The 72,089-nt window shown below is 39.5% G+C and overlaps 1 long non-coding RNA gene across 2 annotated transcripts; it reads right to left on the minus strand.

The window, feature by feature from the left end:
• Positions 1-17,887: 17,887 nt before the first annotated feature.
• On the minus strand, positions 17,888-54,507 carry LOC137151322 (uncharacterized). Of its 2 annotated transcripts, XR_010919253.1 has the most exons (4): positions 54,284-54,507; positions 38,681-38,934; positions 22,131-22,211; positions 21,186-21,353 (listed from the first exon to the last, which is right to left on the minus strand). It is a non-coding gene; the product is annotated as an uncharacterized lncRNA (long non-coding RNA). The 2 variants fall into 2 exon arrangements; XR_010919251.1 differs by lacking the exons at positions 21,186-21,353; positions 22,131-22,211 and adding an exon at positions 17,888-18,281.
• Between the last annotated feature and the right edge of the window lie 17,582 nt (positions 54,508-72,089).

The following is a 72,089-nucleotide window of genomic DNA, read 5'->3' on the forward strand; positions in this document are numbered from 1 at the left end:
AACCTAGTCTTCCATTCATACCTTTTCTTTCACAAGAACTTGTAATAGTGCATGTTAACATTTTATGAGCTTTTACCAGTTTTCCAAGAATTCAGATCACAAATGGGGTAGGCTAAACCCAGACATTGCAACACAACTGCAGTGTCAACAGGAAGACAACTGGTTATTTTACTATACAGTATGGATATAAAATATTTCCTGTTTTCAGGTGCAGAATGCATCTCTTTTCATTTTTTAATTCCATCATAATTAACTTCATTATAATAACATTAGGTGTGTTGAATCTCACCTGTTCCTCAAATGTTGCAGTTTTAATTCACTCAAGCTCTCTTCCAGTGTATTTCAGTTACATGGGTTTTTTTTAATCCAAAACTATGAGAATACTTCCTATTTAGTAGGGGGAGATACTCTGTATTACAGAAGTCATTTGCATGGGTGCTACTGCATATTTAAAGTGCTTTGGAATTGTGACAGGATAGAGCAAAGGTCTTTTTTTTTACATCATGGAATTGGAAGGTCTAATTCAGAGTTCTTCTATGCCACTTGAAAAAGCAAAGATTGTCTTCTGAAACTATATTGCTTTTAAAATATTTCTTGGTCTTACAGTCTGGAAATTGTCAGAGTAAGAAAACATACCTCTTCTGTTTTTAATATGCAATGTGCAATCAGATCCCCTGAATCAATGTATCACTATTACGTGGCACTGCCATTATTGTTGACAATGAGCACACTGCATGAACTAAACATTCCTATCAGTAAAGTTTGCTGGGCTAGTTCAGTACACCAATCTGAAAATAGCATAGGATTATTTACTACTGAATGCAATTTCAGGATTATGGTAAAATTATCAACAACAACCCAGAGAAATGTGTCTCTCCTTACCAGTGAGTGTAATCTCTGCACAGTGAGCCAGATTCTCTTCTCAGTTTTACAGGTGTTTAATAAGTAATAACTCTACTGAATCAATGAAATTACACAAGTGTGAGAGGAGAATCATAGTATCACTGTTCTGCCATAGTATTTTCATCTGTGTACTTCTTTGTTCTTTGAGACATCCTATTTTGGACACAGAGTTTATGAAGGACATAGTGTCTAGAAGCTGCTATTTGAGTAAATTTGACAATCCATAAAATTGTGTTAAGGTTCAAAATCTGATATGGTACTTCCACATGAAAATTGTCATTGAATTTAATCTGTGCAGAATAACATTACCATAGGAATACTTTATCTAGAGAACTATTGCTGCCTATGACTTCCAATCTTTAGTAATAAGCTTAAAAGCTTTTCTATGATTCTTGGGAAATGTTTTAAGCATCATCAACGTTTGTTGAAGTTACATTTAACTATAGTGATATCATGTGCATGTGTCACTCACAATAGAATCAGATAGCTTTTCCTTTGTGCCTTGTATAGTACAGGGCATGTTGTCAGTGCTTAACACACAATAAATAATAATGGATGCAGACCAGAATCATAACTGAATGAAAACCATGCTAGTCTAGCACAGTATGTGGAAATCTCTCTATAGGAACCTATATGCTGCTTCTGCCATTTTTGGCAAGGGCCGAATCATGGCACAGTTGAAACTTTGCCATTGACTTCACTGGTACTAGTATTTGACCCTGAATAGCAATACAGAAGATGTAAAGCACCAGAAGATCCAAAGTTCACAGGCTATAATGAATCCTTTTGTAAATTTCAGGAACATTTATCATGCTGAAGACAAACTGACCACTGCAGTAAAGAATATTACCAAGGTTGTCAAGTCCAACATTGGTTGGCACAATTATAAACTGAATAAATCATTCTGCACGGTCTGGGTCTCCGTCATACTGAGTCTTCCGACTCTTCCTTAATTCTCTTTCTGAGAACAAATGGAAGTTGATGTACAAATCTGGCATAGAGCTATTGAAATAAGTAGAATAGTTCTTCATATTCTTTAGCTCTTTGTAGACTGCATCATGAGCTGGTGGCAACTGTTTCAATGTTAACATGTTGCATTTTGTAGATAATAAGTAAAATAGATTCTCTCAGCCAGAATTACCATATTTAGCTACCTGGTGACATTATCTGAAACATAAAATAGACAAAATTCATTGTTTCTAATGTCGCACAGAATTTGAGAAAATAGACTTCGTAAGGCAAAGTTCTGTGTTTACTGCAGCGCAAAAATTCTAAACATCACTCTGACAGAAAACTCATCATGGCATGGTACGGGGATTATTTACCTTTGCATTTCTTGCCAGTGTTCCTGTTAGAAGATTATATCAGTAAGTCCAAATGCTAAGAGTTTTTAGTCTTCCTCTGGCACATTAAATACCAAAAAAATTTTAAAAAAAAATCTTTTTAGGTGATTCATTTAATCACAACCAGGAAGTGGATATAATAGCTGCTCTAGAATTCACTTGCCAGTATTGAAAAACATTAATTTGTCCACAAGCTAAAGAGAGGGATAGAGGGATTCTGTGTATTAACTTAATAAAATATTTTTTTTTAAATGCACAGTCATCTATTTCCTCTATAATTGCTGAAGTCTACAGGTTTTTCCACCACAGAGAAAGTCATGGTCTGTACTGTTGGCTCTGTTTCCCTCTTCCATAGTTACAAAAGATCCATCAGAAGAATAGGACAGGCTTTTATTTTTCAAATTTTATCTAATACCATCATTTTAGTCCTACCATTGTTGTGCAATGAGTTATTTGTCCTTCTAGCTACCTCTCTTCTTTTTCCTGCCTTGAAGTGTGGTGTATTTTAGTACTGAAGGGTGTGATGTATTTTAGTGGCGAAGGGATTCCTGTGGGCACAATCTATCTGATAGCATGGAAAGCACTTTGGATTTGGGATGAAAGACATGTGTTGCATTTGGATTAAAGAGATTTTAAAATGCACATGCAAGAAGGAAAAATGCACATGCAGAAGCTGGGAATGGGCGATGGGATGGATCACTTGATGATTACCTGTTCTGTTCATTCCCTCTGAAGCACCTGGCTTTGGCCACTGTGGGAAGACAGCATACTGGGCTAAATGGACCATTGGTCTAACCTAGTATGGCCGTTCTTATGTTAAAATGTTAACATTTTATTTTAACTAGAGCTGGTCATGAACTTTTGGTCAGAATAATTTTCCCGTGGAAAATACCATTTTTGCAAAATTGAAATCTTCTGCAGGAACATATAATTCCCAAATTAAACATTGCTAGGATGCACTTAGGGTTGTTAGTGTATCGTACACATATTAAGGCAAAATAATGTCATTAGCAGGGTGAGCAAAAATAATGAATTTAGTAGCACTTTAAAATAATCACAAACCTGAAAAACTATTAAATGTTTTTTTAGCCAAATCAAAAGATTAGAATTTATCAAGATTTCATATTTTTATGTGAAAAGTGATTTCTTGGATCCTCTATTCAAAGCATATTGGAGGGAACGAGTGGAGAAGAAGACTACTAACACGGCCAAAGGATATGATAATCAGGAGAGAGACTATGGTGAAGCAGGCCCTAGTCCTGATAGACAACAGGTCACTGCTAAAGGAGATCTTAGAAGTCCATGAGATGAAGAATGTACACATTCTGCCCACTATAATCAGAGTGTGAGGACTGGTCCAAAAATTTCTGTCAGCTGTTTTCAACACAAAGTCAGGCTTTCAAGAAAAATAAACTTGTCTTGGAATGTCCCAGCTTTCCTTCAGCACTTCTTAATTTATTTTTGTCAGAAAACAATGCTCCCCATTCCCCCTCCCCACCCAAAAAACATTGTCTTTCAGGTTTTTTTGATGAAAGTGTCTAATTTTCCACTGACAATTTCAGTAAAAACTTTGTTTTGTTACTGAAAAATTCTGGAGTGAGACGGGGGAAAAGAGAGAGACCATTTTAGCGCAGATCTACAAAGGCACTTAGGACCCTACATCTCATTTTTCGGCACCACTATGATCCATGAAACCTTTACTCAGCTGCTGCTGAACCTTGTAGGTGCCTAAACTTTTTCAGCGTCTCTGTTCTTGCAATAAAAGTTTGCTAGGTGCCTGTATTACTGCCTGTGGGCATGAGCACAACTGCCCAATTCTAAGTGCCTGGGCACCTGAGCCTCAGAGAAATCTAGGAACTTGGGGAAGATTAAGGTTTTCTCCTGCCTAACTTGCATGCAGGGCCCTATCCAGTAGCTGTGCTCAGAGGCTGCCTATCACATCACAAAACAGCCAGGAGGGGGTAGCAGTCATTCCTCTGTTTACAACTGGTAGCCCAGTGGTTAGTATACTCCCCTGAGATGTGAGTAACCCCCAGCTCAAGTCCCCTCTCTATCTGATAAGAAGGGATTTGAATCTTTCTGGTCAGTGCTCTAACCCCTAGACTATGGAATATTTGATTATGAGGCTACCTCAATCTCTCCTAAGGCAGTGGTTCTACTTTAATTCTATAATGAAATATTAATTGGACCAGAAAGAGTCAGAAGCATTCTATAGCCCAGAGTTAGTAGGCTTCTGAGCCTGCCTAACAAAAGAGGCCCCTCACACAAGTGAGAGGGAAGAGCATCTATCTTCCTGTGGTTCATGGATGGCTAGCATAGATAGATGACTCCTTGCAGCCTGGACTTAGGTGCCTATTTCCATGAGAGGAGAGGGGCTTAGAATGCACCCCTGTTGTCACCACCTCCCATTAACTAGCTCAGGGATGCTAGGTGTGGTGGATCACATACTAAGGCACCTATCTCTCCCCGTTCATTGTAATGATGTCTACGTGAGTCTGCAGCCATCTTGGAACAATAGCTCAGAGGGGGTCTCATGCATCTCAATCTTAACTCTGAAACCTGCTGCCCTGGGTTACTACCAACACCATCCCAGTAGGGAACTTTGTGGGGAGGAGTGGGAGGAGACTCACTGCAGCTAGCCCATTGTGGCTCTGAGGTAGTTTCAGAAGGTGACCTCGTTCACAGAGGAGTGTGTGTGCAGGGTCCAATTCCTGCCTCCTATGGGTCAAAGCCCAGCTCATCTGAAGATAGGGAGTCATGGTCCTAGTCTGCCAAAAGAGGAGTGGCTCTTGTGGAGGTAGCCCCTATCACCACAACTATAAAAGAGAGAGAGTCACAGTGTGCTGATGTAGCCATGTCCTGGGGTTGGAGCTAAGGTTGTAGTGATGGGCTTAGAGTTTCAGATTGCCTTAATCCAGTCCTGGTCTGGGTCATTGTAATGAGGCTTCTGACCAACACCATTTTTCATGGGGCTCACCCTGTCAACAGCTGAGCAATTCTTGCAAAGATTTCCAACTCCACTGGTGTTTCCTGTAGACTGTGAGGTTTTCAGATCCTAATACCAGTCAGTGGGGGAACCATCCAGACTACAAGGAAATTCTTCTCTGATTGGCTGCTTTTCATCATTTCCCCTTCTCCTCATGTGGGAGCTCTGAACTTTCTCTTCTCCCCCTGCTGAAGGTCCAGAAGTGGTTCAGATGGATTCTGCCTTCTCAACTGAGAGCTAGCTGGGAGCTGTTGCTCCTTGTGATTCTGGCTTGAAAGAGAGTGAATACCTGCCAAACCCCACCCATGCCAAGCAGAAGGAGATGAACTAAACGTTTCTCCACAGGTAAAGGTTGGTCAGGATTAGAAAGTGAAATGGTATGATAGGGAAGAAAGAGAGATAGGTTAGAGAGAGATGTAGAGGGGAAAGGTGAACTCTCTGTTCTCCCAGGGTGGGAGGAGCAGCAACCACTCTTAGAGGTAGGGTGGTCCACTGGCTAGGGCAATAACTTAGGAGCTAGAAAACCCAGGTTCAATTCTTTGCTCTGTCACAGATTTCCTGTATAACCATGCTTAGGTCACTTAGCTTCTCTGTACCTCACTTTCATGTCTATGAGATGAGGATAATAGTACTTTCCTACCTCACCAGTGTTTGTGAAACTAAATAAGTTAAAGACTGTGAGGTGCTCAGATACCAAAGTGATGAGAACCATGAATTTACCTAAGATAGAAAGAAACTCATCTTGTTAATCAATTCTCCCTCTGTTCCCCAAGTAATTCAACTATGGACTCCATCTTTCCCTGTTATTTTTACTTCTCATTCCCCATCAGTCAGTTCAGTTCCCCTGCCAACATTGCTCTTTCTTCCTGCCCTTCTGCATGCATCTGTAGCTCTCTCTTTTGCTCTTTTCCTCTATGTAGGCAATCTCACTATTCAAATTTAAAAATCTGATTTTTGCTTTGACACTAAAAGACTTGTACTAGTCCATTCACTAATTCACCCAATACATTATTTGCTGTGATGCTCATCTACCTCTTACTACCAAGTCACAATCACATCTTCATAAAACTTGCAGGTCTTTTAATTATTTCCTCCAGCTCCTGGTCAAACTTCCTAAACCGTCTGTGCATCTTCATTCAGTATCCAAGAGCTGCATTAGTTGGCCACGAACTGAGCTCTTCTAACAAGAATCATACCGCAGTTTCACCCCATAAACAAGCACCAGTTGAGATTGCCCATAATCAGAGCTATTGACTATTGAAAAATATGTTTCCATGCAGAAATTGTCAGTAAGGCTAGGTAGAAATTTTTTAACAAAACATTTTTTGTCAGAAAATGCCAATTCATTGGAACTGAACTTTTTTGTGGGAAAAATTTGGTTTTGACAAAGTTTTTGACTTGCATGGAGATCACATTTTCTGGAGATCTTAGACATAGAAATTTGGAATAATAAACAACAGTAGAAAAATCCTGCCCCCCCTCCCCCCCCCCTTCAAAAATACAATTTGTTTTTTGAAGTCACATATGTCATACACTGTTGGTCCAATCCACTTCAGTTTTCACCAATAAATAGTGCTAATTTGTGAACAGAAAAAGTAGCTATATATATTTCCCCCAGTAGGTTGCTAGTTGCCATTTATCCACACAGCTCTCCTTACTATTGATTCGCTATCATGTCTTCATAACACTCACAGGTCTGAGCTAATTAATTACTTTCTCCAGCTCCTTGTCAAGCTTCCTAAGCCATCTGTGTAGCTTCATTTAGCATACAAGAGCTGTATCAGCTGACTATTAGCTGTTCATGTGGATGCTCCTCTGGCTTAGTCAGATTTTACTTTCCATTCCAGCATACTACCAATAAAAACGTACAACTAGAAATATTTGTTGTTGTCAGTATTTCCCAGTTGGACCCCCACTTTCTACACCATTTTTTTAATTTAAAAATTAAAATTAAAAAAATAAATTCTGAATGTACACACAAACCTGGAATTGTTAAAATGGTTTAAATAAAATTAAACAGACAACCAAAGCCTTAACCAGTAGTTTTTTTTAGTTTTATCTAGGATTGAAAGTAGAAATATCAAAATAAAAATACTGTTTTTACAGTATTTCTGATTTTCTTGAATCCAAGTAGATCTGAAAATCTTATGAAATTCTCAGTCCGGTCTCCAGACCAAAGATGTTTGAATACACTTTGAATAAATATCTATTATGAACCATTTGAGATTCACCCATAATGCTATACTAAAACATGTATAATTATAAGAAATGTTGTAACAGGAATTACTTTCTGAAATGGTTTAGCATTTATTATAAGTACCATTCAATGTAGCTTGCATGTGGAGTAAAATTCCCATGCTTATCTGTTGATAACTAAATTATGAGAATTATCAGTGTTTGAAGTCATATCAAAATCATAGTTTGATGATGGGCTGTGGTTGAAGTACAAACTAGAAATCTGACTTTGACTTTTGTTGTGAACTTGGGTAAATTACTTCACCTTACTTTGCCTCATTTTATCCACCTGTAAAATAAAGATAATAAAAATGTACCTTCATCATAATGCTATTAATATTTAAGTACCAACAATGTGAGGATTAACGCATTGAACGTAATGTAAAGCACTTTGCATTCTCCAGAAGAATAGGCTATGAAAATGCAAAATATTGTTCTTATGAAGCAGAAGCCACAGCCTAAATTCAGGCTACAATGGAGAATTCAGATATATAGAGAGAAATGAACAGAAGATAACCTCTTAAAATAGTGCTATGACCTTATAGTCTACTGGATCCCCACCTAGGATATCTTTGGTTATGAAAGCAGGTAGTATATATTGGGTACATGTTAGTAGTGATATGCATGTAGTTGCTAATATATGGGGTACAAATAAATGATTTTTTGACTTAAGTAATTACATTTGAGGAGTGGTGGAAAATAATCCTAGAGTTTCCTTTGTGCGGGAAGAGTTGCAGAAACGCAGGATACATTACTGATGAGCCCATGCAAACAATAATCATGTTTGAACAGGATTGCCACCTGCCAAGTTTCTCTCAGCAGTATGGAGATTGTTTTTAAAAGAACTGTGTTAAGCAAACTGCACCAATAACCTACCTAGATAGACTAGAGTACAGGTTTCTAACATAGCTCTCCAAAAGTAAAAAAAAATCCGCAGTCTAGACTCATGCTAGCAGCAACCATTTTTGAACTTGGTTGTTGCTATCATAGTTTTAACCATAGTATGGACAGAACCAGAGTGAAAGAGATCCTTATTCATTGGGACTAATTATGGTGACTGCAGTCCACTGTGCTTGAGAGAGTGTTACATCTCCAGTTACCTCTGGCTTCAATTTATCAATTTCTTTATCTTTTTCCGTAAATAAGGACCACAGCAACAGAATTCTTTCAGGACGTAAACTGCCTGGAGGAATGAGTTTAGGACTAAAGGTGTTCTAATTCTTTTTCTACCACTGATTTGTGGTGTGAACCTGGATGACTCACTAAAGCCTAGATTGTGCCTTCAAGCATAGCCCTGTGTGCAAGGGGTGGCACACAAACTGAACCACCTGAGTAGCCCTGGGAAGCACTGTGCCTCAGAGATACCTTTCTGAGGCACAATTCCTTCCTTGTTTCCGCTTTGCTCCCCAGGGTGGGAGAAAATGAGAAATGTAGAATTTAATAATTTGCAGCTGACTTATACCAGCAGAAAAGTAAGGCACCTCAATGCCAGCTTAGCTGGCATCTTGGAGAGAGGAACCAAAGTTCTGCCTCATTATACCCATACTCAGTCCCCTGATCTGACCAAAAGATGCCCACTTTCTCCCACATGCCTAGATCCAAGGTCTGTGTAGTCCATGCAGTGGTGCAAGGGGAGTTATAAATCCCATGTGTGGCCATATAGTCCATGTCATAGATGACACCTGTTTTGGAGGCAACTCTAAATTTAGAGCCCAGTCATACTATCTCTTTTTCATATGTGCAGTCCTTATTGAATTAGTTAGTATACATTTTAATACATTTAAATGTACATTACATTACATTTACATTTACATTTGTATTACATTTACATTTAATACATTTAATACATTTTAATAAGCAATTTGCATGTGGAAAAGAACTGTTCACATGATATTTTCAGATCAGATGGAAACAGGAAGTCTTTTCTTGTGAGAGTTCTAGCCTAATTTTTCTACATTAAGGAGTTAGTCATCCAGAAAGTACTGGGTACTTACGCTGTAACAATGTTTTCGATCTTTCAAAAGAAAAGGCAAATGCACAGAAAAAAACACTTTTAATCAGGCCTATTTTTGAATCTAAAGTATTTTTAAATATTTGTACAAAAATTTTACTATTTACTTGGAAACTTTGTAAGGCCCTGGAATCCCCAACCCTTGTGAAATGATCTTAGTGCAAAATGTATTCATTTTGAAAGAGAGAGAGCGAGAGAGAGAGAGATTGTTCTGCCCTTTGTTTTGTGTTGGAGGGGTAACCTTATGTGCAATTTTTGGAGTCCTCCCACTGCAGCTTGCAAACAACTCCCATTGCTTGCAGTGTGAGTTGCTCACACCCTGTCACAAGAAAATTAGGCCTTTGTTCCTGGCTAGTAAAATGTGATTTTTTTTTTATTTACTAGTTGAAGTTAGGTAAATATTTTAAAAATCTGTGAACTTTACATAATATACTGTTTCCAACTAAACAAAGTAGATCTAAGAAGGACAGAAGTGCACTGTTACCAGCATGAGGAAGTAGGAATACATTATAGGTGATGTCTCCAGCACAGTTCCAGAGATCTTAAAATAATGAATTCATAATACATCTGCTACCTCCCAGTGGTTAGGGAAAGGAACTGACCCACTTATAATATGTACCAACATAAGGTTAGAATTAAAAATTCAGGCTTGTAAATGATTTTGGATTTGATGTTAGGAATTATATTCATGAAGTAACATTTTTATGTTTACTGTGATTGGTTGGACTGGATGATGAGGGAAAAAATCTTCTAGGGATGCATAAAGAATACAATACTTACAATACTTCTGCCCACAAAAGACAATAAAGGAAAATACTCAAATAAAGAAACTTGCCTACTGTCATCTGGTGAACTTACCATCAGTTTTGCCTGTGCACAAAAGGAACACTGGGTTTGATGAAATTGCAGTGAAAGCATGAGAATTGATGGTTCATGTTGGCAACAAAAGCAGCAGTGGATTAGTACCCTGGTAACCGGTCCATTTCTAGGTTCTTAAATACATTTCACAAGCGAGCAGCCAATATCACAAGCCCTGTTCAAAAGTTTGCAGTTTTCTCTGACAAAGAATGCCATCACAGAAGCCCTGCACACACCCCTAGAGGGAATGGTGGGTGATGTTATAAATGATAGAAATGCCCATGCTCAGAAAGAAAAACGATTTTCTGTCCATGAAGCTTATGGTTTTCTAGCAGTGCCCAGAATAACAAATTCATTATAGCATCCAAGCTTGAATGCTCAATGAAACTGTCTAGAAATGTAATTGACTAAAAGTATGCATGCATATAAATGATTTCCCAGCATCAGCTAAGTTATTTTACTGATAGCGGATGCAAAAGACTGTGATGCTGGATAAAACTGCTCATTTCACACAGTTATTATTTCATCACAGAAATAATGCATTAGTTGTTACACTGGATGAACAATATGAAACTATCAGTATTATAAATGCCATGGATACACCTTTCAGACCACCTAACAGAGCAAAACTTAGTCATCATGATTCTTTGAGGAACTCTTTGCATAACCTCAGCACTCTGAACATCCAATTTCCTTCTAAAAATTGCTTGATGGCCCTGGAATCCCTACCTTTTAGGTGGAGGGAGACACAAGCCTGATAATTTACACTTGGATTTGAGTTCAGATTCTAAACTCCATCAACGTTTTGGGCTGTTCGGATACAGAGTTTTGGTTTGGATCCATTTCTGTTTGTAGTCCTGCAAACCCTGCATTCAGATTAAAACAGCATAGTTTACAGCTATCAAGAGCAGCTTCATATCATACTTTCATTATGATTGGCTGGACTATAGGTTATTTGTTTCATTTCCATTACCTTAAATTGTTTTTCATTGGTTTATTGTTTGTATCCTGGTCCAGTGCACATCATTCATGCTGACCTGCCCCTCTTGCTCTATGCGCTGGGATAGCATATAATTTTTTCATGTATATTGCACATTTTTCAGCTGTGCTGCATGTTATTTGCTCCTTGTCTCGAACATACCTACTATCTATTAGATGGCATAGTCACCCCAGACTGTTTGTTACCCAAATTTGGTGCTTCAACAAAAATAAGAGGATTTTGGATTTCAAATTGTGTCCTTTAACTACTCAGCCTACTAATGTATTTCAATAAGAGCACACCAGTGTAATATAATTAGCCTGCCCTGTGGAATCCTATATTATGTACTTTTGGGCATAATGTGAAAACAGTGGGGTTGATTTCTTTTTAGGGAACCTAAGTGTGGGGTTCAATTCAAGCATATAAAGGGGAATCTAACTTCAACCTTAACTATCACAACTCAGTAATAAATATCTACTTTATGAAGGCTGTGGGAGATTAATAAGCCTGTAGTTTTCCCTAGATGTCTTGCTCCCTCATTAACTAACTACAGTCCATAGTGCCTACTATTACAGCACAGGGTTCTGGTGTGCTATAGGAAGTCAAGGGAAGCAACTTGTCTACACTACAGTGGAGATCATTCCAGGTTTATTCCTTAAGATAAAATAAGTCATGCTGCCTGAAAGTTCTTCCTTGTATATGGAAAAAACATGATGATATTGGAAGAGGAGCCAAAAAGAATACATCTTAAATTTCAGAGCATATTTGATCTGAAAGTCATTGAGACCCCAACAAACATGGAACCTCAGATTGCCATTTTTAGAGCCATTTTCACAGTAGAACTTAATTTTAAAAGCAGGATAAGCATCTGAACTGTTGGATTCTTGGTCAAACAAAGCCTCTGTCCCTAATCTCAATCTATGCTAGTGTGATATCTGGATCTGGACTGCAGGCCAGTTACCTGTCAACATAAGACACTTCTACCCCTACAAGAGCCTTTATGATGTTTTCGCTGGATGAGAATCAAACTCCTGTTTTGTATCTGCTTGGGACATTGGCCCTGGTTAAAAAAGCACTTGTAGATGTGGTCTTTGATTGGCTCAAGACTTTTTGTAAAGAGTTTCTAATGTTTTGTTTGTCTGGTTTTCTTGAACTATCTGAGCTTTTTTGTTTTGTACACCATTGCACTTATATTTTTGAAATTGTGCAATAATATGGCTTAGTAATTTTCATTCATGTTTCCTTTGCATTTGTAGTACATGCATGAATGGTTTTTCAAGATGTGTATATATGACACTAATTGGAAAGCAGGATAGGGCTCTTTATTATGCAGGGGAGGGAAAATACAAGATCAATAACCAGTTATTGTTGATGTTGATAGGTTACAGGCACAAAGTCCAGTCCAGAGAATAACAATGGGAGCTCAGGACACATACTAATCCATCACTATTTTCTTGACTTGATGATGGGCCCCAAACCTATCAACATCAACAACTACTGATTGTGCATATCACATGACTATTCCATCAACAGACCACTGTGCTAAACACTCAACAGCTGCCTTACCTTTCCCTTGTTTACTTTCCATCCTATACCCACTGATTGTTGTCATTATTTGGTGAGTTATTCATCTGGCTCCTCAGGGTGAGGACCTTGTCTCTCTTATATATCTTTAAAATGCCATGCTAACAATGGTATTATCTAGCAGATTAAACAATTAACAGTAATGATGACTTTGGACACTGGCACGAACAAGAGAACCTGCCTGCATTAAGTATTTTAAGTAATTGAAGTAGCTTAAGTAATCTTCTATGATTCTATTTGTATGTTTGATTCTTTCTTGCGTTCTACAGAATGGTAACAAAATCAATCCACAATTCAAGATGTTAGACTGACTCTGATCAAGAGAACTGGAGGCATAGAACAGGAGGTGTGTTTCACCTCAGAACTGAGGTCCATTTAATCAGGTGGATATATGCTTGTATGGCACCCACCTACAGCTGGCTAGCTCAAGCATGTATTATTAGTCATTTAATCTCACAAGAAGCAAATTCACTCAAGAAGGAAAACAAATCATCCACTAGCATTTTTCACTGCACCAGATAAAATGACATCTGTAGAATCTTGGACCTTCTTCATAAGAAGGTATTGGTGGGATGGCAATACCTCTACCGATAATTTTCCTTGATGATACTATATGCTCCCTCCACAATCGCTAGGTCTAAGTTTGTTAGCTCTGAATTGGTTTACAAGGACCTAAAGCTTTCAATGATTTTTTTTTCCTCATCCCAGTTTTTACTTATACGAACAATGACATGAACAAATATTTCTCTCCTCATTATTTGATCTTTCTCGGTATTCCAGTGCATCTGCAGAGCTGAATGTCACAACAATTTAAAACAAAACAATGTGAAACCATGAGTCATGATATTGGCAAGTGCCCAGGAATTTCATGAAATCATTTGTTGTCTTTTTATTTCCAAATTTTATGTCTGTTTTTTCCCATCATCCTTTTACAATAATACATTTAAACAATTTGTGTATTTACTTGAAACTGATGTTCTGACACATTCTAAAGTGGATGTAAATAGTATGAAATAATATATACCTGCAGAGAGGGAGCCTTTCTGAGACACATTATTCTTGGAAATGTATCATAACAATAAATATGAAAGGTGTTAATCCTGAGGTCTGAAATGAGCAGAAAGTGCAGATCCTTTATATTGTGTTTTAAAAGCATATCGCGCAATAGTTTATGCCTCAGATTTTACTTGACCGCTATCCATTTTATTAGCTAATGTCTGTTTCTGTTTGTACCTATGTGTTGATTTTTAATACTGACCAAAACAAATCAGTTGCTGCCCATGACCAAAGCTATCCATAGTTTATGCTCTTGTAGGGTCCACACCGGAAATTTGCCAAGTACTCTCAACTCACATTCAAATCAAATCACTACAGAGGGAATTGCAGGCACTCAGTGGATTGCAAGAGGTGCTCAGCACCCCTAAACTGGCATTTCTCACTGGCACTCCTGGGCATGAGACATGTTGACACACACAACCTGGTATTTGTATTTGATATGGAAACTTTGGAAAAATCCCTTATGATTTGTGGCAATCAGTAGAGCAGGTTGAAAAATGAGGCATCATTGTTTTGTGATTATTTTAATAAAATTCTGATCTTTTTTAATTGAAAGTATAAATTTTGGCTAGATTTTGTCAAAATTGTGATTTTTAAATATTTTCAACCAACTCTAGAAATGAACAGTAAAGAAATTGCTTAAGAAAGCACAGTTTAATGCCTGAAGGAGTCAGGCAGGGTGGGAACCCTGATAAATATATAGTGAGAACTGGAATGATTGCTATAAACAAGAAAGATACAGATGTACTCTAAACAGAAAAAAAATGCAGTACTTTAAAACGTAATGTTGTAAGTGTGTGTAGAATATTGCGGCACCAAACTACTCTTCTCGTTGTCACTGCTAACCCTTAATTGTAGAGATTTTTAACATAAGCAAATTGGTGGGCTTTGGTAATTTTTTCTCCAGAAAATAATCTTCCACCTCTCAGGTGCAGCCCTGAGGATTGGCCATTCTTTAAACCCTCCACCCAAGACCTTGCATTGTGGATCCCATTCTTCTGTTGAGAATGATTTGATAGGATTTCTTTCAGGGAGTGACAATGCCAACACATTAGGAGAAGGAGTTCTTGATTATGTTTCATGGCAAACAAACAAAGAAGTTAGATTAAAAAAAATCCATAAATACTCTTGCTCAAAGATTGCAATACTAATTTATATCTTAGGATTCAGAATGATAACACAGAAGAATCCAAAGACAGAAAGACACAAAGCAGGCTGTTCCCTAAAACAAAAGGCACAACACATCCCACCTGACTCTAAACTGACTTTCTAAAGACTGACTGACCACACACTTTCCTACAGAGCCTCCCGTCTACAAGCAGGTCCAGGAACCCCCTGTAAAAATCTAATATATTTGATCACAGTTTTAACACTGTTTTCAATACACCATAGCAATGAGCAACATTAGGGCACTCTCCCTTAACCTCCACATTTCCAGATGCACTGCTCTGTGCTCCCAGATCTTAGCAGCACAGGAGGAAAGCAGTATTGTCAGCTCTCACAATTTTATCAGAAGTATCATGAGATTTGTTTTTGTTAAAGCTCCAGCAACTGAAAGCAAAAGATTTCATGAAAATCTGATTCCTTCCCCACTCCGGTAACTCCCTCCCTCCTGAAACCAAACACAGCCAAAAAATCCACAAAAAACAAAAAAACCAACCCCTTAATTGTCTCTTGTCACCATGCTCCCACTCATGAGAATGAACCACACAATCTCTGTTCTTATCAATAAATAGGGTAATTGTGTTTTCCTAAAAACCAGGAAGGTCCTGTTTTCAGGCGCTGTCCCTATGTCCCTCTCAGTTTTGCAGAAAATAGTGTTTTCTCCTGACTTTTGCAAACACCAAAAGACTGGCCACCTGAAGGAGATGACAGCCATCTGTGCTGGTAGAATTGATAGCAAGCTTGGTGAGCACATAGGCAGCTCAGGTACCACTTCAACGTCTGGCATATAATGTTGACACTTGGCCCAAAGGCCCTCTTTATAGCCAGAGGTCATGCTGTCAGCTCAGCAGAAGAGCTGGCTCAGCCATAGGCAGATGGCTGATGGGGATCGTGCACCTCTCCAACTTGGGTGACATTGCCCCTGATAGGTGTGAACTGAGCAGAGGATCTTATGAAAATTCCAGAGGCTATTGGCTATGATTTTGCTAGATCCAAAAGCCCAGACCTGGCTGTCTGTGATGGGGCATGTGAATAGCATGCAATAGTTTAGAAAAATGTTCAGGAAAATTTGCAACAAGTATTCAGCCCTTGTGACTGATTTGCATTGGTTTATACTATATTTTTAAAGGCTCTCTTCACAAAGAAAAGGGCTAGAAACTCACTTTTTGTTAAATGAAAGCCAAGATTCTATTTTACATTTTCAGGTCCACAAATTAAATGGGCTTTGCGGGCTCGCACAGTCTAGCTATGAGAAGAATTGCAAACTGAGGGTAGGAAGAATCTTCATTAGTGTTCTTGCACACTGAAGAAAAATGACACGTCAACTCCTAGTCTAATTTTCCTAGTTTGTGCGTCTATTCTCTTCATGCATGCATTTCTCATTACTGTTAATAGGAGATAAGTGGGTATACTGGATCACATTATTATTATTCTGTGTATTTAAGTCACTGGAATTCTTGTCTGATTGGTTATAAAACATTTTTTCCTGATATGTCAAAAAATTAATTATGTTCTCAAGACTTCGCTCTGTTTGGTTCATATACATTTGAAAAAAAAGTCTAGTTAGCTATTTAATGAACAATTTGGAAACACTCCAAAGTGCAAATTCTTCTTTTAAAAATATATTTTGTGTGTTCACGATTCTATTTATTACTAAGTAGAATATCAGAAGTAGAAAGCATTGGATTGACAGTCCTAGAGAATTATATTTGTGTATCCATAGTACAGTGACAGCAAGGGCAATAGAGGTTGACATTTCAAGCTGTCTCACATGGATGTCTCTCACCCTTGATCTGAAAAGACACTTTCATGGGTTAAGGGATAGTTAATGCTCCATGGAAATTCACTCCTATTTTGATGGCTTAACTGAAATTTAAGTAGTGCCTAAGCCAAGTGATTGCCCTCTACATTGGAGTGAATTTCACCCTATACCTATTAATCTCCTCTCTTCTGAGGCTGCAAGTGAGGGAACACATTCGTGCCAATGCCAATGATGATTTTAGAGATGAAGATATTTCTCCATTGGGAACTTCATTGAGAACAACCAAATCAGTTCACATATGCTACTTAATATCCATTATCTGGAAACAATTTTTGGTCACTATCATCTCAGGCTGGATACGAAATGTTCTGCCTTTTATGAACCAGCTCAACCAGGCAGAATAAGTTTTGTTGCAATTTTGCTGCAAAAGAATTGCTTCAGTACGCTAACATCTGTAGAGCTGGGCAACACCAGCTGTTACTGTAGTGAGGTATCATTTTAAGAAAGATGATTGTACTTTCAACCCTGCTTTTAATTTCTGTGCTTGCAATGAAGCTATTTAGTAATGCAATTGTCATATTTCTTGTTGAGACACTAAATGTGCAATATAATTCCCTATTTATTTATTGCCTTTCCTGAGCTTTACTGTAAAAGGTACTACAGGGTTCCTGAAGTATATTTGCTATCATATTCAAAGTTATGTTTCCTAAATCCATGTCTTACAGGAGAAAGTATATGGTTTGGTAACTACGATGTGGGCTTTTTAAATATATGCCACTGGCCGGACAACCTTTAGTCAGTATGTACCCAACCCCCCACACCTTCATACACATATACTCCTACCCATTCTAACATCTCCTTTCACCCCCCATCACATGATACTGCTTCTCAACCCATCCATAAAGACATCCATCCATATTCCACTGAACTCTCAATGCCCCTCTGGAGTTTCAGTGCCTCCCATTGACCATTCACAAATCAAAGCAGAAATTTGATCATACAGTATATAGTTTATTAATGATCTTGGACTCAATTTACATTCTCTATCTTGGGGGGAAAAAAGAGGGAAGCACACAGAGAAACTTCCATGTCTCCTGCATAGGGTTCTACTCCCTTGTTCTTGGGCCAAAGGAGAATTAAATTGTAATTAAACACAAAAGAAAACTGGTATTCCATTCAGTTCTGATGAAATACTGTTCCCATTACAAAATTGCCATATACTAGGCAATAGTCAGCATGACTGTCAGGTTCTACTTAGAAGAAGTTCACTACTGAACTAGCCTGAGAAATGAATAATTCATCACTTCCCAAAATAGGTAGTCACTCTAGATAAGGGTTTTAGTCTTCGATGAAGCACTGTTTGTAGAAGTGTGAATGTTGTTTCTTACATCACATTGGGCCTGAAAGACAGTAAATAAAGAAGTCAGTGTTACTTAGAGCCATTCTGATCATTAACCCTTTTTATGCTGACCTACACTGAACCTGCTATACTATTAAGATTCCATTTAAGTTAGTAGAATGTTAAGATGTACCTGAAACCTTCAGCAGAACAATAGGTATAGTCTACTTGATTGTACTTGGAGTGTTTGCTAGCAGACTTAGTCCATAATTTAGGAAAGCATCACTATTCAAGACAATATTTAAGCATGCTTACCTTTAATTTAGCTTAACATTGAATTTAGTCAGACCCAAGGTCATACCAATATTAAAAGAACCTGATTTTGAAAATGACTTCCATTTTTGGGGATGTAATTTTGCACTTGCAAATAATTGTGCCCTCAGTAAATATGTTATCATACAGATGTCTGAGTACCTGACTGTGCTCAGTACCAGCTAAAATACTGAAAGCAGGAGGTGAAACATTGACAAACAAGCTCCATTTGCTGTTCTTTGAAATCTGGCTCACTGAAGAAATCCCCGCTGACTTACGCAATGCTAACATAGTCACTGTTTTTAAAAAAGGAAGATAGGGCCGACTGTGGCAATTACTGAGGCATTGCCCTCCTCTCCATTGCTGGGAAGATTCTTGCTATAATCATATTGAATCATCTGCTCCCTCTTGCAGAAGAAGTACTCCCAGAGTCTCAGTGTGGCTTCAGACCATTATGGACCACCGACGTGATTTTCTCTGCTAGGCAGATCCAGGAAAAATGTCAAGAATAACACCAGGAGCTATATATGGCCTTTATCAATCTGACCAAAGCTTTTGACTCTTTCAGCCGTGAGGCTTTGTGGAAAATCATGTCAAAATTTGGTTGCCCAAGTAAATTTACCACCATTGTAAGACTCCTCCATGACTAGATGACCCCTGTGCAGTGGCTCTGCCTCTGAGCCCTTTGCCATTCAAACTGGCGTAAAACAAGGTTGTGCACTAGCACACACTCTCTTCTCCATTTTCCTAGCAGCTATGGAGATGCTAATCCAAGAGCATCTGCTACAGGGCATTGGCATCCACTATTGGACTGACAGCAACCTCTTCAATTTCTCTTGCTTCCATTCTAGAACTAAAATAATATCGACAACAAAAACCGAACTCCAGTATGCAGGTGATTGTGCTGTAGTTGCACATTCAAAGGAGGATCTACAAACAGCCCTCAATTACTTCTTAGAAGCTTACAAAAATTTAGGCTAACCCTGAACATCAGCAAAACAAAAGTTCTCCATCAGTCTGCTCCCAGTCAGTCATTTGACCCAGCAAAGAAGATCTACAGTGACAGAGAGGAACTGGAAAATGTAGAGCACTTCACCTACTCTGGCAGCCATCTTTCACAGAGGGCAAACATAGATGTCAAGATTCAGCACAGAATCTGTTGTGCCAGTTTGCCTTTAGCAGACTGTCCCACTGGGTGTTCAACAACCATGACATCAGAATACACACTAGACTTTTAGTTTATAAAGAGGTGGTAATCCCAACTCTCCTCTACATCTGAGACCTGGGTGACCTACAGAAAATACCTGAAAAATCTGAAACGCCAGCACCAGCATTTTCTCTGGAAGATCCTCAACATAAAGTGGGAGGATGGCTGTACTAATGTTGGTGTCCTCATGGAGGCCAACACCTTCAGTGTTGAGGCCCTGATTATACAGCACTAGCTGAGGTGGAGCAGGCACTATGTGCACATGCCTGATGCATGCCTACCAAAACAATTGCTGCATGCCCAACTCATCAAAGGATAAATGGGGAGGCCAAAAGAAACGCTTCAAAAATACCCTCAAAATAAACATCAAGAGATGTGGCATTGACATCACACAAACTGGTGAAGACCTGTCAGAGAAGTAACGACAATATTTGAGAAAAATTGCCTTACCCTGGTTACAGAAAAATGCCACAAAAGAAAGGACAGACAACTGTCATGCAGTAATCGTGGCCTAACCCTTCCTTCCAACTCCACCTGCAATGTCTGCCAGTGAGACTGCGGCTCAAGGATCGGACTCCTCAGTCACAAAGGACACATATAAAATGAAACCTGTGAAAGAGATCATCCTCAACTCCAGGGACTGCCGATGACCTGACTCTGCCTAAAAATTATGTACTTAGTTTTCTAAATGACAGCATATGATTAGGTCTACAATAAACTATGGGTGCAAAGTATCTGGTGCAATTATGTATCATTATGTATCACATACAATTATGTATGTATGAGAGTGTCAAACTGCATCCACAAAGCATAGCCTGGATTAGGAGGCCTTTAAAAAACAACAACAACAAAAAACACTCTTGTATTTTCTAATATTAATGATTCAGTGTGTGGATAGAGATAATTCACAATGGAGAAAGGCTTTGCTTTTAAACATGAGGCTTGGTGTGCAAAGATATAGGAAACCCAGAAAGAAGGAGACTGCTGGACTTGTTTTTTTCTTGGTTTATAGGCTGGAATGATTCATCTAACTCAAAAGAAAATGCTTATTTTAATTTCAACCTACATATCAAATATGCAGATGTTTGGTAATGAGGTGGAAATTGACATTCATGTGCTTTCCCAAAGTAATGAGCAAATTAAGCAGATTTTGCATCTATTTCAACTCATTCACAACATTGCCATCTTGGATTTTGCATCAGGATATTTGAGTGTAAATTAATCTATTTTTGCATGGTGGCTACTCAGACAACATTCCACAGTAGAATTGATCTGGATATTTAATACATTATTTAAATTTCTGTTTACTGAATCTACTTTTGTGGGAACCGTAAGAATAGGATTAAATATAAACAACCATATTCTGCTTTTGTTTATATCCATCCATCCTATGTCTTCAGTGGATTGTGTGGGTGTAAATGAGAAATTTACTTTGTCCCAGACTGTTTCAAGATTTATTTTTCCTCTGGGTTACTACAAGCTATACTTGGATGCCCCGTTTGGTTTTGCTTTACTTTCATGTTGTCAAGGTCAAGCATTATCACAACAATTTTTCTGCTCCCTCTAGAGCTCATCAACACCATTCCTGAGTCAGACAAAAGGGTCTCTCTGGAGCTGCAAAAGACAGAAGAGACAGGCTAATAAGATTCTTCACTATTTCAAGTAAAGAAGATTACTGATGTAATTCAAATCTCTTAGAACAAAGTTGTCTGCCTGAGTCTAACAGTATTGCAATGCAATAGCATCAGTTGAATCTGTGCTTGACTTTTCACTTGATCCATTGCTACCTGTCAGGCAGAGGGTGTAGTAGTGTAAAGACAGCACACACAGCACTGTCTCTTTTGTGATGTTGAAACCTATCCAGTTTTGAAAAACAATTTTGCTTATTCTCTCTATCTCTCTCTTTTTCTGCCTCTCTCCCTTCTTCTGTTATGGGCTTTGGGAGATCCAAAGGTGGGTTCTAACACTATGTCTTTCTAGGGTTGAACTGTTGTGTATCTAATGTGACTTCTTTTTTTTTTTAATATGGCAAATCTCTCTGATCTAAGAAAAGGCAGTTTAATACACTCTTTTCTTTCAGGGACTAGGGACACTGCAGAATTTCTGAGAAGCAGAATGAAGGCATCTTTAAGTATTCTTTTTAAATTGATATTACTATTGTCATAGCACCAACAGTTTGTGTTAGGTGCCTTTCTGACAATCATGAAGTAGGTGTACAACTGGTTGAAAAGCCATACTCAGAGTAGTTATCAATGTTTCACTGTTAAAATGGGAGGATGTATAAAAAGTGGGGTCCTACAGGGGTCTATCATGGGTCCAGCACTATTAAATATTTTCATTAATGACTTAGATACTTGGTTGGAGAATATCCTTATAAAATTTGCAACCTACCTGAGAGAGAGGTTGCAAGCACTTTGGAATACAGGGTTAGAATTCAAAAGGATCTTGATATATGGGAGACGAGATATTGGTCTGAAATCAACAAGATGAAATTCAATAAAGACGAGTGCAAAGTACTTCATGTAGGAAGGAAAAATCAAATGCACAAATACAAAATGGGAAATAACTGGCTAGGCAATGGTACTGCATGACAGGATCCGTGGGTTATAAAGGACCACAAATTGAATATGAGCCAACCATGCAGTTATGAAAAAGGATAATATTCTGGAGTGATGTATCTAACAAATAGGAGATAATTGTTCCACTCTACACAGTACTGGTGTGGCCTCAGTTCAAGTATTTTATCAGTTTATTCAGTTTTGGGTGCACACTTTAAGGAAGATATAGACAAACTGGAGGGAATCTAGAGGAGAGCAACAAAAATGCTAAAAGGTTTAGAAAACCTGATCTATGAGGAAAGATTAAAAACCTGGGCATGTTTAGTCTTGAGAAAAGAAGGCTGAGGAGGGAACGTGATAAGTGTTCAAATATGCCAACAGCTGTTATAAAGAGGACAGTGATCAATTGTTCTCCATGTCCATTGAAGGTAGGACAAGAAATGATCAACTTCATCTGCAGCAACAGAGATTTAGGTTATATATTAGGAAAAACTTTCTAAATATAGAGAAAGTTAAGTACAGAAATAGGCTTCCAAGAGGTTGTGGAATCCCTGCCATTGAAGGTTTTTAAAATAGGTTAGACAAATACCTCTTAGGGATGGTCTAGGTATATATGGTCCTCCCTAAGTGCACTCAAGGTTGCTTCTAGCCCTACATTTCTTTTTTCTAGGAAATCAGGGGGCCAGATCCTCAGTGCTAGGTATGGAATAGTGCAAAGGGGACTATCCAAAACCTCCCAGAGGTGTAAGTAGGGGAATCTGCTGGTGGTATAAAATCAACTACTCCCTGTCCTCATTTGATAGGACAGGGGAGAGGTTGAAGTGGAAGCATGGCAGGAAGTGGATTGTGGGCCAATGGAATGGTCCCTAGGTTATACATTAAGGGATATGGTTGAAGGCAAAAGAGAAAATACTTGCATATTTCTCATGGGGGACTTCAATCACCTGGACATCTGCTGGAAGAGAAATACAGCAGAGCACAAACAATCCAGGAAGTTTTTGGAGAGTGTTGCAGACAACTTCCTGGTGCAAGTGGTGCAGCAACCAACTAGGGGCCATGCTTCTCTTGACCTGCTGCTCAAACAGAGAAGATTTGGTAGGGGAAAGAGAAGTGGGTGGCAACCTAGGCAGCAGTGACCATGAGATGGTCGAGTTCAGGATCCTGGCAAAAGGAAGAAAGGAGAACAGCAGGATATGGACCATGGACTTCAGAAAAGCTGACTTTGACTCTCTCAGGGAGCTGATGGGCAGGATCCCCTGGGAGGCTAATGTGAGGGGGAAAGGAATCCAAGAGAACTTGCTGTATTTTAAAGAAACCTTATTGAGGGCACAGGAACAAACCATCCCGATGTGCAGAAAGAATAGCAAATATGGTAGGCATCCAGCTTGGCTTAACAAAGAAGTCTTTGGAGAACTTAAACACAAAAAAGAAGCTTACAGAAAGTGGAAGCTTGGTCAGATGACTAGGGAGGATTATAAAAATACTGCTCGAACATGCAGGAATGAAATCAGGAAGGCCAAGGCACAATTAGAGTTGTAGCTAGCAAGGGACGTGAAGGGGAACAAAAAGGGTTTCTACAGGTATGTTACCAACAAGAGGAAGATTAGGGAAAGTGAGGGCCCCTTACAGAATGGGGGAGGCAATCTAGTGACAGAGGATGTGGAGAAAGCTGAGGTACTCAATGCCTTTTTTGCCTCTGTCTTCACAGACAAGGTCAGCTCCCAGACTGCTGCACTGGGCGGCACAGTATGGGAAGGAGGTGAACATCCCGCAGTGCTGAAGGAACAGGTCCAAGACTATTTAGAAAGATTGGAAATACACAAGTCCATGGGGCCAGATGCAATGCACCCGAGGGTGCTGAGGGAGTTGGCTGATGTGATTTCAGAGCCATTGGCTATTATCTTTGAAAGCTCGTGGCAATTGGGAGAGGTCCCTGATGACTGGAAAAAAGCAAATATAGTGTCCATCTTTAAGAAAGGGAGGAAAGAGGAGCCGGGGAACTAAAGACCGGTCAGCCTCACCTCAATCCCTGGAAAAATCATGGAGCAGGTCCTCAAGAAATCCATTTTAAGGCACTTGGAAGAGAGGAAGGTGATCAGGAACAGTCAACATGGATTCACCAAGGGAAAGTCATGCCTGACCAACCTGATTGCTTTCTATGAAGAGGTGACTGGCTCTGTGGATATGGGGAAAGCGGTGGACGTGATATACCTTGACTTTAGCAAAGCTTTTGATATGGTCTCTCACAGTATTCTTATCAGCAAGTTAAAAAAGTAGGGGTTGGAAGAATGGACTATAAAATGGATCGAGAACTGGCTAGAGCATAGGGCTCAACGAGTAGTGATCAATGGCTCCATGTCTAGCTGGCAGCCAGTCACAAGTGGAATGCCCCAGGGGTCAGTCCTGGGGCCGGTTTTGTTCAACATCTTCATTAATGATCTGGGGTAGATTGCACCCTCAGCAAGTTTGCGGATGACACTAAGATGGGGGGAGTGGTAGATACCCTGGAAGATAGGGATAGGATACAGAAGGACCTAAACAAACTGGAGGATTGGGCCAAAAGAAATCTGATGAGGTTCAACAAGGACAAATGCAGAGTCCTGCACTTAGGACGGAAGAATCCGATGCACAGCTACAGACTGGGGACGGACGAGCTAGGCAGCAGTTCTACAGAAAGGGACCTGGGGGTAACAGTGGATAAAAATCTGGATATGAGCCAGCAGTGTGCCCTGGTTGCCAAGAAGGCTAATAGCATATTGGGCTGCATTACTAGGAGCATTGCCAGCGGATTGCGGGAAGTGATTATTCCCCTCTATTCGGCATTGGTGAGGGGGCATTTGGAGTATTGTGTCCAGTTTTGGGCCCCCCACTACAAAAAGGATGTAGACAAGTTGGAGAGAGTCCAGTGGAGAGCAACAAAAATGATTAGGGGGTGGAGCATAAGACATATGAGGAGAGGCTGAGGGAACTAGGTTTGTTTAGCCTGCAGACGAGAAGAATGAGGGGGGATTTGATAGCAGCCTTTAACTACCTGAAAGGGGGTTCCAGGGAGGATGGAGTTAGGTTGTTCTCAGTGGTGGCAGACGACAGAACAAGGAGCAACGGTCTCAAGTTGCAGGGGGGAGTTCTAGGTTGGACATTAGGAAAAAGTTTTTCACTAAGAGGGTGGTGAAGCACTGGAATGGGTTACCTAGGGAGGTGGAGGTTTTTAAGCTGCAGCTTGACAAAACCCTCGCTGGGATTATTTAACTGAGGTTAGTCCTGCTTTGTAGTCAGGAACCTTAATTTTGCATTTCCTGGGTTTGTGGGCTTAATTTCCCATCATTAATATTAGCTTTTTATGTTTAATAGCTTTGTTTTAAAGAGAAAACTACAGTTTAGGAAAGTTTTAAAAGTGTGAAAAAGTGTCATGAAGTTAGTATGAAGCGGTGATAGTAACTGGCCAGCTTGAGGAATTACCATACCTACCTCTTTGTCATGGGAGTTGGATATTATCATCTCAGGATAAACAAATTTTACCTTAGAATTCAGATAAACTGACCAATTCTGACTCTGAGCATGATTCATATCAAAATATACCTTTCTGTAGGAGAAATAAAATTGTCCTCCTGTTAGACTGATTTCCTGTGAAAGGTAAGCATAGATGTTGAAAAGGGAACTCTACTTTCCATCTTTCAGCCTCCCAACTTTGCTCCTTTTCTAAAGAGAGAACATAAAATTATTTTCCTTCCTTTTATTTTTCTCTATAAAAAGCTGATATTTTCCAGTAGTGCTAAATCTTCATGTCAAATACCATTCAGTCTGTGAGATGTCCCTCTGCATGTGCCCTTAGAATAGTATCTTTTCTAAAAACTCTGCTTAAAACAGGCAAAAGGAAAAGAACTTTACTATACCCTTACGCCTGGAGTGAACTCTATGCCCTCTCCTACTCACCTTCCTGATTTACTCCCCAATTGCAATGGAGTGAGAGTGCAGTTCTGACCTGTTACATCCATGTAAGTCCAGAGTAACTCCATTAAAGTCAGTGGATTTACTATGTGGAAAGTGAAACCAGAATTTGGCCCAGAGGATTCATCTTGTATTTTTGCAACACTAGACCAGTGTGAAACCTCCAAGTACTGTGGCTAGCATCTTAAAAATGTAAATATTTTACTTCCTTCAGCAACAGTATAGGTGTAGTCAATTATAAAAGGATATTACTACCCAAGAGCTCTGGGTTTCAATCCTAGGGTAGACTGTTCCATTCCACTGTATATCTTGAGGGAAGACACCTGTGGAAGGTTCCCTACTGAGAGGGCTATAGGATCCACTTCCAAAATCTATAGGTTGGTGAGAGACTATGATCATTTGTATGGAGCTTCCATGCCTGCATAGCAATTGTGTGCCTGTGGCATATCTGATCCCACTCCATGGCAGTGCAGTGCCACCAGGGCTTATCTAAGCCAAAGGTGAACCTCTCCCTACCCCCCACACCACTATAGTGAGATTCCTACAGTGGAGGGAACTCAAAATAATGGTAATCCTGGGGATTCTTCATGATGCATAGGGGGAATAATATGTGTCCCTGCCACAGCCTTCCTTTAACCAGAACACTTTTCCTTCTGCTCACCTAGAGCTTGCCCTGTCCTCACATATGCATCTACAGACCAGCAGACAGGCCTCTATTCCAGGAGGAACAAATAAATATGTGGAGGGAGTCATCACATGCGGTCAGATTCTTAGCTAGTATAAAATTGACATAATTATTGAAGTCCATTGTGGATCTGAGAAAGGAAAGGAAGTAAAATATTTACATTTTTAAGATGCTAGCCACAGTACTTGGGGGTTTCACACTGGTCTAATGTTGCAAAAATACAAGATGAAACCTCTGGGCCAAATTCTGATCTCATTTTCCCCATAGTAAACCCATTGACTTTAGTGGAGTTACTCTGGACTTACATGGATGTAACAGGTCAGAAGAATGGGAATGGCTTTGGAGTCGGGGATGCTCCAGTTACTTTTGCAAATATTTATGCTTCTTTCTCTTCCCAGAACTAAGAGTGATTGTTTCTTCCTTTTACATAGGCCTAAAACCAGAGGGGAAGACTGGTACATAATCTAGAAAACTAAGGCTCTAAAAAAAGCAAGGAAAATTTCAAATTAAGGGCAAGCAATTTTTTTCTTTTAAAATATCTGTCTTCAGAAGCAACTGTATTTCCCTTGCCATTCCACAGCAACACAGAAGCTTTGTGTGCTATCTCACAAAAAAAGAGAAGGAAATAGGAAACCTTTAAGACACGAGCAACAGTTCTGTCCTTTTACACTTTGAGCTGTAGAAATGCATAGATATGAATCAGAACAAGAATATGGATGAAACATCTTAATTTGTTATATTTTGTGCAAAGCATTTTCTATTAGCGGTATTAGTGAGAATAAAATACAGGGAAGCATACAAAGGCAGATATGCTCCTGGAAAATACAGTGTTAGCTGCTTGTGAATGAGGCCACATCTCCTTAAAGTCTGTCTGCATGAGTGGAACTGATGCTACACCTCCTAGAAATCTGTTGTCACTGATTTTAAAAGGTAAGCGATTAAGCTCTGAACATGTTGGTCCAAATTTTGATCTCATTTACATCAGTGTCAGTCAGTCACTTCAGTGGAGTTATTGCAGATTTAAAATAGTGTAAATGAGAACTGAATTTGGCACACAGCTAAAAAGTTGTTGGAAAATATGGTACAGGGAAGTGTAAATGTCACTTACAATTTTTTTATGGAGGGAGCTCTAAGTGCCCATGACATTATATTGTTGTAATGTTTTCACCTCTCAAAACTTTCTCTCATTTTAGTCAAACTACAAATTACATAAACCTGTTCCTATCCCACCTTTCGTATGGTCCATTAGTTATACCAGAAATACTTTATTAGACATGTTACAGATGCTGGAGAGTATGGTGCAATGTGAGGTTATATCCTGCATGGAATAAGGACCAGACTATAGATGGGTCCTGCATAGCTCCACAGTTGTGGAGGGTGCCAGGCATCCATCTGCCCTTTTGCTGATGGTCTCCTCACAGAGACAAACTATGATTGCAGCAGTGGTAGTTCTTCCAAAGGGGCAAGACCTTGAAGGAAGCAAAACCATGGCTTTGTCTCCTCTCTGCTCTGGCCAGAATTACTGACCTTCCTGTATGCCCTTAAAGAATGGCACAGAGCATGATGGCTCACAAAGCTCCCTTTGGGATGGCTCCGCACTACCCTCAACATGGGTCTTTGCCTTGTAAGCACGATCTGGCACAAAAGCAGCGGTGAACTGCATGTCAGGTCGGTATTCCATATGTCCTCCATAGCAACCAATTCTCGCTAGTGAAAGCAGCAGCCTGAAAACAGTAAATGTGGGTGGAATTGTAATTGTATGTGGGTTGCTGAGTTTTGTCTCAGGAAAGACAATGATTTGAACATAGCTCCTAATAAATTTCTTGCTACATTTTACAACTATTTTGGATCAGATCTCTTAGCACAGTCACACAGAGTGAAGGAGAGTAACCAAGCAACCACAGTTTAAGACTAAACTTTAGTATATGTCTCCATTTCAGAGTAACCTGTGCTCTTATTTTGGTTTTTCCCAGACCCCCTTATTGTTCACACACAAATAAAATCCACCAGCTTTGGAGGTGCTATAAACCTGGGCTAGCTGACCCAGTGAAGGACATAAATTAGAGCTTGGGTTCCAGTTCAACAAGGGCTCTAACCCGCCCACCTTGCAGTATGGATGCAGCCTATTTAGTGCTAAGACAACTGGCTTTGAGACCGAACCATTACATTACTTAGCAGCTAAGGGCAGAAGATATACCCCCCTCCTCACACAATCCCTTTGGAGCTGTCAGGCTTGGAGTCAAAATCTTGGGCTGCACCATGATTTTCAATGTAGTCAGAGATTAGTGGGTAATAACTGAAGATCTCCGGCCAAATATATGTTCTTGGTCCTCTAGCAAACATAATTCCATGGTTTTATTGACTGCTGTTGGACACAGCTAAGTAATTGTCATTTATAAGCACTAGCCTGAGGAGAGTTAGCACATGTATGTCTACCCAAGCTGGGCACTACATCTCCCAGAGTTTGACAGAGGGCACCATCAGCAGGCTGCTGGAAGACCCACGGCTGGGGAGGCGGTGAAGCTCCATATTACAGTTCCAGTCCCCTTTCCCTCCTTGACACCTCATCCCAGTCCCTCCCTCACCAACTCTTCACCCAATCCTCCTCCTACCCTTGGTTCCTTGCCCCAGCCTCTCACATCACCACCCCCAGGCCTACCTTTTTATCCCTATGCATTCCAGTCATGTAGCTGCTTCCTCCTCCTCCTCCTCCATGCAGCCATTCAGGGAAAGCAGTGAGAGTGCAAGAAAAACAATCTCCATGATCTCATTACCTGTGACTTTCACCACAGCAGTCCCTGGCTGCTAAGAACACTTGCAGGGAAAATCCTGGTAAACCCCAGCTGCTCTGGGCTGAAGCATACTCTGAGGTAGAATCTTCAGAGCATATGGCTGCCAAAGTCCAGCAAGACTCTGAGCATGTCTGAGCTAAGATTTTTCAGAGGCTTCTAACTTGGAAAACTTCGGTAGATTTTCACAAGGACAGTAAAAGAAAGCACATCCCTGACACTAGGGCAACATCACTGCCAAATTTCAAGTCCCTGTTCCAAAGCATGGAGGCTCTAGAGTTCGTCAGTGAAATGGTTGTAAAGAATTTAACATGTCAAAAAAATGTATTTTTCCCAAAACCTTGTTCACAGAAATGGTTGAAACACTTTTCAGAAATTTCCCCCAAAAAATCAGCCTGAGGCAGACACTTGGAAAAATTCAGCTTGAACAGTTAAAGGTTGGCAAAAGTTATAAGCGACTGAAAACTGCTTCCTATAATGAAAAGCATTAGGCAACCTTAACTACAGGTAGCACCACTAGCTATGACTATAATAAACATCCCTGCAGTATCAGAATAAGAACCTTTATTTTAGCATATTTTGAGTTCTACAACACATGACTTCTGGTATTCCATCATTGACATACCTATCAATGCAGAAAATAAATCTATCTCAATTTTAAATATCAGAAGGAAAAGTCCACTTAAAAAATAAACCAGAAAGAATCTGAATTCAGTTGAATTATATCAGAGATTCATTTTGCCTATGTCAATTAATTCTAATATCATTGTGATGCCCACTTTTTTGGTCTGTGTTTACCTTACTTTTTAGGTTAATGTTTATAAATAAACAGTCGAGAAAGCATCTGTAAAAGATGTCAAGAACTTTCTGAATCAAATTTCATATCTTACAAAATTAAGTGGTCATCTTCTAGATGCTGCCTCAGCTGTTCAACTTTGTGTTTTCTCTTCGAAGTAGATATTATATTTGATTTCATGTGGGGAGAGGAGGAAGACTCCTGAAACTTACTGGAGGTCTTCCTGGTTTATAAAGCCATATTCTGCTCTCCAGTGCACCAGAAGTAACTCCATTGATGTCAGTAGAGTTACTTTGTATTTACATGGGTGAAAATAACCCATAATGTTCAGAATGTAGTAAAATACCCCTTAAGTTTTTCAGAATAATTTTTGTCTACTTATGAACAACATGGCAAATAGGTCCTGCCTTTTAAGAAAATCCTGTGGATTTTTTTCTGAGTGCAGGAGGCCACAGATTTCTAAATATCAGCTCTATATCTGTTTAGCTAAACTGTAGAAAACAAATTCCTTAAATGATTAGACATCTTTGTGCAGCAACACAGCATAGGGAGGTACTGAGAATAACTGCATAGATACACTCTGTTTCCTAGGGCAACCCCTAACATATTATTCCTCTGATGTTTGTTTTTAATAATTTTTGCTCCACACCACCCTGGTTGTCCTAGCAAGGATGCTAGACGAGATTGGCACATGCACTGAGAACAGATGCCTGTGGTGAAATTGAAGTGATGCAGATCAGCAGGGGAAAATTCTTTAAAGAAGAAGCAGCCTTTTCTACACTTCCCTCAAAGGCATCTGACCCCCTGTTTGCCAAAGTGGTGAGGAGGTTTGAGGATCTATTCAGTGCTTCGTTATACCTAGGTGGTCATGTGGTATCAGTAATGAGAGTCCTCTTTTCATCTCCATCTTGCTAGGCTGGAAGATTTACCCCTACCTTTCAAATGATCATCTGGCTGACATGATGTATGCATATGTCATCTGCACACTATTACTGTAAGTCATTGTAACGGGAGCTAAAGGTAGAAACAATGCAAGGACTCCAGCATGTGCAGAATATGGAAGCCCACCATGAACACATTTCTGCTCCACTCTGTGAACCCTTCTCTGGATCCCAAACTATATCTGTTGCCTGTTCAACATGTTGTTCCTGATCACTAAAGCTATCACCTAATCAGGACCTAGCTCCATCAGCAGCAGTACTCTTCCATGACCCAACAAGACAGTTGCACTTCTCTCAAGCAATGCATCTTGCAAAGCCAGGATGTGAAGCATGCGATACATCATTCTTGTTCAAGGGAGTTGGGCTGTGGAATGAGTCCCAAAGAAAATTATATTAATTAGGGACTTGATCCAAAGTCCAGTGAAAGGAAGGGAAGTCAGGGTGTTTTGTATCAAATCCCAAGAGCTGTTTAGGGCATACTGCAAGTCCCTCCTGTCCTCTTTGATTTAAAAACATTCCCACCATAAATGGATTGAAAAATGAATAAACACACTATAAATACACCAACCACATAAGGGAACAATGGTGAAGACTTCATGAAGTCTAGTAAGGACCTTAGATGCCATGGTGATGTGCACTATGGCAAATCAGAAGATAAACAGATCTTTCAAGAAGTAAAGCAGTAGGCTACCATGTGTATGGCGCATCTTCTTTTTTTGTGCGATGTTATTTTGGAAGAGTACCAAGGCTAGCATCTACACACCATCTGGCTGGCTGCTGGAATAACGTTCAAAAGTAACCAGATGGCTTACTTTTTCAGTGTCACTAGTTCACAAACTGGGCCGTGACTGTGAAAAGCAAACAACATGAACCGCAACTAAAACTGTCCCAAATGCACTTTCTTCAAATACATTGTTAAAATGGATATATTTTTTTCTTTTTAAATAATGACAGCTTTCAATCTTGTTTTCACACAAGTGTTTGGTACTCCAACATTATTGGAATTCCTAGTGTTACAAATAAGAAAAGTGTGCAAAATTAAACACTACTTTCCCCTTCTACTCAAGGATTGATTTGAAGAAACAGTAGCTCAATTCTGGAACACATCTCTCTTCATTTTAGCTTGGTTTAAATTTTAATTGTTTTCCTATATTTTGTCTGAATTATAAAGCACCTCCAGTGACACATTAAACAAAAAGAACCTGCTATAATATTCTTTTTGATTATTAATATCTCAGATCAAAAGTTCCACTACATTGCACCCTGAGAATTATGCAGTGCAGGAAAGTATTTGTTTAGTTTTCTTTTGGTTTTATGGCTTACGTTTGGTGTGATAAATCATTTTAATTAAAGAAAAAGAAAGAATGGATTTTTTTTTTATCCAAACATGCTGAAATATGCTGCCCAAAGAGAAAAAAAATACAATAGAAATTTGATAATTCACTTTGTTAATTCTTAAATCCAGTAGCTCTCATAGTCCTCTCAGAAATCTCAATTTTTTCATCAGCAAAGATTTTTGTAAACATATACTGTTGTGAGGATCTCAAATTACTAAGGGTATGTCTACACTGACAGTGGCAAAGTCGCTGCTGTCAGATCGATCTTTCTGGATTGATTGAGTGGTCAGTGAAGACCTGCTCAATCAATCAGGAAGTTGACCTAGTAAAACTACCTCCACAAGTGGCATAGCGCTGACGCAGTGCAGTGAAGACACTGCGCAGAACGGAAGTACAGCAGTCAATGGGAGTCGACTGCTGCCAAATTTCTAGGTAAGTGTAGACTTCAATAAGGCCAGCAAAGCTCTTAAACACATGCTAGACTTTAAACAAATGATTAGTCCTATTGACTTCAGGATGATGCAACATGTTTATAGGAGATGTGTATTTATATTTAGAGCCGGTCTGGAATCTTTTGACTAAACATTTTTCATCCGAAAATGCTAGTTCATCAAAATGGAATTGTTCATGAGAGAGTTGGCTTTGATGAATTTCAAAATTTTAAATAAAGATTCAAAATTGAAATGTCCAACTTCAACATTTTCAAAATGAAAAAGATTGCATTTTGGGGTTGAAACAACTTTCTATTTTCAGACTTAAATTACGTTATAGTAAAAAATATAAGAAATAAGAAATAAAATTTAAAAAAATTTCAGTTGGCTTCATTCAAACTTTTCCTTGCATTTTGACAATTTCAATTTATTTTTTCAGATGAGAAACTTGTTTCCCATGAATGGTTTTGTGTTCAGTGAATTGACAGTGCCTGATTGGAAAAAAAAATTCATCCATATATTCCTGACCTGCTACAGTAAGTATGTCACATTGAACCAGAGAGTTAGATTTCTAATTCTGATTTGGCATTTGTTTTAAAGCCAGACTTTTTATATTATTTATATATATTTTATATATACAAATATTGTTGTGGTTTATACTATTAGCCAAGAGACACCATTATTGATAACTATCTTTCTAATTGCAATACTCTAGGTTACACAAATAAATATATATAGTATTGGTGCAAAACAAAAAAATGCCATGAATATATAGTTTATTCAAATTACATATACTTTTTTTTCCAAATGCCAGAACTATGGAAATAAGGGTGTTTGGAAGTTAAAAGTTTCTTCTTGTCTATCAGGGCATAACTACCTGCTTCTATAAGACAGCAAAACTTCTATTTCATGAAAATCTCCCTGATCCAGTGCCAGATGTGCCGATTGCTTTGGATTACAGTTTCCACAGCAGTCAATCACAGAGTCCTATCTGGCATAACCTGAAGCAAGGTGATGCATTTGCTATATTGTTAAATTGTAAAAAAGGTGCAATCTTGCAAAATGTTGAGCAGTGACTCTCAATGGTTTCTGAACATCCCCTATACTTAGATCATGGGCTTAGTTAAAGCAGCACAATTTTCTTGTGTTTCCCAAATTCCAATAACAATGGTCTCCAATCCTGTTTGTCCTATCTGTTGAAAAATGTGCTCTATCCAAGGTTCTGACCCTGCACAGACTAAATAGACTAAGTCATGTACTTCAACTTTAAGCATAAAGTATATAAAGATAATGGAGCTACTCCTGTGCTTAAAGTAAAGCATGTGCTTAAATTTTTGCAGGTTCACAGACAAAGAATGTGACAAGTATCAGTGTCTGGATTTTCCCTCACTATCTGACACCTACTGTGATTAGCACTAACATATTAGTTACTGGGCTACAGTATGGGACCTCATGAAGACTAAAAGTCAGATAAATCCATAAAATACTACAGGAAGGGCTAAATACAGGAGTTCAACAAAACAGTGATTATAGCCCTGATCTTGCAGGAGACTGAGCACCCTCAGCTCATACTGAAATGAATGGATTAGGTCCAAAATCAGCATTTCTTATCTCTCCTGCTTTGTTTGCTCCTATTTCACTTGCTTTCTTGACTCTTCAGGCCAGGGACAGTATCTGCTTCTGTGTCTGTGCAGCATCTAGCAAAATGGGGCCTCAGTCTGGCATACCAACAAATAATAAAAACTAATACCAAAAAAAAAAAAACCCCCAAAAAACCTCAACAAATAAGAAGACTATATGGCTCTTGTTATGCCTAACACTGTAAAAATTAAATACAGTTCAATTTCTTACAGTCACTGGTAACTAAACCCATTTTAAGGGTCATCCATGTTTGGAGAATAAGACCCCGCAAAGCAAGTCTCACCTCTTAGGTCTGTATGGGGCAGGCAGGAAAGAGAAATCACACTCCATAATGTGGAGGAAGTCCTTGCTCTTCCTAATTCAGAGAAGAACGCTCATCCTAGCTCATTTTAGATGGAGCAGAGATTTGAATCAAGGTCCTCATAGTACCTAGGCCAGTGGCCTAACAACCAGGCTACAGAGAATGTGTCATTTTGCTGTATTTTAGCTTGATAGGGTTTGGTTTTGAGTAAATTTAATTTTCTGATAGAAAATAAATTATCTACCAGCTCTAGCTGTAACTCTGTTTATAATGTATATCTTATTATATATAATTACATCTATCATCCCCATTTCTTCTTTGCAATGCTTCTTTGTTGGATAAATGTGTTTTACATCAAAATATCATGCTCTCCCACTTCCCAACTTTCTTGTCTTCTCAGCTGGAGCAGTTCCTTATTTCCTTATTTAAAAACAAATTTCTCCTTCTCTGCAGTTGTTTAATTTTCCTGTGCTCTTTCTTATTTTATCTTTGAAACACTGGTGCCATTCATTTCTTTCAAGTCCACCACTCAGAAGAGAGAATTTAGCTTTTCCGCTTCTTTTGACGAACATAGTAAACATAGTAAATTTAAGTACAAATGTCTTGTGCAAAATGAAATCTCTTGCAGAGAGGAAATGTGGAATACTCTATAATGGGGAATTTAATTATTTATTGTGTTGGTTTACATAGAACACATATTATGGCTAGACAAAGTCCTAGAGGAGGTTTATGAACACATTAAGGGCTTTTAAACATGAGCAGATTTCTCTTCCCCACACATTCAGTTTGGTGGAATCTTCTTTTTGTGTGTGATATCTCAGGTGTCTGTATCCAGAGGATTTAAATAACAGTAATTTGCTTTGTAAATGTATGGACGCTATCTGTTATCTGGATCTAATCCCTGATTCTGCCACAGACTTCCTGTGTAATCCTGTGCAAATCTTTTAAGTGGTCTGTACGTCATTTTTTCCCCATGTATAAAATGCGGTTATAGGAGTAATGGGCATAATTGTTTATAAAGGCACTTTGAGATCTGTGATTGTAAGATGCTATAGAAAGGTAAATAAACCTCCTATCTTTGGTATTGCATTCTTATTTTAAATGGTATATTGTGAGACAAATCATGTCCTGGCACTAGCCAAATAGCACAACAAGGAGAATCAAATAGCCAGCCAGATTAGTCCTCTACAAAGGGAATATTACCCGGTAGGGCAGAATTCCATAGTGTGTCGCAATGTACTGCACTGGGGGACTCTGTTGCTCAGCTGAAGTGTTCTGTTTTTCATATGTCTGCTTGTTGTTGATGGCAGCAGACTATTTAGCCAGTTTTGTCTCTTGTACTGAACACCAAACACATTTGGGAGAGTGATGCATGGGCTGTCACGTTGGTTAGGCAATGCTTACAGCACTTTCTTGAGTGCTAAACTTAAGCAGTGGATTTTGTGTGTGGTCTTGTGGCTACCTCTTTCTTCCTTCTCCAGTTATGCCAAACAAGGAGGGGCTAAATTTAGCACTAAGGTCATGTTTTGTTCCTTATCTAATATGAAACAATAAAGAGAAGCATTTATATTTAATCAGAAATACCATAACTTCTAATTTCTTATAGTTAAGTGTTTTCATTTTTATAGATTCATAATGTTTAAAGGCAGAAGGGACAATTAGATCATCTAATCTGACTTCCTGTATATCACAGCCCATTAAAGTTCACCCACTTACCTCTCTATTGAGCCCAATAACTTGCGTTAACTAAAGCATAACTTCCAAAAAGGCATTCAATGTTGAACTGAAGGCATATGGTGGTGAAGAATCCACCACTTTCCTTGGCAGTTTGTTCCAGACATTAATCACTCAATTCCTTACTCAAGAAACTAAGCATATTATTTTCTTTCAAATCACTAAGCAACTTGTATAGCGTTCTACATAAGATACAAATATTCTTGAAAGTTGTTATCATAGATTGGGTGCAGTTAATCTCTATGGACAATTTATTTTAAACTCACAGAATATGCTTCCTTTTTTTCTCTCCTGCTGTGTCATAATTATTGCCCAATTAATATTAAGCAGAAACTTGAACACAAAACCAGAATCACTCTGTTCATTTGAAAGTGTCATCTTAGGTCAGACTTTTGGAGACAGAGGAAAAGCAGACTAGTATGTGAAGAAATCATCACTTATTTGGGTCACACTATACCATCGCTTTAAAAAAAAAACAACAAAAAAAACACCACAATTCCAAATTAAAATCAATAGGGAGTTCTGCTTTAAAAAAAAAATCAATAGTACATTATGGCCTATATTTATTAATTTAGAGCTGTGTGTGACTACAAGAGAGAGACTTTAGGAATTATACCTCCAAACAGCTGGAAGACACTGACATACAGGAATTTGGGGAATTGGGAAACTTTAAATCTTTAAAATCTTAAGATTTAAAATCTTCAAATTTTAAATTTTAAATCTTTAAATCTGTTATTTTATTTTCAATATAAAAAACTGAAAAGATGAATGTATTGTTATCTTTTTATTTATTTATTTTGAGTGTCCTGCTTTGTACTGGGCTCAAGTATTTTGGGATTACATTTTAATATTGTATCCTTTTGCTTTTGAAAAAGACTCAGTGCCTATACTAGTGAGTAATCTTTTAAATGAATACATTTCAACTGATGTGCATTAAGCAATCTTTTGCTCTCAGAGAGCACAAGAGATGCTGTGAAATCAGCTCATCAGTTTGCTACTGCTCTATGAGATGATGTCTAGGCCAGCTGCAGATTTTGATTATTCATTTGTGGGAGATGATTTGGTAATTAAAAATAAAATTAATTTAGTCATCAGGATAAAAAGGGGTTTCATTACAGTCAAAGCAGTGTTACCAAAGTATAGTTTTAGTTTGATCTGAAATGCTTCCTTGACAAATCTAGTGGGGAGCTGACAGGCCCATCAGGATGAAACATATGTCATGGATGGGCATTATTGACTAAGATGAGCAAAATTATATTACTCATTAAAAAGTTGTTGGTCAGGCATGAGGAGATTTATTGCAATTTTCCCATTCTCTATCTGGTTGATGGAATCTGGTTTTCTAATGTTGGGTCAGATATTTTTAATATGCTCGTCCTGTGTCACTAAAGGTCTGTATACCAATAGAGTTGATGTGAACTGACGACAAGTACTTAACTTCTAGCCATGATTAGGCAGGATTCCTTCTCCCAGAACTTAGGCAGAGGGTTTAGAGATTAAGAAAAAGAGAACAAATTTGCAGAGGAAAGCCTTACTGGGCATAGATAAGTCACCTCCATATGAGGAGACAGTTTGTCATATAGGGGAAGGGTTCAAAGATGGGGTAAACACCTGTTAACTTAAATCGATGCAAACTCCTCTATGTCCTTGTATTCACTTAGTAGTCAGCATGGGTAGAGCTACACTATTTGCTAAATCAGGGGTATTGCTGAATGTAGCCAAGGTCTACCAAAGAAATTATGACAAAGCTAATATGCCATGATTAGGATTGTTCTGTTACCTCCATCTCCATCTTGTGACTTCCTACTTTTCTGGAACATCCAGGACCTCTTCCCACTCCTTTGATTCTCTGCAGGTGCCAGGAAAGGCCACCCGTTTTCTCTCTAAGGATGTGGTTGTTCCTCATCCTTTGCCCTTCTGAGGGGTGGAAGTTGGTGAATAGACCCTCTGCTCCTGCTCCTGTCCTCTTTGCAATGGATGGGGGAAAGACATTTGTCACTCCTGCTCTCATGTAGGAGGATCAAGAGGATCCAGCTAAAACAGTGGGTGGGACAAAACAATGTAAAAATCAATGAGTCACAAAATCTGTGATTTAACCATAATTTGCATGACTCATTCATAAGATGTTTTTGTAGAACTTTTTGTGACAAAACCATAGCCCTAAGAATAATCATTAGAGCTTACTCAAGCCTATTTTACTGATGTATATGCAATTCCAACACTTAAATGCTTTCTGCCAGATCCTTAACTGGTGCAAATCAGCTTAGATTCACTGAAGTCAATGGAATTTTCCAGTTTTGTATCAGATGAGGATCTGACCTGTTCTTTATATTATGACATGTTAGGCTTAATTCACATACATGGAAACAACTCCCATTTCCTTCAGAAGGAATCTAGGAACAGAATTGGGTCTGCTTATTTTAACTTGTGTGCAAAGTATATTTTGGTCCAAATAATATGATAGAAAGCATGATGCCAGCATAGTTCGTTGATAATTTACTTGGTGCTTCCAATACTGCAGAGAGCAGTTATATAGCTGCTCTAATAAAAGTATCTTTTAGATCAGGGGTTCTCAAACTGGCAGTCGGGACCCCTCCAGGGGTCACGAAGTTATTATGGCGGGGTTGTGAGCTGTCAGCCCCTGTGCATTCCAGGGCTGCATCTGTCAGTCATGGCTGGCAGCCAGAGCCCTTCAGAGCTGGGTGGCTAGAGAACAGCGGCCGCTGGCCAGGTGCTCTGAAGGTAATGCCACCCCCAGCAGCAGCGCACAAGTAAGAGTGGCAGGACATGGGGGGTCATCACTTCTTTGGGGAGGGGAGTTGTCACAGCCTGAAATATTTTCAAACGGGGTCCCAGCAAAAAAAAGTTTGAGAGCCCCTGTTTTAGATCTAAAATGAAAAACCTCACTCCAGCAATAGTCTCATTACTTCTTGCATGAATAAGCTCAGCACAGGGAAAAATAAAGACAAATCAAGGTAATTGAATAGTCAGTAGCTTTGAATGTGACTCTCAGACAGGACTAAAAATAAGGGGCCAGACCCTCCACTGAAGTAAACCAGTACATTTCCACTAACTTCAATGGAGCTACATCAATTTATTCCAGCAGAGGATCTGACCCACATCTTTTAAATAAGAAAGTCAGATACTAATAAATTAAAGCCCAATATTCCAGCGGGGGAAAAGTTCTCTTTATTATTTTTTAAAGGGAACTTTTATGTAAATGAACTTCTTGTGTTAGTAGTACAGAAAAGACAAAAAAGAATGTTTACCCACATTTGGCCTTCTTCAAAATCCAGCCTACAAGATGGTTGCAAGAGATTTTATTGGGAACCAGTGAGAATTACTGTCACTGTAATTAGCAGGTTGCTATCCTGCAATTTAGATTTAACAATTGGTATGTTTAATCACTAACAAAACCTACATATTAAAATATTTGATTATATAATTTAGAGGTTGTCAGCCACTGGCTCACAACATTCATGAGGGTCCCCAGCAGTTGCTTAGGAGGTGATTTTCCAGTTTCAATTCCCTGTTTCTGGTTTCACATAGACTCAGCTTCTATGCACTTGCATCTGGGTATGCTTCACATGCTAGAAATTCTAGAAACCATTTCATTGATTCCCATGGTATCTTTTTTGAAGGAGCATAGAAATTGCCACAGAAAATTCAGGTTCACATCTGAATCGCAACAGTTGAAAGCAGTTGAATGCTTTGAGGGTCACAATAAAGAAAAAGCTAAGAACCCCTGACAATACAACATATATGGCTCTGAAAATCTAGAGCACTCTTTTAGAATATTAAATGCAGCCCCTACTTTATTCTAACCTGTTTATTTGTTTATTTATTTATTTATTTACTTTTTGGTAAGGCCAAGGCCAGATGAGACACAATAACCCAATATAAATATCAGATTAAGAACATCATAAACTCTGCCAATTCAGTCTTAAATAATGCATACAGTACAATGGTGTACTTATGTCTTAGAGCTATAATGAAAAACTCAAAACCAGAAAGGAGAACTAGTTAAGGATTTGGATGACAAGTTTTTAAAAGGCAATGGCCACATTAGAAGCCAGTGCAATATAGAGGATTTGTCATAGTACCCACTGAGACAGAAAGAAATGCAGATGTTATCTGAAGAATCCACGTTATCAGTATAAAGAAAAACTTTGGATGGAAACTAAAGCTATGCTAAGCAGCTAGAAAACAAAGCATGTGCCTTTTATGTTGTAGGTCAGACAGTCAATCTAATACTGTGCTATTTATAGGTAGAACTAAATGAAAAAATAGTAATATATGAGATGCAAATACTTTTCATAACTGAAGGCGATCCCATTGCATAGGTATTCATTAAGTATGCATTCTAACCCTTTCAGCCCAGTTTACAACCATCAAATACAGGAAATGAGACAGACTGATGGCTCTCTCATTGACTTATTTTTTTAATTGTGGTAAAAGAGAAAAATCTACTGTTAAAGTATGAGAGCAATTTATTTAATAGGTTTATGTTTTTATTGTAATATACAGTTCTGCAGCTATCAAGAATACAAATGACTGCACACATGCATAGAGACACACACACTACATAAAATATTCCTGTCAGGTAACTATTGTATTCTTTCAGAAGAAAGTGAATAATTTGTTATAACATGAGTAACAGCGTAAATGATTAAATCTGCTTACACCATGTGTCTCAGCCCATAGATATTTCAGTTGTGGAAAGTGCATGAGACAAAAATAAAGAGAAACAGGTATTAACATTAAGGTTCAATCTATAAGTAGTTTACAACTTATTTAAGATAATGCAGAAATCTGGTGCTAGGAGAAAGGAAATATATTCTGAGGATGTAATTAATTTGTCTTGCTATCTTCTGTATTTTAAATTGAAAAGGAGCGTATGCATCATGCTGGAGTATCCTGCTGAGACACCAACTGAACCGATTAGTAGTCTCCTAGCTAGAATGTTTTATCTCCCTGTAAATAAAATAAATTAAATTTCAATAAATGGTATATTTCTTTATTTATCATGGCTTGCATGATTTATTTGCCTCAGTCCAGAGAAAGCTGAAGTGTGGAAGCTGCAGTGCTCCTGGCTTTCTGTGTTCACTCATGAGAGAGATCTAAGACAGTACAACATTTGGGCATTATTTCTTCTGTCATGGTTGCTGGATAAACTGCCCTTTCTGAGACCCTTTCCCAGTCCCACAAGTACATCCCTTTCAAGTGGAAGGCACTTCTATTTGGGGTAGAATCCCGCAATCCAACCTTTCTCAACTGGGTCTCCAGGTTTCATTGCCCCTGGGGCTGAGGAATCCCTATTCACAGCTACAAACCTGGCTGTTGTTTGAGATAATAAAACAGGCCATTGTTTTACCTTTCCTGCTTTTTTGTTTTGTTTAAGAATCCTTTAGATCTAACTCTATGCATTCAGGTGGGGTTGAATCACGCAGGTACATTGAAGGGCAAATGTTAATTTATAAAATATACAAATTTCCCAGTTCTCCACATCTTCCTCCACTTATGCTGTACTCTATCATTAAGCACTTCCTGAAAGTACTATTCTCTAAGTCTCTAGATATTACCCTATACCTTCACACTATAAAGCCTTCACATACCTTCACACTATAAAGCCTCCTATTGGGCCACTATCCCTTGTCACATTTATTTGAGATAGCAAAACTAAACATGAATACCATAATTTGCTTACATATTTTACATTCTGTTACAGACTTAACACCATGTTAAAACTGTTAACTTTCTTGGCAACTAAGGTTATATAAGAAAAGGATTTAATCTGTTCACCACATGTAGCTTGCTTCCAAGTGCATGATTTGCCCTGAGGAAATAATTTGATCCTGACAAGGTCACCAGCTGTAGTCCCAGGAGGTCTAGTAGGTTTTGGCCTTTGTGTGCCTCTCTTCCTTTTTTGTCTATTTACTCCTTCTATGGCTGCTGGTTGTTGTAACATAGGGGCTACAAGCAGGGTGTACAGGCACAAGGGAGGAGTGCATTGACATTAAGCATTGTGCTGGGCTTCTGTGGAAGTGTTTATCCATTCAGGAAAGATGTTCCATATCTTTTCATAGCTTTTTGAAGTTTTCTTTAACATAGGCTTAGAAATTTTAACTACTAGTACAACTTTGCCATTTGACTGGATGTAGTACGGTGATGTGATTTGACTGAATTCCCATTCCCAGGTAAGTTCACAAACCCCTGTAAGTAGTCTGAAGTCTGTTCTCCAAAATGATATAGTTTGGGATACCACGACTGCTGAAATGCTTCAGTGCCTTGTCTATGATGGTCACTCTGGTAGCGTCTGATAATTCATCTTGTTCCCAGAGGTCTGAATAGTGGTCCACAAAAATGAGGTAGTTTGTGGAGAAAAAGTCCATTCCTATTTTTTTCCAAGGGCTGTTGGGGATGCTGTGTATTTTCATTGTCTCTTTTGGCTGCTTGGCCTGCATTTCCCCACAGGTATCACGTCTGCTCATCCTTGGTAATATTTGGCCAGTATAAGGCAACTCTGGCTTTCTGGATACTGGCTTCTATTCTAGAATGGCTCTGACATATTTCTGAGTTTTTCAGTTGCCAGTGATCTGGGCTTTAGGATTCAACTGCTTTTGTATATGATGTATGCTCATCTCATCTCAAAACTTCTAGTAGACCAACTTCAATTCATGGATGGTACCTGCTTTTGAGCTGCACAGAGCTCTCCTTCAGGTCTGGGGAAGGACACTCTGTTCCCTTCCCCAAGCCTGAAAGAGAGCTTTAAGCTGGTACCTTCCATGAACTGAAGTTGGTCCAATAAAAGATATTACCTCACCTACCTTGTCTCTCATATCCTGGGACCAAAATGGCTACAACAATGATACAAACAAGTACACATGATAGAGTGGCTAGACACCAGGCTAAAGCCCCACCTGCCGGAGATATGAGCACTTGTAAATCTTTGTCTTGTATGGTTTGTGTTCAGATACTTTCCACCCCCTACCTTGAAACTGGCTAGGCTGACACTTTCTATGTCTCAGTGCTTTCACAGAGATTATGTGACAAAGTTCAGACAGAACGCTGCCAGGTTTTCTTGCCAGCTCATTCACCCAGCTGTTCACCCAGGCTGGTGGGGAACCAAGAGACAAAGACCTGTGAGTCCCAAATCCCAAGCTCCCAGGTTCCCAACTTGCCAGCAGCCTGGGCTCCTAGGGTCTATGGCTCTGGAGCAGCTCACTACCCCAGACAGCCAATCCCTTTTAAGGAGAGTTTTGAAATGTTTTGTTTTCATTTTTTTGCCATCCAAACCAACTCATCGGCTCCTTGATATGTGTGAATCTGACTCATAGGACTGGACAGGACCTTGAGAGGTCATTAGTCCAGCCCCTGCACATATGGCTGATTCATAAAGGCTACTTAATGTTGAGATAACCATGCGCATACTGCCTCTTCATCCACTGATTATCTCTGAGTTTCACACAGCTCTGAGAGCCTGAGAAGAAATGTTGTCAGATAAATTTACAAATACTAATGATTTCTGAACAGATTTAATATTTTTAGGTAGAGGCATCTGATGTATTGCTTTCACTTTTTCACAGTCAGGACATAGTCCTTGGGAGGTTAACAAGAGTCCCAAATACGGTGCTACAGTCAATTGCAGTTTCATCTTTTTATTCAATTTTAGATTTATTTCCCTTGCTTTTTTTTGTCAATACATCTTTGTGGCAGCATTGATATTTGTCCACTTCAGATTTGACCCTGAATACCATTCTGAACATCTGTATCTACCTGCTGGTGTCCATACCATGGTGGAGTAGCTGTTTTTCTTTTCCACTAACACTTGCCAATATCCAACTTTAGGTTCAAGAATATTTTTGTTTTTTGCCAAGTCAAATAATATTTCTTCAGCTGTAAGCATTTGATTGTGAAATCTTCTTTAAACTGCTTTGATCTATGCCAGTCATAGAATCATAGAATATTAGGGTTGGAAGGGACCTCAGGAGTTCATCTAGTCCAACCCTCTGCTCAAAGTAGGACTAACCCCAACTAAATCATGCCAGCCAGGGCTTTGTCAAGCCACACCTTAAAAACCTCTAAGTTTGGAGATTCCACCACCTCCCTAGGTAACCTATTCCAGTGCTTCACCACCCTCCTAGTGAAAAAGATTTTCCAAATGTCCAACCTAGACCTCCCTCCCACTGCAACTTGAGACCATTCCTCCTTGTTCTGTCATCTGCCACCACTGAAAACAGACTAGCCCCATCCTCTTTGGAACCCCATTTCAGATAGCAGAAGGCCTCTATCACATCCCCCCTCACTCTTCTCTTTTGCAGACTAAACAAGCCTAGTTCCCTCAGCCTCTCCTCATAAGTCATGTGCTCCAACCCCCTAAGAATTTTTGTTGCCCTCTGCTGGACTCTCTCCAATTTGTCCACATCCTTTCTGTAGTGGAGAGGCCCAAAACTGGACACAATACTCCAAATGGGGCTTCACCAGTGCTGAATAGAGGGGAATAATCACTTCCCTGGATCTGCTGGCAATGCTCCTAACTAATGTAGCCCAATATGCCCTTAGTCTTCTTGGCAATAAGGGCACACTGTTGACTCATATCCAGCTTCTTGTCCACTGTAACCCCCAGGTCTTCTGCTGCAGAATTGCTGCGTAGCCAGTTGGTCCCCAGTCTGTAGCAGTGAATGGGATTCTTCTGTCCTAAATGCAGGACTCTGCACTTGTCCTTGTTGAACCTCATCAGATTTCTTTTGGATCAATCCTCTAATTTCTTGAGGTCACTCTGTATCCTATCCCTACCTTCCAGAGTATCTATCACTCCCCTCAAATTAGTGTCATCTGCAAACTTGCAGAGGGTGCAATCCACTCCATTCTCCAGATCATTAATGAAGATGTTGAACAAAACCAGACCCAGAACCAACACACATCCTGCCTGGCTTCTCAATGGCTACCATGCAGCTTGTCCAACTTATGGGCTCTCTGACTTTAGCAAAGATGCCTTCTTTTTCCATTTGTTTTACTGCACCCATTATTTTTTCTTGAATGCAATGGGTATTCTGCGAGGCAGGTGCTGTACTATTTTATCTATTTCCATGTGTAACGGGCCTGGAAGACACCACAGTCCTCGCACTATGGTAATCTTTTAGCAGCTTTGCTTCACTGGTGTTACATTGCCTTGTCTGGTCTGGATATGTTTTGTGTTTCTTTTATATCTATTATATGAATCATTTTGTCCCAGATTTACTAGGTTCATGCTATTAGGTTCATGAATTCACTTGTTTTCATTGAAAACAGAGGCTACTGCTTTTTAATATTCAGAGTTGGATTTCATGAGCCTGCAAAATCTGCAAAAAACTGAAAAAAGTCAGAGGGCAAAATGTATATGAAAGTTGAAAGCTCTTTAAAAAGAGTCCATTAAAGGGCCAAAACCCTCTGATTCCCATAGTCATGCTGTGAACCGAGGTAGCTAACGGGAGTTTTGGAGGGAGTAGCTGCAGATTGTGTGTGGGACTTGGTCAGTAGTGTGTTCTGTCTGTGGGTTGTTTAGTTGACATTTTTTGTTCTCTGTGTTCAGACTGTGGAGCTGGGCCATGAGCTCCTGTGTAAGCAGGGTGTTTTGCTAAAGGCTACTAGAATCTAACCCTTGCAACTTTAATTAAACCAGCTGTTTGACATCTGAGTGATTACTCAGTTCCTGATGGTGAGGGGTAGAGCTGAGCTAAGATAAGCAGAGAAGACTTGGTATAAAAAGGGGACAGAGCAGTAAACAAAGACAGCTGGCAGGAGTTTTGGAGGGAGTGGAAAGGAAGGAGTGTGAGAGGCTTTCCTTAGAGGTTCAGCACAATGTGTGATAGCAAGATCACCAGTGGTGGAACAGTGGTGGAGACTTGCAATGGATGTGCCATGTTCTCTCTCTTTCCTACAAAGAAAAGGGATTTCATGTGCATGAAATACAAATTGGTGGCTCTATGGCATTATCTACATCATTGATGAAGATATTGAACAGAACTGGATCCAGTACCGATCCCTGTGGGACTCCACTTGATACACCTTTCTAGCTTGACTGTGAATCGCTGGTAAATACTCTCTGGAAGTGATTTTCCAACCAATTATGCACCCAGCTTATAGTAGCTCCATCTAGGTTGTATTTCCCTAGTTTGTTTATGAGAAGGTCATGCCAGAAAGTATCAAAAGCCATAAAAAGTCAAGATATACTACACCTACCACTTCCCTCCATCCACAAGGTTTGTTACCCAGTCAAAGAAAGCTATTGGGTTGGTTTGACATGATTTGTTCTTGACAAATCCATGCTGACTCTTACTTATCAGCTTATTATCTTCTAGGTGTTTGCAAATTGATTTCTTAATTATTTGCTCCATTATCATTCCAGATACTGAAGTTAAGGTGACTGGTCTGTAATTCCCCAGTTTGCCCTTGTTTCCCTTTTTTATAGATGGGCAAATAGAATGCCATTTTCCAGTCTTCTCGAATCTCTCCCATCTTCCATGACCTTTTGAAGATAATCGCTAATGGCTCTTTGAGTATGTTGCAAGAATGGTGCAGATGTGGGAATGGATCATGACTTAATGGTAGCTATACTGAAAATAAAAATAAGAACAAAATTGAGAACCAAACACTGAGATTCCATTATTATAAAACCACCAAGCTAAAACAGATAACACATAAAAAGTTTAGAATTGCACTAGCAAACAGATACCAGGTACTTGAAGATGAAGATAATGCAACAGTACACAGCAATTGCAAATGAACAAAGGAAACTTTCAGCAAAAGCTCTAAAAGAAGTGCTGGGATTCAGGAAGAAACACCACAATGAATGGTTTGTCTGGCAAGATGTGAAGACACTGTACAATATCACTAGACAGTTGTTGGGAAGAACAAACATCAACTGACCATTCCAGAACAATTAATATAATTTTAACCAGGAATACATCACAACAATTGTTTGGAGGTAATATTTTAGGCAACAACTGAATGGCAGCCAGTGGTCAATCCCACAGACAGAGGAAAGAGAATATTTGAATGTTGAATTAGGACCTATCACTAGCATAGAAGTAAAGAGAGCTGTCAATCAGTTAAGTGATTTCCAAAAAAGCCATTGACACATGGATAGAACAGTCTTATGCAAATTGCTACACTATTATGGAATCCCTCAGAAATTTGTAATGATTACTCAGAGCTTCTATAGAAAAAATTCCTTGCCAAGAAATACATAAGTGAACAGATTAAGCCTTTAAGGTAATGACAGACAGGGATGTGTTAGGTCACTCAGGACCTTCCTACTGGTAACTGACTGGGTAATGAGATCCCACAGAACAACCAAGGGATATGCAATGGACTTCCGGACAGAAACTAGAAGTTGTCAGCTTTGCACATGACATCAGCCTGCTGTCTCATACTCACAGCAAGCTAAAACAAATTATCTTCATACCTATGCACAGTTAGTAGTGTTTAAAACAACCAACACAAAACTAAAACAATGAGAATCAACACCAATAACATTTTCTGGGATTGACATAAAAGAGATCTGACACTTCACATATCTTGGCAGCATCATAAGAAAAAACAAGTGGAACAGATTAAGATGTTAAAGCCAGAATAGTGACAACCAACATAACTTCATATCCCCAAAACTGATCTGGAGAAGCAGAAACCTGGCCCTTCAAACTTAACTTTGAATTTTTAACACCATTGTAAAGTCCATTTTACCATGTTGTGCTGAAACTTGGTGATTTTTCAAAATTTTATCTACATTCCAAGTTTTTATAAACACCTTCCTTAGACAAATCCTCAACATCAACGGGCCAGAAAAAAATCAGAAATGAAAAGTGTTGGGAGGAGAACAAAATAGAAACTGATAGAGCAGGAAATTATAGAATGAGAATGGAGCTGGTGAGGGCACACATGAAGGAAGGAACTGAACAATATAATAAGACAGATACTAGACTGGAACCCCCAAAGCAAGACATGAAGCGGTAGACCAAGGAAAACTTGGAAAAGCAGAACTAAAAGCTATTAAAATGACATGGGAAGAAGGACGACTGCAGCAAGAGACTACCAAAGATAGAAGGCAGTGGTGAAGGCTCTATATTCCACATGGGATACAGAGGCATAAGTTAAGAAAGTCATACGGCATTGGTGAGACTGATACTGGAATACTTTGTATAGTTAGTTATGGTGTCCACTGAATGTGCAGTAGTAGTCAAAAAAGCTAACAGAACGTTGGGAATAATTAGGAAAGGAATAGATAATAAGACAGAAAATATCATATTGCCTCTTTATAAAGCCTTGATATGCTCACATTTTGAATACTGCATGAAGATTTGGTTGCCCCATCTTAAAAAATATTTATCGGAACTGGGAAAGGTACAGAAAAGGACAGCTAAAATTATTAGGGATATGGAAAAGCTTCCATATGAGGAGAGATTAATAAAATCAGGACTTTTCAGATTGGAAAAAAGATGACTAAGGGGGGATGTGATAGAGGTCTATAAAATCATGACTGCTATCAAGATAGTAAATAAGGAAGTATTATTTACTCCTTCTCATAACACAAGAACTACAGGTCGCCAAATGAAATTAATAGGCAGCAGGTTTTAAAAGAACAAAAGTAAGTATTTCTTCACAGAACACACAGTCAACCTGTGGAACTCCATGCTAGCAGATGTTGTGAAGGCCAAGACTATAACGGAGTTCAGAAAGGAACTGGATAAGTTCATAGAGGATAGGTCCATCAATGTCTATTAGCCACGATAGGCAGGAATTACTGTTTGCCAGAGGCTGGGAATGGCTGACAGGATGGATCACTTGATGATTATCTGTTCTATTCATTCCCTCTGAAGTACCTGGCATCGGCTACTGTCGTGAGACAGGATACTGGGCTAGAGGGACCATTGGTCTGACCCAGTATGGTCATTCTTGTGTCCACATTCATGAACTAGAGAAAATCATGCACTGAGAGACTCAAAGAGCTCAATCTGTTTAGTTTATCAAAAAGAAGATAGAGAGATGAGTTGATTAGTATATAACAACAACCTTGATGCTGAGAAAATACCAGGTAGTAAAGAATAAAGAAAGTTGTAACAAGAATCAGTAGCCAAAAGCTAAAACCAGACAAATTCAAATGAGAAGTTAGACAAAAACTATTGATGGTGAGAAACAAGAGGAATGGTGAAGTCTCCATCTCTTCTTATTTTTAAATCAGGACTGGCTGCCTTTCTGGAAGATATGCTTTAGCTAAGCACTAGTTACACGTTAGTCAAGCACAAGTTATTGGACTCAATAAAAGGTTAACTAGGTGAGGTTTTAGTGACCTGTGATATGCAGGCGTTCAGACTGGATGATCTAATTGTCTCTTCTGGCCTTAATCTCTATGAATCTAGGAGCTAACTCACTTCTGACACCACACTTTCTGTTCATGCACAAGAAGAGAGAACTAACACTGTGCATCATTAAGGCTGTACTCTCCCATGCAGCATTTCTTAAGTTCCTAAACATTCTCCTGTGCATACTCTCGTACTATAACACCCCTGAATCAGATTACCAATAGTAATCTGGACCCTTGTTCAACCCCTTCCCAGCTGGCTTTGGTAGCTGATGTGTTTGGGAGGTGGGCTTTGTTCACTCCCTATTCCTCCCTCCTCACAGTGGTGAACATCAGGTGTTCTACCCCTTCTTTCCCTCCCTTGTCCAAAGCCACAATTCCCTCCATGGCTACATAGCCCAAGGGCATAAACTAGCCCTGTGTTCGTAGAGTAGTGTCTCATGAATAAAACTGAACAAATATGCTTTTCAGTGGTTCAGAGACAGGGCTTTTCTACATCATACCACAATGGGATAAAATTGAAGTAAGTAATGGCAGAGGTTTGATATTAATTTCATTTTATTCTCCACCACCTATAACCTTCTTTGAAAAAATATTGTAGATGGGACATAAAGAGTGAACTAGAGACACTTAGACACCATATAAAAAATACTAAAAAAGTCAACATAAATAATTCAACAGACTAATGTTCCTCTAATGCGTTTTGTCCATTAAAGCTTTAGACAATTTTTGGACCAGGAAGAGTTTCTTTTTGATTCTTCCATTATTTTCTCCCACTCATGTCAAGAGTGTCTGGTTTTTGAGACAAACTCAAAGATTAGTTTGATCATGTGTCAAATGTGAGTGGTTTCCTAGGTAAGGCAATAATCTTAAATTATTAATATCTTCCTACTTTTCATATTTCTCTTCTTATTTCTATAAACATGCACAGTGTTAAAAAAGCTTCCCAAATTTTCCATAGCAGTTTAGGATGGAATGAGAAAATAATTACCCATATCCTTGTGGGCAAGCATTTCCTTCCAAAGTGAGTAACCATCAATGAAAGGTTTTATTTCTCATGAGAGGCTGCCTATTGAACAACATCTATAGGAAAATGAGTAATAACAGCAGCATCAATATCTGCCACTAAGATAACTGTATCTCATACTGTTTCAATAGTACTTTTGAAGAGCAATAATCACTCATGAATTTCCACCTGCTGTAACTATAGACTAAGCGTCACCAACCATTTGAACCTTGTTAACTCTAATGCCTGGAGCTCATGGTCTGTAATTGCTTCATGCTTTTTTTTAAAGACAGGTGCAATTGATTAATTATTATATCTTATAGCAAATATGTTTTTGATTACTCTATGCTACAATACACCCTTATGCTATGAATTACAGTGGAGCTAGTGGTGCCAGAACAGCTTGTGATGTTCATTGCTGTGTGCTGATTATACTGGAACAAATCCCTGGCCACCCTAGAACTTCACAGCTGTCACAGTGCTTCACATCATGATCACTCAGAGCTTCAGAATGACAATAAGGATATAACTCAACATCTTCTCCTCCAAAAACACTCCTCCTTCAAAAACACAGAGCCCTGGCACCTGAGCTAAAGGAGCGTCTCTAAAATAGGTCAGGGATTGGTACATACACACACCAGCGAGTGGCACTCTGGTAATATGTCCTGGATGTGGTAGAGGACCATGAATAAAATAGCATAGTTGAGTTGGCTTTGGTTTTTAACAAATGTAGCAGCAGATAGGAAAAGAAATTAAGAGTTCCTTAGGCTAATAATGTTCTGCACTTATAAAGGCAATTGCTGCAGATAATATCAAATTACTTATGGCTCTCAAGACTGTGAGGAACTCCAGAGGGACCTAATAAAGTTAGGTGACTGGGCAGCATGATGTCAGATGAAATTAAATGTTGACACAGACAAGGTGATGGACATTAGAAAGAATAATCCTAACTACTCATGTACCTAGTGGGTTCTAAATTAATTGCACCTAGTCAGGAAAAAGACCTGGGTGTCATTTTACAAAGTCAGTGGAAAAGACATAGCAGAAATAGATGCAGTCCAGAGACAGGCTATAAAGTTGACTAGAAGCATGGAAATACATCTATAAAAATCCCAATGTATAGGGACCAGAGTCAGCCCCTTAATATCTAAATAGTCGTCATGTTTAAAACAGTTTCCTTTAGATGAAGTGTGTGTGTCCAGTTTCAGAGGGAATTATGACTCCTAAATGCAGGAGAGAGAGGTGTTTTTTCAGTCCCTATTTGTAGCTTTGTGGAAGATTGAGCCTAAAAAAGCTTCTGCACACTAGATAGCTTTTGTCTGAAAAATGGAGTGCATAATGCTACTGAGTATGAGTAGACTCCAAAATAAATATCCCTGACAAACATATAGGGACCAACTACAGATACACTCTCCTTTGCCTTCCTCTTACAAAGAATTTGAACACCTATGAATCACTATACTTTCCAGTCTGCATACCCAAATACATTTTTAGTCTTCTGACAGGCTGCACTATATTTTAATACATCACATTCAGAAGAAAACATTACTAAACTTCATACCTGCTGCAGATACATTAGAGAGAGGAAATAATTTCTTATCGCTTTACATTTTGTGAAGCTTTACTTGACTGACATAGCATCCCCAGAACAATTAGGAACATCTACAAGGCATATCTGAATTTGAATAAATATTCTCAGAGCCAGAACTATCAATGAAATTCAGTATTTCATCAAATTTCATTTTGATCAAACATTACCATCAAAGACAGCAATTTATGCGGTAACTCTAAAGCAATTATGTCAGCATGATTACAATCTGCACCAGGCACAATTTCAAATCAGTCATTTTTTATATTTTTTTATTTCTCGAAAAAGAAAAAAGACTTTGTTAATCTTATATCACATTGGAAATAAAATAATCACCCAGTGCAACTCCATCTCTCACAAATAGAAAACAAATGTGACTTGTTAAAATACAGCCTTAATTTCCCTATTAGTATATTCACAAGCAAAATATCACATGCATGAAAGAGAAAAATGTTCAGATTTTGTTCATTTTTATTGCAGGTGACTTGATAGTCTGAGTTCAAATAATAAGCTTTTGTAAGTTAAGAGTTTGTCTTGAAACAATATAGTATGTTCAGTGAACTACACATTTAATATTATTTGTCTAAGTCCAGATTCTGAAATTTCCAATACACCAGAAGACTGCTGTGCCCAGGCGGAGCTCCTCTGAAATCAGCAGCCTTGTTATACATTGTAAATTGCAGGGTTGGGCCTTACAAAGCACCACAGCTGCACAAGGCTTTACAAATATGAAATAAGACAGGTCCCTGCCCCAAGGAGTTTCCAGTCTAATTCAGACAAAAATGGGCAGGAATATTGAAAAAACATAAGTGACTCCAAGGCATTTATTTGTGTGATTATCCAACTCACTTGCTAGACTAAGAATACAGGTCAAAGGTAGTGGGAGGTGATTAGAGATGAGGAGGAAGCTGCCTTCCTGCTCTGGCCTAGGGAGCCCCACTGAGCATCACCCTTCACCTCCCTCTCTAGTGATGCTGCATTGGCTGGTGCCGAGGTGAAACCTTTCTCCCTTGCCTCTAGGAATATAGACCCAAGAGGCCTGAATGGTTTTAATGGAGCTGCACTTTGTCTATCCTAATTCTGCACAGCAGAGCAAAAGATAGCTAACGAGGAGGAGCCTGAGCTGTGAAGTCTAGATTCAGCCATGAACTTCTCCCAGTTTTGGAAGGGGGTGATCCTTGGAGCCAAACTGGCTCATCTCACCAGAACACTACTGTTGGTTTATGAAGTACATACCTGATTGTTAACTTGCTAGGATAGTGTATAGTCTTTATTGCACAGAAAAAAGTGATCTGATCTTTTAATCAGCCAAGAATAATATGTAGTAAAGTATACTGATGCACAAGTTATACATAGTAACAAAATTATTTTGCATCATTCTAATATACAATTTTAAGGATTATCCTTCTTAAATTGTTGAAAGTAATGTTAAAGATATAATTTTACTTACCGATTTGTTTTTCCTTTGATCTCACATATGCACAGCTCTCACTCAGCCTAATGGGAGTCATATATACACATGCAGGGAAAAACAGACCCCTTTTGCTTTTCGCTCTGCATGCAGTTCTTTGGCATCATGCTAAATTTTTTGACTCATAGATGTAATGTGGGATTCAATTTCCTGCATGACTTTTCCTATACTGGAAACATTGTCTTGACTCATATAAAACTTTATTTTCAATAAAAATCTAAAAGTACCTGACATCTTTATATACTCCCAATTTATATTAACGTCTCTGATAAAAGAATCTGTCTCCTGAACTCTGCTAACCACTTGCTTTTCCCACTAATATCAATTAGCTTCATTGGCATCAAGCATCTGTGTGCTTAATGGGAGAAGGTTATATAAATCAGGAGAGAAAACAATGGGGGGGGGGGGGAAACAAACACATTTTGATTTTAGAGAAAAATGGGAGTTCCCTTGGTTTCTTTTTTGTATTATGGCTGAAAAAAAACTTCTCTTTTTTCTTCCTCTATATGTTTACTTTATACCAGAGAAATCCTTTTTCTACAGCTTTTGATCTTTGGATGAAAGAAACTTTCTCTGTCTCTGTGTTTGAGGCTTTAAAAGGGCTGGGGTTGCTGTTATCACATTCTGTTTTTCAATAAATTGCACCTCACAGGTACCCAGCCTCAGGCATACAAAGCATCTTGCACCATCTGCCACTGTTTGACTGACCTGTTGTAAGTTTTACAAGTGAAAGATCAAGAAAGGGACTAGATTCTGTTTGTCAGGAACTGCAAGTAAACATTGTTAGTACAAGTTTATCTTCACTTTCAGCCAAGTAGCAGAGAAACTAAACAGCAGCTGAAAAATGTTACTTAGTTTGATATTGAGAAAGATAGTCACTGAGTACAATAATACCTTCTTCCTTATAAATGACCTGAAAAACAGTTCCAGAGTTTTATCTCAGCTGCACTGTAACAGCTCCCAGGTTGCAGAAATCATGAGGCAGAATGCCTGAGTGTCACTTCCAGCTATGCCCTTGTTAGTGCAGTAACAGAAGAGCAAAGGTAGCTTCAAACTGGAGCAGTGAAAGGGGCTGTAGGGGAGAAGAAAATCAGACCTACAATGCACAACTGAGTCTTTTACTTATTAGGTTACATGGCTTCTCTCTACTTATAGTGTTCTTTATGAGCTACTCTTTGGAAGCAGTCCAAAGGAGGATTGCAGACTTCTCTGTGCCCCTGATGTTCTACATGAGTATTTGCCCACTCTTTACTCTGATTCCCTTCAGAGACCAAACAACTTCATCTCTCCCTGAGGCATCAGCTAGCAAATGCCTTCTATAATAGATACCAATTTCATCTGGCCTTAAACAAGTGAAGCTTTTATTGGGAGCTGTACAAATACAGAGAGAAGTGCTAGGAGATAAACATATGCATACTTAGATGGATAACCACAAAATATAGGACCAGAAGAGACTTTGAAAGAGGTAATCTAAATCCATTCTTCTGTGCTGAGGTTGGATTAAGTAAACCTAGACCCTCCCTGACATATATTTGCCTAACCAATTATGAGGATTCTACAGCTTCCCTAGATAACCTGTTCCAGTGCTTCGCTATTCTTATAGTTAGAAAGCTTTTCATAATATCTAATCTAAATCTCCTTTGCTGAAAATTAAGGCACAGAGAACATTGCTGATGTAGTTCTAAATTTAAAATTACAGATTATTGTAAATTACATTACATTACTTATTATGGAACATTATCTCTAGTTCTTTACTGCCCAGAAAAGAGACATAAGAAAATACTAGCTCCCCAGAAGATTATGCTGTGAGATTATGTCTATGTAGTGAATACCATTCACTTACAAAGCCTTCCTCCTTTCAGGTAGAGAGGGGTGCTATTATGACAAAATGGTTATATCCTTAGTATTATGGAAATTATAGCAGACTTTAGGTGGAAATATTATACCAGTAAATACATGACAACTTAAAGATGCCATCTTTTACAGATCAATTTGCTGAGTTTCCCTTAATATATACATATACACAATCTGTGAGGGGTATTTAGGAGGCTAAGTGTATCAGCAAATATAAAATCCTTATTTGCTGGAAGAAAAAGAAAATATATAAAATAAGATAATTTCATCATGGTATAAAAAGAATAATGGGTTTTGTGACGGGGAAATACTTAGATTTCAGTGGTTTATTAATAATATGCACTTGTATCATAATGCTTTGCACTGTGATGGCATCTTCCATTTGAAGATCTCAAAATGAGGAATCTACATTAATTATTAAATCTGGTCCGAATGCTGAGTTTGAAATGAACTCAAAACTATACAAGTTTTGCATAGGGCTTATGCAAATATTTCATGGATCCTTAGTCCTGAGTTCTTGTTACAAAAAGAACCAAATTCTAATAAATGGGTGGACTAGCAATGGATTGTAAGATAATTGCAAGATGTTTAGCAATGATGAAAAAATGCTGCAGAATAGTTCAGTATAGTTACACAGTTTAAAAGGATGCAAAAGCAAGACTAGGAGAATGAGAACTCAAATAGCCATCAATATTTGTAAGTTATTTACTATGATTGTTTAAAGCGGACTATGCAAATCAGTTAGCTAATTTAGCAGTGACTCTCGTATGATTTGCTCATTCATTTCCACCATGTGAATGAAATAATCAGGAAGCAAAAGAATGTAAGTGTCCACCTGTGGTAGTTTTCAGACATTTTGAGGAGGCAGTAGAAACAAATAGCATGCAGTTTTACAGTAAATTAGTGAGTAAGAGAGGAAGGAACTGAATATGAATCAACAGGGAACATAGCCCAGAGGGCTTAGGGGAAGGAGGTATGATGTTGCAGATAGCACTTGTTCCACAAAGCCCTGCCCTCTCTTTCCTTTACCAATACTGTGCAAACAAAATCTTATGGGTTGTCACACAGGGGCCTCTGCCAGGGAAGGGGGGACAACACCATGAAGATAGCAATCCCCTGCCTATCCATCTGGATCTGTTTTTTGTTCCCATCATCTACAGAGCCAGAAGGGATAATATGACCCTGTGTTTTTAAATCTCTGTAAGTAGTATCCAATTGCTATGATGTCAGCCATTCTACAAACCATTGCTATAAATAAATAATAAATACACAGTTTTGACCTCTAGTTAACCCTTAGATGCCTGAACACAGCAGAACAGCTTCATAACTCCACATATTTACAACTAAATGAAGTATAAACAGGCAGGCTGCAATGGCAGAGCCTAGAGAGAATGAGAGTAAATCAACCAGGTGAATTTTACTTTTTTAGTACACTGTTCAAATTAACGCACAACATTATTTACCACATTTCACTAGATGTAAATACCAAATTTACAATTGTCTTTGTTGACTTCATCATGAAACATTTACCATTCCTTCACATGAAGATTATATTAGGGTGGTTTAATGGACTCTGATGTCATCTTACCTCTGCAATATGATTATTACTTCACTGTGATTTTTCTTTTTAGTTTGATACAAAATGTATTTTTTATACATTGCGTGTGACATTTACTCTTCTTTGATAAATTCTCCATTAATTTTACTTCATGTATAAACTGAAAGCAGGTGGTGAGTTGTATTTATTGATTGACTAAGAATTCTTGTTTGCCTTCAGCTCCTAGGCCTTGTATTTAAGTTGTAAGCTCTTCTGTCATTTTCTGTATGATTGAATAGTACCAAGCATTATATAGAGTTCTGATTTGTTTGACCGTTAGGTGCTTCCACAATACAATGTTCAAGTCATCCAGTAAGGGAAAAAACCCAATACTTTGTGAGTTAGGTGAACTTGGCTCAAATAATGAATAACAAATAGCAAATGTTCAGTATGCATTTGGCAAACAATCCATAGTCTAAAATATATTTGCACAAACTTGTCATTAAGCAATTGTAAATAATGAACACATTTGTAAAAATCTGTTCATTTGCTAATCTGCAAAACTCAATACTTTGCAGTGCATCTCCTGGTGTCCAGTATAATGTACTGAAGAGCTACTGTATTATTGTTGTTATAGCATCATAAATATTCAAAGAGCCTTACACAGTGTGTAGAAAGAAAAGCTCCGACCTCTAAGATCTCACATTTCACCACACAGAATTTGGATACACAGGTTAGTATTTTAAATGGAAAAAAGCGTGGAGACTTTATTAGAGAGATCACTGCAATCAGGTTTTATTTTAAAAGGTGGGGTTTTTTTGGGCAGCATAAAATTTGATTAATTTTATTCATTTATTTTGCTTCACTACCTGTGTACACTTGAGGGAGAAAATGAGATATGGTCATGTAATCTGGATCTAGGCTGTAAGTTATCTAGGTAAACTTTTGCTCTTTGGGAGAGCATCATGAGGTCCCCAGTTTGTGAAGATTCCAGTCTTATAGCTGCTTACTTCAGTTCCACACATGCAACATAAAGAATGCAATCATTCTAAAATAGGGTTTTTTTGTTTTTTACTGGCTTAGATGCTTATTCTCGGATATGAAAAATTGTTGAAAATCATACATATATGGAACTTTGGTGACTTTTCCTTCTTTTACATTCATTATGTCAGCATGCCTATCCTCTGTTTCGGAGGACTGAACTGAAATTAGTTCCTTCCAGTGTTGAGTTTGCTGCCTGTGCATCACTCCCAGTTCTTGCTGGGTAAGGGGGTGGCAGGCCCTAAGGGTAGATTTAGAAGGTAAATTTCCAAGTTGGCTTTCCATTTTCATCATGGTTTTTCTTTAGTGTAACTACAGCTATTTCATCCATAAAATTGGGTACACGCTACTTACTGGTGGACCTAGTGGTTTAGGATATGAAATAATGTGCTATAGACCCTTTCTCCTGCATGTTCCCAATTCAAATCTAGTCCTCATGAATAGTGACAAACCATGATTTATGAAATAAGTTGGTGGTTTCAGTTCAGAGCCCAGTGAACAGGTGTTAATATAAAATTTGGCACACTTTCAAGGCTCAACAAAGACTGTGGCTTAAATGGGTATCAAGAGTGAATTACCCTCTTTATGCCGGATATCATCTTTTTAGGTCCAGACTGAAGCATAGTTTTATGGAAGCATGATTTCAGACTGCAGGGGTATTTATGAACAGCAAACTCACGTAAAAATGAATGTGTTGTTTTCAAATCTGCTGTAGCTGATAGCTCATTACCATGCCACCTCATGCATATGATATTAAAAACGTCACCTCCAATGTATTTGCTGAATCATTGCAATGATTCAACATCCTGTTTAGCTGTAAAGACATATTATTTTCACTCATGCTTAAAAAGTCACAAATGTCAAAATAAAGTGGTTGTAACACCATATATTTTAGAGAGCTCAAAACATTTGCAGTTACTACTTGCTAGGACTTACATGTTCAATACTCCTTGCCTACTGATTGCAAGAATTGGTCTTGGTAAGAAAATAGCAACAACCCTACCTGCAAGTTGCCAAATGCCACATTCAGATGTCCCCAAGTTCATTTACACATGTTATCTTAAGGCAAGGGGTTATCCTAAATTACCTTAATTAGCTTTATATACTGGATTCTTCCACATTTAATCTTTACTGGCAGTAAAATGCTCTTGTAATTAACTTTAACTTGTAACCCAGACCTTAGTCTACTTCTTGCATTCCCCTCTTCTTTTACCTAGTTTAGACAAATTCAGTTTTTCAAGTTATTTTTGAGTAAATGCTTGACCATTAGAGTACTGAGAGTATATGCATTACTGTGGGAATTTGGAAATGGAGTTTGTCTTCTAGGTCACTAGCTTACCTTTAAGGCTTTCCCCTTTACTTGACTTATGGCTTTTCTTTAGACCCTACCCACAAAAATCTCCCAGAACCCACTAATCCCTTGGTGTCTGCAAGAGGCAAGGGATTACATGCAGCTGCTCCTTGCCCTGCTCTGCCACCTGCTTCACTGTCTCCTGCTGTCTCCTGGGACATATCTACACTACAATTAGATACCCATGGCTGGTCCATGCCAGCTCACAGACTCGTGGGGCTCAGGCTACAGGATGTTTCAACTCAGGCTGCAGCCTGAGCTCTGGGACCCTCCCACCTCGCACGGTTCTAGAGCCCAGGCTCCAGCTTGGGCCTAGACGTCTGCACTGCAATTAAACAGCCCCACAGCATCAGCCCCGTGAGCCCACATTAGCTGGCACAAGCCCGCTGTGGGTGTCTAATTACCGTGTAGATATACCCCTGGAGCACAACTCTTGGAGTGTCTGGGTTTCCTTTGACTGCAGCTCTTAATAAGATCATCCTAAAATGGAGTTTTACAGTGCTGAGAGGGAAGCAGTGCAAGTCAACAGAGCCTCTAACATGCACTGTCTTTCCTTACTGACTTGGGGCTGACAGATACTGGAGAACCCTATGGAGCATATTTCCTGCAGCAAAGAGCTAGTAGATGGGAGCATGATACTGTCTCCCTCCCACTCTTATCCAACTTAAGGGTCCTTAAAGTTTTGCTGAATTGGGAACTTAATTCATAGCATGCATCTCATTGTCAATGTCTTTGGGACTTATAGAAAATTTAAAATATTGAACTATAAACTGTGAATAAAGTAACACTCTGGGAGTAACTAAATATACTACTGAAGAATTTGAGGTTTTTCTCTACCTTAAATTATAGACAACACTATCTCCAAACCATAGTTTCTCAATCTGTGGTATGCATACCCCTGGGGGGTACGTGAGACATAGGCAGGGGGTACCTGGGGAAAAACAGAGTGAAGGGAGGCAGGTGGCAGCTGCCGACTTCTGGGGAAGCCGGGCAGCAGCAGCCCGCTTCTCAACCGGTCCTAGCTCCCAGATGGGAGGCGTGCGACAGCCCCTGGCTTCTGGGGAAGCCGGATTGCAGCTGCCTGCTTTCCACTCTGTCACAGCTCCCAGCTGGGAAGCAAGCAGCAGCCCCCAGCTTCTGGGGAAGGCAGGTGGCAGCCCCCTGCTTCCTTCCTCGTCATAGTTCCCAGCTGGGAGGCGGGCAGCAGCCATTAGCTTCCCGCTGGCTCCCAGTTCCCAGGTGGGAGCCTGGTGGCAGCCCTCCTGCATCTCACGAGCTGGCCTCACAGCTAGGTGGCAGCCATCTGCACCCTGGCTCCAAGCCGAGGGACAGCCTCCAGTGCTCCAGCTTGAAGATGGGCAGCAGCCGCCTGCCCACATCCCTGGGTCCCAGCTGGCGCGGAAGCCTCCTCTGCCCCAGTTCAGATTGGGTGGCAGTTGCCCACCTCCCGAGCTGGCAGCCAAGCGGCAGCCACCTGCAACTTGCCCAGGTGGCAGCCTCCCTCCCTGGCTCCAACCCAGTGCCCAGAAAACTTGTCAATTTCACTGCTCTAGTTGAGCAGTGAAATTGACAACTATGACAGCCCCAGATTTCACCAGTTACCCTCCTCTCACCCCTTCCTCCTCTCAAATCTATGGCATAAAATTTGGCGTGGCGCTTTATATTCCCCAGCATTGGCATGCCGCTCAAAGCCTCCTAGGTTTGGCCAACATCACCTCTAGCCCTGGTACATACTTGAGTTCCGCATCCCTGGTATAAAGGTGGTAACCCTACCCACACTAGATCTGACATCTGTCATATCAGGGCCTTATATACTCAGTCCTTCTTCCAACATATGGCTCACATTAGTCTGGCAATATAAAATCCCATGGAAAATTGAGTGTTGGGTACTTATTAACATTTTGAGAAGTTAGGGGGTACTTGCTACTTAAAAGGTTGAGAAATACTGTCCTAAACAAAGGGTCTTGTAACATAATGTCCAAAGGCTGAGTTGAAAGAGAGTAGCTCAATCCTGGGTCAAATTTTCCTGGCCCAGCACTGTTAATTAGACTTCCAATGGGATTACATTGCCTTCAAAAAATTGGAAGTACATCTATAGGAAATTTGTTTTAACCTCAAACTGCCTAGTCTGATCAAATGACAGACTGTGACCAGGTGAGACGGTGCAGACATCTGACCTTATTATGACTTCTAATAGATCAACAAAGCAGTGCTGGGACAAAAAAAGCTGTGTGTTATCTTGTTTTCTCACAGCTAAAGAATGTATTTAGATCTGTGTCCACAGAAGCTTTGCATTGTTTCTCCTCATTTAGGGCCAGATTCTCAGCTATGCCCCAAAAGGACTAAGAGCAGCTACAGACAGTGATGCACAAAAAAAAAATCATCTAGTTTAGAGCCGGTTGTGTATCAGCCCAGTTCCCAGTTCCTTAGAACAGCCTCTATGTCTCTGCTAAAATACCTCAGCAACCAGTGGGGTTGTTCTTCTAGCGCAGGATCATGGGGGAGGGGATATCCCTCTTTTCTGAACATTTCCCTACTCTGGGAAGCAGGAATGGCATGGGAGCTTCCATGACAGCCCAGTACCACCAGATGATTCCCTTACACTGGTAGAATCCTCCACTGGCTAGATCTGTTAGGGACTGGCACAAAGCAGGCTTCCTGGAGCAGAGAATTGAACCCATAATTTCAGCTAAATTCCCTGATTTGAGCATCAGAGAGAGGATTTTCCCCAGCAACAGAATTTGTCACGCCACTCTTTTATTCATCTCACATTTTTTAATAACTTAGCTTTTGTACACCACAAAGCCTGATCTTTTTCCTACTGAAATCAATGCAAAGACTCCCGTTGACTTTTTCTATTAAAGTTCTTATGCCTCTGAATACCTACTTTAGTGAAAGTAGAATCAGACTTAGAAGTTTGTTGTAATGCATTTACAGATTTTGCAGGGGAAAAAAAAAAAGGATATATTTATATCTGTGAACCTTAAACGTCTCATTTTCTTTAATAGAGTTTGAACCACTTTATAAAATGGATTCCTTTTACATAACAATTGATACTGCAGCTACTTCTAGCACAATGTAAACAGTCAGACTGCATGCCATATGTTAAACCACACAGATTGTAAGCAATTTAGAAAACTCTGGGGCAAATGAAGATTTATGGACTGAAAATGAAACAGAAGCAATCAAGATTTTTCATAATGATCTCAATTAAACCATTCCTCTACTTCTCCACTTGATCAGAATGAGAAGATATAGTTAGTAGTGATCTAAATAGTAATGTATATATTAGAGGACTCCTAATTGCTCTTTGGAGTGGGTGCTGTTGCAGAATGGAGAACTCTCTAACTAAACTGCTGACCTGATTCCTTTAGCTTTTGTAACTTGGTCATTGGTCCACTTTGGCTGAACTATTATGCAACAAATAGAGGGTCATGGAAGTAAAAGGGAAGGGCAGAAGGAGATAAAGTAAATGAGATAAGTGGCATTGAAATACTCTCCACTGTTATCGGACTGGATTCTAATCCCCTATTTGAATGCCAGATTTTGCTTATATGATTTTTGTTTATCATAACTCACTGGTATAAATTAGATGGCTGTTGTTCTAAATGCATAGTGGGAAAATAAAAACCTTTCATACTATAAATCATTCACATAATAAATATTTAATGGATGTTAAAGAATTCTTAAGTGCCAGCTTTAAGTGTCAGTCTTAATATGTTTGTATTTAAATGTTAACAAGATGTGCAGAGTACAAGATAGACTCACATGATGCAATTGACCTGAATAGCATGCAATTAATTATTTACACTATATTATAGTGTTAGTTAATATGTTATATAAATACATATGCATTTTTTCTGAAGTTATTTCTCACCATATCTGCTTCAATTCACAGCTCAACAAGAAAATGAAAGTTGCACCTAGTGTTATCTTGATAAATATTTGTTTTTGAATTGTCACTTATTAGGTTTTGAATTTTTCTCTGAAAACCATATTTCCATTTGTAACGTGTCCCCTATTTTGGGCGGGGCCGGTGGCTCTCCCTCGCTGTCAGTCTCCGAGGGAGGCCACAGCTCCCGGTGCCTGCGCACTGTGGGGAGTCCAAAATAACGGGGCCATCTCCTGCTGTTAGCAGAGCAAGCACCGGGTTCAGGCCCTGGCCCTTAGGAGGGTGAGCCAGACAATGGGGAAGTAGTCTCTGGCCCTTTAGTAGGGCGAGAACGCAGCTCAAGTCCCTGACCCTGAGGCAGGGCGGGCTAGCAATGGGAACAGTCTCGAGCCCTTCATAGGACAAGTAAACAGTTCTGAGCCCAGCCCTTAGGCAGGGAGGGCCTGCCTATAGGAACAGTCTCTAGCCCCTCACAGGGCGAGGCAATAGTCCAAGGCCCAGCCCTCAGCAGGGCGGGCAGGCAGTCGGGAAAACATTCTCTAGCCCTTGGCAGGGCAGGCTGGCAATGGGGAAAACTGTCTTTAGCCCTCCCGAGAAGCAAGTGAGCAGTCCCAAAGCCCTGGCCCTTAGGCAGGGCGGGGCAGACAGCGGGGAACAGGCTCTGGACCTCAATGGGCAAGGAAATAGTCTAAGACCTGGTCCAAACTCACCTGGCAATTTGGCGGCAATAGACAGGGCTTATGCAAGCTACACAGAGTAGCTTGTGTAACTCCTGTCAACTGCTGTGCTTCCCTTCTGCACGGCATCTTCATTGCACTGCACCACTTGAGGAGTGATTTTACAGCATCGACTTCTGGATCGATTGAGCGGGTCTTCACAGACTGCTCAATCGATCCAGAAAGGTTGATTTGATGGCAGCAACTTTGCCGCCATCAGTATAGACAAACCCTAAGGCCCAGCCTTTGGCAGAGCAGGCTGGCAATGGGGAAAACTGTCTCTAATCCTCCCGAGAGGCAAGAAGCAGTCCCAAAGTCCTAGCCCTTAGGCAGGGTGGGGCAGACAGCAGGGAACAGGCCCTGGCCCTCAGTGAGTGATCAACCCTAGGTAGGGTAGGAAGGAGGAGGGGGACGCAGGCCCACCCGACTCCACTGCGTCCCAGGGCTTTGGCAGTGACGGGGTGTCCCAACACTGAGTCAGTGGGGATCCAGCCATAACATGCTGCCTTAGTGCAAACGCACACTCAGCAGGACTGTAGTCGGCTACCCCTGGGCTACTTCCTCCCACCATCTCCCTAGAGTACCTGTTCTCCTGAGCCATACCCCAGCTCCTCAGGGTACTCGCCCAAGGGAAATTCCAGAAGCCCTCCTTGTTGCTCGATGGCAAGTCCAGGAACTCTTTGGACTCGTCTGCAGAGGGCAGCTCCTCCAGGTCGCAGGATCCAGGGATCTCCTCTGGCTCAACAGGCTCAGGAAGCTCCTCCAGGTTCTCCGGGCCCCAGGCAGTGGGAAGCTCTGGCAGCTTCTTGTCTGGGTAACAGTAGGGCGTAGGTTCAGGCCCTGGCACCAAGGGTGAGGCATCCTTCTCCCTTGGCCGCCTTCCCCTGACTGAGTGGGAAGGCCTGCCTCTTATACTAGCTGGCCCACCTCCCTGCTTCCAACCAGGTGTTGCCGAACTCCCAGGCTCCTCCCCCCAGAGGGGGTTTGGCTCTCCTTTGCCGTTAATCTCCAAGGGAGGCCACACCTCCCAGCTACACCATTATATTTAATAACGTATTTACATTTAATAATATAGCATATTAAGACATACCATATTAACATATGCCATAAAATAATATATGTTTAAACTATACATGAAACATAGTGTTATGGCTTGTGTGGGAAAACAAGCAAACAAACATCCCATCTTCCTCTTCCCCCAATTTGTGTTCTTTTATTGTAATTGGTTTGCTTATATAAGTCAAAATGCGGGGCCAATATTTGAATTACTTAATAAGGCCCAGATTCTTGCCTCTCTTCTTTTACTCATGTTGAGTACTAACTTATTCTAGGAGTAGTTCCATTGAAGTCAATGTGAGTAAAGGTGGTAGACTCTGGCCCATATATTAAGTGTATTGAACTTATCCTTTGTGGACATGTCCTATAGAACTTAATAGGGATGAAGCCAATAAGGTTGTATAAAGATTACGCTAAAACCAATAGAATTAATGTATGAATGATATCCTATTGGTTTTATCCCAAAAATTCCTATAAGATTCAAAATCAGGGCTATATGTAATTCTCTATTAAATTGTATGGAATGGTCTAATTAACCTGCAAACGCATATCATTCTCCATTAAAGTAGAGAGTAATTTCTGACAATGATTATCTGTTCTCTATTGCTTTTTGTCTAGAGAATAAAGGATTGATTTTAGCGAGGCTTAGATGGAATGGAGGGGTGGAGCTGCAGAGAGCCCTTTGTGGCTTTCTGAGTCAGGGTAGGCTCACTCCAGCACAAACTTACCAGATACCAGAGCGGGATTAGGATAGCAGAGCAAGACTCTGCCACAACCACTCCTCTGCCTCTTCCACTCACACCCCATCTCCAAAACACCCCCCTGGTGCCTCTTACTTCCCCTTGCACTAGGGGAAAGCAGGAAACAGCACAGGTGTCTAAAACTGCTTTTTGACAACAGAATTTCCCTGCACAGGGGGAATCCTGAACTGTCTTTCACAGATGTTTTAAGGCTGCTTAGCAGATCACCGAATCCATCCCAAATTGTCCAAACTGTACCTCAAAAAGTGAACTTTTTGGCTTTGCATCAGAAGTGATGCACCACACGTAAAGTTTTTTGTTGTTGTTTTTTTTTTAGGAAACCATACCGTGTAATTGCATGCTATAAAACAAGCAACCCTGGATAAACTGGTCAAAACTAATATGTAATACTTACCACACAATTTCTACATGCCACACTTGATTCAAATTGCTGCCAGTCTCCATGCTCAGAAATCTAGGCGAGGAAGGATAGAGTGATTAGGACACTAGCCTGGGACTTGGGAGAGACCTGACTTCAAGTTCCTGCTCTCTCACAGACTTTCTGTGTGATCGTGCACAACTCACTTAACCTCTCTGTGTGTCAGGTCTCCATCTAAAAGAGGGGGTTGAGAGCACTTCCCTATCTCACAGGAGTGTTGTGAGGTGCTCAGATACTACAGTCAAGGACGGGGAGGAAGTTGTATACATACCATTAGATGGACAGCAGATACCAAAAGAGGGAATCAGATCCATCACATAACCCATAATAGGAGTGGCTTGAATGGAAATAGAGGGCAAACATACACAGTAGTTAAACTGATACCACATTTCATAGAAGAATGAATCACTTCAGTGCCTTTCTTTTACTAAACATACAAGAAAGCTCTCTTCTTTCCCCACAGCCTACCCAAATTCTAAACTCTCTCTGTATAATTTATGGAGTATTATGTCCACATGAAGTCTTTAGAGCAACATAAATTATAAGAGAATTTTTAGTTAAAAATTAGATTTCATTCTGATTTTACAGAGCTATGGAGACTTTAAAGAATATTTTCCTTCTGGAGTATATTTAAGGTTCATTCCAATGGGAACTCAGTCAGCCAGACCTCCACATTAACTCCTTTCCATCCCTCCATTATTGTGAGAAGAATGCCTCAGCCATCCATACCACCTGCCAAACAGATATCTTTTGCTTGGAGGGCCACCAAATATGGGCTATTTCAGATCATGTTCCAGAGTCTCAGAGCCCTGACAGAGAATGGCCAACCAGTCACCATTTAAAACAATATCACTTCTTAATATTTATATTTGGTTCTCAGCTTAATTCCCTGGCACTCTTACAGAGCATTTGGAAGGAATTCAGAGATAAAGTGCTGCCATTCATTTCTCTAGAAAAAGGTGTGTTACTTGTAGTGGTGCTAAGAGGTGCAGATATGTGGCAAGTCTATCACACGTTCCTCAGCATATACTGTGATAGTCAGCAGCAGCAGTGGCTTAGTTAGTAAACTTCACAACCAGTGAAGTACAAGTGTCACTTTCCTCCTCTTGTAGAAAAGCTTGAAAGCAGGACTAGGGATTACAAAGAAGCCAGAGAGGGAGAAGAGGAGATGAGATGCTGTACCATACACCAGGTTATCGACCGTGAATACTTCCCTTCTGAACCACAGAAGTGAGTCAGAGGATTTATTAAAAAGTGCAAAATACATTTTCATATACTTTATTTCAAAGCAGAAAGGTCTCATTCAGCCACTTTATTTTAGATTTTAAAAATAGGTAGTCAATTGGTTGGGAGCCTTGCTACCCCTTCACATACACAGAATCGATAAAGTATGGATCTTAATTTATCTGATCAGTGTGCAGATCAGCTTAATGGCCATCATTTTTGGAATGAGGTCAGTTGCTCCTTTTGGGGTAGGGGAGCAGATTTGAAACATTTGACTTATTTTAAGACTGGAAAGGATTTTTAGTCCATCTCTATAGTCTAATTCAAATTAATCTGCCATCTAAATACAGTACAATGGTAATTACCTATGAAAAAGTAAAATGTTTCCTACATTTTTCTTGTCTGTCACTTGGGTTCATGACAATATTTTTTAAAAGTGCCTCCTGCCTCTGATCACATGATAACGAGCAAGGCTCCCTTCAATGATTTTAGAGGTAGGTCAATTAGGTAACAAGTAAATTCTAGCTAGGATGATCTTCACATCGCTCTTTCTCAAATCAGCCTTGCTCTGGGTTTCTAAATAACCTCACTTTAGCTCAAAGTTTGCAAACTGGTGGATTCCAACTTTCCTTAAATTCCTTTTTTTGATGTTCACGTTTGTGGCTCACACAGACAGGTGGAGCACCTCGAAGCCATCTGAGTGAAGCAGGTAAAATGGTACTGGCAGGTTTCCGCTTCCGTAGGCAAACTTCTGTGTGTGTGTCCCTTCACAGCCCCCAGCTTCCAACATAATAGGTCACTTAACAGCATCAAGGTTTTAGGACACAGCCATGCTTTTTAAATAAAACAAGCGTAAACTATTTATTGTCTCTTATCATATTGCTCCTTATTTTCTCTCTTCTTCTAATGACACCAGCCTCATTTACCTGTTTGTCCTCTTCTCCCCCAACCATGTGTGTTATCTTCCATAACACTGCCTGCTCATATTAGATACTGTCTTAAGTTAATTTTGTTTTGTGTGCGGAGCTGTGGGAAGCAAAGACCCATTTTGTTTCTAGGAGCCACCATGGAATGTTCATTAAATTCCAGCTGTGGCATGAGGACCAGTGGAAGGGAGATTTGAGGTTTGTCAGCTGGAGGTGGGCTTTTCCAGAACCTTGCTTAAGGTGCCAGGGAGGAACTCTACATTAGTTAATTCATGACTTTACTTGTAATTAGAAAGTAAGTGTTCATTAAACAAGTCCAGGGTGGAGCTGTGGAGGCTAGATTTTTCTTCAGTGACATTCAAAATGCACCTACCATATTTGTCAGCGAGCTCCCTCCATCTGGGGGCAAGGCCCTTGGAATAAGGGAGCAGAGCAAGGAGTGAGACAAGGTAAAATATCCAAGTGAGAAGCTTGATGGGGGCAGCAGTGATGCAAACACGGGGCATAGGAAAAGTGGGGTTATGGCAACATGGCACAACGTTCCTGAGATGATCTGCAAAGCCATCATTCTTTTCTCATTCAAGTCCTTCTTAGAGATCTACTTCTGTCATTATACCTCCATGAAATTAGTCAACAAAGTGAATTATTTATTCTGAATAAATGTAACAAACTCTGTTAATAACTTCACCGGACTGGATGGGAGGACACTGGAAATAACATTGACTCTTACAAAGAATACCATAGGATCTTTAATGACTAGATTAGAAGTAGTCAGAACTAAAATGAGGTGAAATGACTTTTGTTGCTGTTCTAGAAATTTCCCTGAGCTCACAAGCTAATACAAAACCGTATCAATTTTATGAAACTTCAGAAATATTCAACAAAATGCTGTTATAGGAAATACTCTTCATTACGTGGCTCTGATCCAAATTCGGACATGAGTTTTCTCACACTGTGAATAATTTTCATTTCCCCATAATTTGAAGGGTGTGAAAATCATGTGGAATCAATTGGCAAAAAAAAAAAAGTCACTCTAAGTCCAAAAAAGAGTTTCACCAGTTGTGCCCACGGCTAGTCAAAACCTTGGGGAAAGAGAACACCTCCAGCATGAGACCCAAATATTAATGTGTTCAATATTGACTCAAAGGGAAGATTGCTACCCATGGAATCGGCAACACCACTTTCTGTAACACTAAGATGAGATCCTTGCATTTGTTCCAGCCCATTTTTCTTAACTTGTGAGATGTGATAGGATCACAGTGTAAGGCATTATGGCGGGCATGGAAAATAAAAATGGAAAAGATCCAACCATTTTGTTCCTGTATGCAGCTATGCAGAATTGTTCCCTGCAGTAAAGTCTACAGTGATGTAATACAGTTCTGTCTGTCCTTGCTTTTTAATTATTTAAAAATTGCAACCATAAGGTCAAAAAATGTATTGCGCCCATTTTGGTAACTGCCGACTTCTACCAGCCACAGAAGTGCAGAGAAACTGAATTTCTAGAAATGTTGAAGCACTGCATTTTTGCCACACTCACTGTTGTTCTCTCTCTTAAATTGCTGGCAATCAGCTTGTTTGAGCTTTGTAAGTGGGAACAAACAGAAAGTTTCTTGCCAATAACAGATGGCAGTGAGTGGAAATATGGAATGTAATTCACTGATTCATTTGTTCATTAGTTTCAGTTTGGACGGAATGAATTATATTTGTGAGTGATATATATCCCTGGAGTATCCATTTTTTAATCTGAATAGAATATTTTCTCCATGGAAATTCTTTTGGGCCTTGTGAAAAAAAGGATAAAACATACAAGAAAAAGCATGACTTTCCAGCCCAGGCGACATGCATTTTTAGATCAATTGTGGGAATACTTGTCCTCTAATTCTCTACTTAATATGCACACATTAAATTCTTTTTTTCTATAGCAAATGAAAGACTAGCAACACTGATCATGGTATGTGCTGGTAAAGTCTCCAGGAAATGGTTACTTCACAATCAAAATGCAGCAATACCGTTCATAACTGATTTGCATATACAAAAAGCACCTCAGTCTCCAAAGCAGTGAAAATAAGCTTTATTTTATGACTTCAATGTATCATGAATAAAAGATACATTCTGTATCCCTGACTAGTAACTTAAAAAAAGAGAGCTTCAATACTGTATGGTTGCCAAAAATAGCTGATCCCCCAGCTGCCTCAAATAGTCTGGAGTAGAGCTGTGTGAACATTGCCAGTTTGAGATGGATCTGTCTGTATGTTTCTATAACAGCCCCTGTAGCACCTCCCAAAGTTATAAACCAATGAGCAGCCAATTGTGATCACTCCTTTGACTCTACTGGGATGATGACAATTTATATAGATTATGGTTCTGTCCCAAATCCACAAATATCCTATGACCTATTTTTCCTCCCTACCTCCCCTGAGACAGGCAATTTTTGGGGGGATTTTTATTTCCTTCTCTCTTTTGTCTTCATTCTTCTATTGTTCCTTTTTCCCCCCTCTTCCTTCTTGCCTTCCCCTTGTTTTGCCCCTCATCCATCCTTTTCTTCATCTTCCCTGTTGTACTTACGGGAAAGCAACATCAAAAAGAAGAGATTTACACTTTGTTCTGCAGGCCATGAGATTAGTGGTACTTCTAATTTCTTCCGTTAATAAATTCCAAAGCCTTGGCCCCATTATTGAGAAAGCTTTGTCTCCTGCTGCCACAAGTTTCACCTGCCAGGTGGACACATTTCTAGTTCTCGAGGAATTAAGCTGCTAATGGAGATTGTCATCCTGGAGACAGTGTCTCTTTTTGATCTTTTGGGCCAATTCCATGGGAAACCTTGAAAATTAGGACTGTGACTTCTAAGTAGTATATGACTCATTATTCTTTGAGGGGGCAGTGTAGTGAATGGAACCCTGGCAGAGCTGTCTGTATTAGGCAAAACAATAAAACAATTCCAGGGAACAGTTATCAGTTGAAAATCAGGTGGGTGGGTTCGACCCTGTTCGTGACTGCTCAGGAAGTCAT

The sequence above is a fragment of the Emydura macquarii genome, unplaced genomic scaffold (genome assembly GCF_026122565.2).
Source record: "Emydura macquarii macquarii isolate MOO-44397 ecotype Brisbane River unplaced genomic scaffold, CSIRO-AGI_Emac_v2 contig_1045, whole genome shotgun sequence".
In the NCBI taxonomy this organism is placed as follows: Eukaryota; Metazoa; Chordata; order Testudines; family Chelidae; genus Emydura; species Emydura macquarii.